At 37.7% G+C, this 72,089-nt stretch overlaps 5 protein-coding genes and 1 pseudogene across 6 annotated transcripts; 4 read left to right on the plus strand and 2 right to left on the minus strand.

The window, feature by feature from the left end:
• The first annotated feature begins 5,666 nt into the window (after positions 1-5,666).
• On the plus strand, positions 5,667-10,134 carry LOC145992620 (uncharacterized). The gene is made up of 3 exons (XM_083128980.1): positions 5,667-5,817; positions 6,908-7,060; positions 9,740-10,134. The coding sequence occupies exons 1-3, from the start codon at positions 5,782-5,784 to the stop codon at positions 10,016-10,018; spliced, it is 468 nt and encodes a 155-aa protein (XP_082985106.1). The 5' UTR covers positions 5,667-5,781; the 3' UTR covers positions 10,019-10,134.
• A 2,335-nt stretch (positions 10,135-12,469) lies between these two features.
• Positions 12,470-14,776, minus strand: LOC145992626 (larval cuticle protein A2B-like). Its single transcript, XM_083128986.1, has 3 exons — positions 14,741-14,776; positions 12,952-13,074; positions 12,470-12,820 (listed from the first exon to the last, which is right to left on the minus strand). The coding sequence occupies exons 1-3, from the start codon at positions 14,753-14,755 to the stop codon at positions 12,557-12,559; spliced, it is 402 nt and encodes a 133-aa protein (XP_082985112.1). The 5' UTR covers positions 14,756-14,776; the 3' UTR covers positions 12,470-12,556.
• Positions 14,777-24,295: 9,519 nt separating this feature from the next.
• LOC145992621 (uncharacterized) lies at positions 24,296-26,936 on the minus strand. Its single transcript, XM_083128981.1, has 3 exons — positions 26,884-26,936; positions 24,825-25,223; positions 24,296-24,705 (listed from the first exon to the last, which is right to left on the minus strand). Exons 1-3 carry the CDS (start codon positions 26,896-26,898, stop codon positions 24,430-24,432), a joined length of 690 nt encoding a protein of 229 aa, XP_082985107.1. The 5' UTR covers positions 26,899-26,936; the 3' UTR covers positions 24,296-24,429.
• Positions 26,937-31,912: 4,976 nt separating this feature from the next.
• Positions 31,913-32,802, plus strand: LOC145992622 (cuticle protein 19-like). Its single transcript, XM_083128982.1, has 3 exons — positions 31,913-31,945; positions 32,175-32,327; positions 32,452-32,802. The coding sequence occupies exons 1-3, from the start codon at positions 31,931-31,933 to the stop codon at positions 32,713-32,715; spliced, it is 432 nt and encodes a 143-aa protein (XP_082985108.1). The 5' UTR covers positions 31,913-31,930; the 3' UTR covers positions 32,716-32,802.
• Positions 32,803-37,408: 4,606 nt separating this feature from the next.
• Positions 37,409-38,364, plus strand: LOC145992623 (cuticle protein 19-like). The gene is made up of 3 exons (XM_083128983.1): positions 37,409-37,433; positions 37,797-37,952; positions 38,077-38,364. Exons 1-3 carry the CDS (start codon positions 37,419-37,421, stop codon positions 38,338-38,340), a joined length of 435 nt encoding a protein of 144 aa, XP_082985109.1. The 5' UTR covers positions 37,409-37,418; the 3' UTR covers positions 38,341-38,364.
• Positions 38,365-69,748: 31,384 nt separating this feature from the next.
• Positions 69,749-71,703, plus strand: LOC145992382 (cuticle protein 19 pseudogene; annotated as a pseudogene). The gene is made up of 3 exons (XR_014442162.1): positions 69,749-69,771; positions 71,170-71,325; positions 71,440-71,703. The product of XR_014442162.1 is annotated as a cuticle protein 19 pseudogene (transcript).
• The last annotated feature ends 386 nt before the right edge of the window (positions 71,704-72,089 follow it).

The following is a 72,089-nucleotide window of genomic DNA, read 5'->3' on the forward strand; positions in this document are numbered from 1 at the left end:
TTTTTCTATGTTATTAGAATATGAATAGTATCCTGAGAGATATTTCATACCGAAGCGACAAACCACAAGTGTCGCTTGAAAGCAGGGTTGGCATGTTTAAAACAAAAGTGTTTAAAACACTTTGTTTTAAACGTTTAAAACACACGGCTTTGTTTTATTTACAAATGTTTTAAACGTTTAAAACAATGTGTTTTAAACATGTTTTTTTAGAAGTGTTTAAAACACATTTTGGTACTTGATATTTTATAGTCTGTGATATTTTTTTTTGTTTGGCAACCCTGTCTTTTCATTGAATCAGTGTCAATTAATCCGTGCTTTACGGGTCTCACTTATCGCACAACACTTGACCAACCTTATGTTCTGACATCACGGGCTACGTTGGTTAGGCAGGCTAGCTATGTATGCACAAGGTGGAAAAACTGTTTTGCGACAAGAAGGGCCCGTACTTTACTGTAGAAATGGAAACTTCTCAGTTCTTTGTTTCGTACCGTTCTGTAAGTTTGAGACTGGTGGAAGTATCTGAATACACAATGCGTGATTTTGATGATGAAGTGAATTTTTTTTCTCTTGCGATAGGATTCATTCGTTTGTATAACTGAATAAAGCGCAGACGCTTACTTTTAGTAACACAATTTTGTACTTTGGATAGATAAATTGATCTGGAGAATCTATTATGACACTGAAGGTTGTTTTCTCCTATATAAACTGTTCAGGCAGCAGGAAATATTTCAACCTGATTTTTCCACGACGAAGATAGTAATTCTATAATATTTAGTTTCTTGAAATTTAGATGAATATGAATCTTAATCTACTTCGGCAGTGGCGGAAAATGGGGGCTATTACCCCCTACTTTTGTCCCTCAGTAGAGGTGTGCGGGATCCCGAAGAGTCGGCACCGGGATCGGGAAAAGAAATTCCCGTCCCAATCCCCACTTTTCGGGGTCCCAAGCAGTAGGGAAATACAGAATGGTCATTTTAAAAAGTCGCCAATTCTGGACATTTTCTTCAATGTAAATGTATGTCTGGAACGTATCGGAAATTGTTAGTTTTTGTACCAGATGTGCAAAAACAAACACTTAAGATGAAAATTACGTGTAGAATTCGAGATTACAAGAGCTTCAGGAAATTTCGAACATATCCCGTCCCGAATGTCGGGATTTAAAGAATTTCCCGTCCCGACCCAAAAAATTCTGTCCCGCACACCTTTTCCCTGCAGTATGGTAAACCTTATCTCCAAAGGGATATAAACTGTCCTTGCAGCCACTGTACTTCAGTAATATAGTTTCATAAAAATAAGTATTTTCTCTATAGGTGTGCGAGACAGAATGTTTTTGGTCGGGACGGGATAGGGACAGGAAATTTTTTTTAAATCCCAACATTCGGGACGGGAAATATTCGCCATTTCCCGACAAAGTCAGGAAATTTTCGGGACGGGAAATGATCGAAATTTCCCGAAGCTCTAAAAATCTCGAATTCTACACGTAATTTTCATCTTAAGTACTTGTTTTGCACTTCTGGTACAAAAACTAACTGCTCGGGAACCCGAAAAGTCGGGAATTTGTTTTCCAGATCCCGGTCCCGACTCTTCGGGATTCCGCACACCCCTAATTTTTTTTTTAACGACTTTAACTATAATTTACTGGGAAACGTTGACTTTCTTTTGTTTAAAACATGTTTTTTAAACTCATGTTTAAAACTATGTTTAAAACAAAAAAAAACATGTTTTAAACAAAAAAAAACAGTTTGTTTTGTTCTTTTTTAAAAAACACAAATTTTGCCAACCCTGCTTGAAAGCGAGCAGTCGGTAATCAATGCAGCCTTTCGAACCGTAGAAACACAAGCTCTGACTGCACCGTTTCCTCAAGGAGATTTTACACCAAAGCGACACCCGACAAACGATACGAGGATTTCACACCAAAGCGACACGGGTCCTTCGGTCCAAGGCAACTTTCATACCGAAGCGACACATGTTGCTTGGAAACGAGCCAATCAGGAACAACATTTCACATCGTAGTGGCATGACGGGAAGCACAGGCCAGCGTTCGGTTGGTGAAATCCTCAAGCGATAAGTGTCGCGTGCCGCTTTGGTGCGCAATCTCACTAAAGCAAGACACTCATTGCATCGCGTATGCGCGAACAACAAACCACGGCAACATGTTGCAAGCTATTGAGGAAATGGCCCAGTTTGAGCGACGCAGAAGTGACAAAGCGACACGTGTGGCTTATCGTGTCGCGTAGATCTGTTGTTGTAATGTGCGGTTTATCGTGTCGCCTATTTGTTGTTCGCAAGCAACGCTTGCTAATAGACTGAAGGCACCATGTCGCTTGTCACTTAGTTGGGAACTCCCCCTGTAGCGCGTCGCTTCGCTCTCAGCACCCTTCCTTTAAGGAGCTTTCCGACGGAAGTAACAAGTAGCACGCGAATACGCCATATGAACGTGTCGTTTGCTGTTTGGACCCTCATGTGCAATGCATGCTATTTTACAGTCTGGAAGTGTGTGTCACTAGCAGTGGCGTAGCGTTATAGTACACCCGTACGCCCGAAAGTAAAACTTGACTAATTCCATATATGTTTGACCTTCATGGCATTATAATAGCTATTTTTCGCGATCCGCTTGCAACGCTCCACTCTCAACACTCGTTCTAGCATCTCTTTTCAATGCCTTTCCCGGCCGGCCGCCGAGCAGGTTCGGCGTAAAAGACTCTATATTCCTTGCTGCCTTTCTGGAGGGAAAGCTTCGATGTCTACAGCACGCGCGTAAATCAGTGTTGCCAATCTCCGAATGCAGGATTTCCCTATTACCAGTGTAAAATTTCCCTTTTACGACCTAAATTTCCCTAGATTTTCAAAACACATCTGAAGCCAAGGTCCGTTGACTTGTTTGCCGCCTGCTTTGGAAGGTCTGTTCATAACGACCCTTTTAAGCAAGCCGAGGTGGTTGTAAAACTGTGACGTCATAGTAATGAGAGATCGCAGGGGAAAGTTTGGTATCCGCTAGTTTTAGCAAGGGAAACTCGTTCCTCTGTTCTTTCCTTGCGCTTATATTCGTGTATTTCCAGTATTTTTTAAGCGCGTTTCATATTGTAGTGTCTGGGTGACAATAAATAATGTCTCACTGTGCTGAAAGGGCATATATATATATATATATATATATATATATATATATATATATATATATATATATATAAACAAAAAAATCTCATACCGCATATTTCCGTCCGATGAGAAGTTCCGAGCAAATGCTATTGAAAGATAAATTTCAGGTTGCTATTTTTCTTTTTATATCAGTGTGTTACGAATGTGATTTATAATCCGAATTAGTAGGAATTACATCAAAGAAGAGTCTGAAGAATGGCGCCGTTCCTACAATGATAATCCCAGTTACATTAGCTTAGTGACGATAACAGTGTTCTTGCAAGAGGTGTGAAGTTGGGGTTGCCAAATGCGGACTTTTTCTTTTTACGGAGTATATGATCTGACTACCATTCTGGAGACTCGGGTTCGATACCTGGTGGGAGAACCGGGATTTCTGGCACATGTTCAAGCGGCTCCGGCGCTCAGCCAGCATCGTATAAAGTGGATACTTGGAGGAAACTCTGGACGATAGAAGCGATACTTAAAGTGCAGCACATTGAGAACTTTGTTAATACATTTGAACTGAAAAATGGAAAGTGGTTATACATATATACACACTGTTGTTCACAGTTACCGCTCTTTCAAATTGTAATAACGAGAAACTGAAGCTTCTAGAGCTATTGGTAGAGCTCGTATCCTGTTGAACTTGCATTGGTCACAACCTTTCATAAACTGCAGTTATACATATATACGTACAGTGTGATCCATGAGTATTACCGCGTAAATTGTCAATTACCATGTTCATGCACTTTATTTGACCCAATAAGAGCTTCGAGAATGAAAAGAAAACTGAAAACAAGCTGTTGACAACTTCTGAAGCAGCATACATAATAATCCATCGTTTAAAAACACATAGGATGTACGAGAAAAATTAATGAAAATATTCATGGACAATTTGCATGGTAATACTCATTGAACCCACTGTACAATACTTGAAATATAGAAATTGATTTTGTTAGTACGTCGTCATTATACTGGGTATATCACCGTAAGAGGAGGTTTAAATCCATAAGTACCGTTCTTACCCGAAAATGTTGCATAGAGGCTGCAACTTCTCATTTGGGACATATTTTGAAGATGAACGTGTTAGTTTTGCCTTAACCGGCTAATAGCTAGTTTGGTGGCGGAAAGGGGGTAGTAAAAACATTTTCACTACTATATGAACGTATTTTTAGAAATAAAAATTCGTTTCAATACTAAATTTTTATTCTACGTCCCATCGACCGTCACTACTGAATTTGCAAAGAACTTGTTTGCTGAATTTAATTTGAGTGTTGACGACTTCATTCGCAACATTCATATTAATTATGGTTGTTACTCGTTATGCACAACTCTCTAACTGGCCGAACATCATTCCTGTTCCCTTTGTCAGGCACTTGAGGCTATGACTGTTTGGTCCAAATGAAAACAGAGATAGATTTTCGAATTTGTGTTACAGATGACACTTCTCTAGATGGTTTGGGCGACTTCCTGAGTTCCTCGTTTAGAGATTAGATTCGTATATTCCATCAGGAAAAGAATACTAATTTAGGAGTGAAATAAAAAAAATGTGTTGATTTGACTTAAATTGATCCCTTAAACCTCATGCAAAGGCGTCTTATTATCTCGTTATACATTCGTGCAATTTAATAGTGGTATACCATATAATACATACACATAATAATGAACAGGGGTCCCGGGTTCGAATCCTGGCCTGGGCATGGAGGTTTGTGTGTGTCCATTCATCAATCTCATCACATCATCACTCATCCCCATCTTCACAAATTAGCCAAAATTAGCACAAGAGGTGAAGTAATATAAAGCAAATCAATCAATCAAACATAATAATGAACTGCAAAATCGATATGCATTCTCTGATTTATTTGCTATCAGGAGAAATTTAAGAACTGTTACCTGTGAAGAACATAACAATACTTCACGGACGTAGGCATTTCTTGCATCAGTTCTCACAAACTAGCCTGGAGAGATACAGTATCGCTGAGTTAACGAAACAAGGTTAGAACAATAACTTCTTGCCAGAGAACAATTTATGTTTACAGAAACGAGACGTATGTAAACTTGTTGTTGTGTTCCCACTTCTGTAAATAGACACGATAAGAACATCATTAAGTACTTCTTGAATACCAGTAATTCTAGTTTGATTTCATATGCTGATTAAGTTTATCAGAAATATCAAAGCATTAAGATTCAAAGTAGCATTGCTACTTACGAACCAACGCATGAATAGATATTAAACTTCTTAAAATTACAGCAGAAACATGTTCACACGAAACACCATGAACATATTTTAAACTGAAGCACGAAAAAGTATCGAGATAGCTAACATTAGTTATGTATTGCAAGACCGAAGAGAAATTACAAAACTCACACAAAAACAGATACCACAGTGCTGCATTATATTCTTTTGGCACAGGTTGATGCTGTATTCTACAAACAAGGAATTTAAAGACAATAAAAACGTCATTTGTTTAACTCCCATAACCTAATCTACATGTTTCTTGTCCAATGTGTCTTTACAGTTAATTCTTCATAAGTTTCTTTTAACAGGCATATCATCATCTCTTTTCAAGCAAATTCATATTGCTACGAATATCAACGTAGTAGAGTTTTACGCCAGTATGATGTCTGGAGTGAGTTACGAATAATATGGAAAGAATGAATTTTTGGCAAATGTATTTGACGGTAAGTTTTTCCTGTTAAAACTGTTTCCGTCAATTCCTTTAGTCTATCAAGTAGTTTTATCTGTTGTTTATTGAAAAAATCCATTAAAAATGAGTTGACATTTACAATACCTAGGTATAACCACTACATGCTCCATGGGTACCAATCAGAACATTGTCATATCACAGTATTATTGGCTGCAGATTTTTACCAACTGCAAATGAGAATCATGATTATCTCAATTAATTAGCGTCTGAATTCGATGTCACTAAACAAATTTTATCTTTACAGCATTCTTAATTTTTTAAACAGAAAATTAGAGACTACAGTAAGTCTAATGGTTTCCTAAAATTGTTATTTTATCAGCGTTTTACCCAAAACATATGCATCAATTTTTATTTATTATAGACGCTTCTCATTGTTATTGTGAATTTTTAACTCCCACAACAGACTGAAGACGACATTGATTGAAATTACATATTGCCCATTTAACTAGTACCAAATAGGCATATCTTTCAGGCCAGAAAATTATATATTTGTATATGTAGTAGTTTTCGAACAGTCACCATGTACAGGGTGTTTCTGTGATTTTAATTCAAACTCGCAGGGTGGAATTCTGGTCTGACCATGGGTGTTATTTGTGAGTGCTCCTTTATAAATTTCATTATATTATCAATTATCCTCAGCGTCGCGATTAGCCAAAAGTAGAAGAAAGGCGAAATAAATTAAAGGAAATGAATCAATCCATTAAAGATACAAGCTTACTTTTCCATCTTTTACCGCTCTGTGTCCTAAATTGCTTTTAGGTAAATACTTATTGTTTTGTATAGTTGCACGATAGAATATTTCGAGAAGAAATCATAAATAGAATTCTCTAACCTATGTGTCCATGTCGTTTCAAGTATCATTTCGACTAAATCTCATATAAAGACTTTAATACAACGAATGCTCCATTGGAAGATCTTCATTGAGCCCCCTTCACAATACTACTTTAGTGTCAAAGCCATTCTGTACTGCATAAAGGATGTTTTATGAAAGAATTGCATGCGAATGACATTATCAAGAATTGTATTTACTGTGGTCTATACTAACAAAGCTCTATCCGTTTCAGATTCTTCTTAGCCTTTGTGCCTTTGTAGCTGCAAAACCGGGGAAATTTCCTTCAAAAGGTGAATTTGGTTTCCCAGATTTCTCTTCTTTAAGTGATTCCTTATTTCCTGGCATGGGTTCCGCATTTGCATTTGCTGATTTTTATGATCCATCGGTGAGTAGTTCTTACATTATAATTCCTTCCATTATCACAATATCTTAAAACATTCAGTCAGTTAAAATTTTGCCCAATTATATTTCTTCTATGGCCTTCGTAATTCCGTCTTCTCTCAATGTTGAGTGTATATTTAGTACGCTTAAGATATCGAAACTAACCATAGTTTTTCATTATGCGATTGATGTGTCCTAGGATGACCACATTCATTCAATCCAAAACATTTTTCGTTTGATTTGTTTTTCGTTATTCAGTGTCGCTTTTCTCTCATTTGGCTAATCACAATAATGAGGATGAATGACGATGTCATGAAGGGACATTCAGAAAGAATACCCATGCGCAGACCGGGATTAGAACTAGCAAAGCGTTTTTGTATTCACAGTGATGAATTCAGAGGGTGGACCGGGACCCCACCAGAAATTAAGAAACCCCTCCGAAAATTTAAGTAATCTGGCAGCGCATTCGGACAATAGCTAAGGGCCTACAAGCCTTAGTTTGTTGTAAATATAAATTATTACATGCTATAATATTATTTTATTGGTTATCTTAATTTTATTCTTAAAATGATAGTTAATTATACCTACATGTATTTACACTTAATTTATATCCATATCAGAAGCAAGGGGCAATTTAAAAATGTTATGGTATTGTTTTATTGGTAATATAATTTGATGTCTTTGATACACCCCCGTGAAGTTTGATGTCCCCCCAGGAGGAAATTGACTAGATTCAACACTGACTGTTCATGCTCAAATATAGCACAAGCTCCTGCTCCTGATGTACGATAACATAATCAATACAAAGGTTGAGAAAAATTCAAAGCAAACAAACCAAGCTAAGCTTGGTAGCGATTCATGAATTATTCTTGTGTCTTATATATACACATGATAAATGTGATTTTGGGGTGTCATGAGGCGCACCACGATGAAATTAAAGTATATAGAATTTCAGCCTAAGTTGTGCCACAAAGTACTTGAAATTATAAATGGAAGGGTCCTTTTATTTTTAATTTTGACATACTCCGTTAGTTTTAGTCGAAAAGATAACATTTACTGTTCATGACCAAAAGCAGTTTTCTTATTGCAAGCGAACATGTTGGCACGATTTTATCCTGGAATCTAAACCAAATCCTATCACTAAGTAACTAATTCTGGCCCGTTTAACCCGAAGGTTTATTGGTGAAGCAAAATAATTCTTCCATCTATCCTATCCTGCTTAAGTTAAAAAATCTCTTGATTACAGTCTTCTCAGTTTCCTTCAAGTGAATCTTAATACTGTCATACTATCTTTGTCTAGGTTTGCCAACAAGGGTTCTGTAAACTTCTCTTTCCTCTCCCACAGTGCTGTATATTTTGCTCACACAAGTGTTAGTGATGTATTTACTCTAATCATATCTGAGGGTGGATGTAGATTATGGAGTTCAGTATAATGTAACCTTCCCCATTCACCATTATTTTCATCCCTTTTAGACTCAAATTAGATCTCAATGAAAAACAATATTACTCACATGGTCACATTGAATGAACAGATAATGCGTGTAAGGCCACCTGGGATACTTGAATGTCTGCGTATTGCTCTAGACAATTTATTGCTTTTGACAGCCTTCTGGAGTGATGAAAGGCACCCAAGTAATGGAATGAAGTAACACCAATGTGGTATTTGTAAAATTAGCTTTGCGTTCGCGTCGGTAGATGGCGTTGTATGTCAAGATGCAAAGTTGTTATCGTCGAAAATGTGCTGTGTGCACATGCTGAAGCATGTTGACTAAGTACGGTCGTGGCATGGAGTCGTACAGTAGGATCCATGAGTATTACCGTGCAAATTGTCGGTCACCATGTTCGTGCACTTTATTTAACCCAATAAGAGTTTCAAGAATTGAAAGAAAACTCAAAACAAGCTGTTGACAACTTCTGCACCAACGTACACAAAAATTCATCACTTAGAAACACATAGGATGTAAGAGAAAATCTAATGAAAATAGTCATGGACAATTTGCACGGTAATACTCATAGATCCTACTGTACAAACTGTCCAGCGAGTAGTTATTCAATTTTTGACGGCAGAAAGTGTCGAAATTTTCGTTGTGTGAAGGACCTGTATGGGAATGAGTGTGGAACGGTGTACAGTTTTTCATATGGAGTAGTGCCTAGGGTGTACCAAGATTTGCTGCGGTGCTTCCTCTGGGAGGTCCTCTACACCCTACTCTGTAGCCATGCGACTACCACATCTTCGAGCAACTAGAAAAAGCTCTAAAAGGCTGCTGGTTTGCTAATGAACTGCGAGTACTGATGTCTGCTGGTTCCGCAGCCAACCACGGAAGTTCTTTGCTCAGAGTATCCATACTTTAGTGACTCGCTTGAACGGAAAAGGCGACTAGGTGTAGCGATGCGTAGACCTTGTATCACTATTGCTTCCTGTCTCATTATATATTCCAACAAGTCTTGCTTTCATTTGGGCAACTTTATAGTTAAAATTTATTCTGTCCTTTAAGATCAACCCAATGCAATAAGACTATTTTCACAGCTCAATGGCTCATGCACTTTAATCAAAGACGCTTTTGCTTTGATCACTTCAAAGCACAGATTGTTGCACAAAATTCTCGCCGCACGATTAATATGTCAATAAAATGTTTAACATTGTAAATTCTCATTCATGTAAATGTTATACTTTCCGATACAGAATTCAGTCGTCTCCACGAATGCAGTGTCGGATGGGTCAAATGGGCAAGTATCGAGTGTGTCTACAGTTTCAAAAGGAAACAAGATGAAGGAAGTGGCCAGTGCCGCCAAAGATGATGGAAACCTTGAAGTTATCAGTTATGATGGCAATCAGATAAGCAACACAGCACTGAAGCCGAAGAAAAGTAGTCGTCGCTATAGATCTAGACAAATCAACCCTGTTTCTAAGGGACTTCTGTTCAACGCTATTTTACATAATTATTCCGATTACGTTGGCTAAAACTTCATTGAAAATAAATATGGATTTAATTCTGCTTATTAAAATGCTGCTTTGAAAAAACATATTGTTAAATGCTATGCGATCGTGATGCTGAATAAATGAAATTACATTGTAAATAGTGCAAAGTAATTGTATATTCATATCACACATAAACTCTGTATGGTATTGAAAATAACATATAAAATAATACCAATATTCATTCATATATTATGAATATTGTATATTTAATATTCAAATACCAACACATTCTTCATCTTTACGAAATTAATTCTAGAGAATATTTTTTTCATTCGTTGGAAAACACGGAGAATATTACTTAAAGGATAAACCACGAAGAAACTTCTATGAGATATTCTTCCAAAGAACCCCTGCTCATATTGGTCTTGCCCCTGCCAGTGAGACAAGAGGAAATTCTCCTTGATGATGTGTCCATCCTTCAGGTCAATCGTAATTATTTCTATGTTCTGTAATGAATGCTACATATCGAATTTAATCAGTCATAATAATATCTTCCCATTTTACATATTTTCTTGCACATGAGGGGGCAGGGGGTTATCGGTGTTATAGCCCTCATTTTGGTCCATTTAAGAAGAGGCCAGAAAAGTGAAAAAGATGGTAAAATTTAACATTGACCACCGAATAAGTCATAGCTCTCCTCAGGCAAACATTGAAACCATACGAAATTCTTGAGTTCGCCACTCGTACTACATGCAAGCATGTGAAACGAAATTATGGTTCGTTACCATGTTCTAACTTCAGAAATATTAAAAAACAAAATCAATTTTCAATTACCAAAGCACAGTATTTCCATTCCAAGACACGGTAAATAGCATTTTCCTTCAAAGTATCCTTACGAAATTGAATGTACAATATCACCATATCTACAAAGAAATGTCAGGGTCTGTAAGTGGAATTTCACTCGTTGGAGAAATTACATTGCCATAATTTGCCAAGACTTTGCTCATGATGATTACATGCAATCGAAGAAATTAACGTTCTTTACCACTTGTAATGGTTTGTTTCTTTCCAGAAGCCTTTCTAGTGACCCTTACTTTCCGTTTCAAGGTCTTCAATTCCAGTCCATTAACTCAATGGAATTTGCTTAATTGCAATTAAGCAATTGTCCAACATGGAATTACACATATTAAAATTACGATTATTGTTCTTGGATATTTACTGAACTGTAGAAATTGTGTGCCGATTGAGATAATTTATAGCTCCATAAATAACTAGAAAGTACACAATACAATAGTACAGAAGGTGAACGTAAAGAAAATCAAAAATTCTAATTTATTGTTTACAAAATTAGTTTGGTTTTGAATGATAGATACGTCTTATTTTATTTCGACTTTCTGCCACTCTTGACTAATCGAGAAAGGTGGTGATATAAAATTGCTGAAAAGATAATCACAAATACACATGGACAGGACACAACAAGAGTCACACAGAGGATTATACTAGCTTTGAGTCCAGACGTCAGAGCATCGTTAGTTTGGAAAATGCAGTCTGGAGTGTACTACGTGAAAGAAAGATTGACACTTGTGTGTCTTAAGAAAGAGTCGCCCCCTTACACTCCAAAATTACTTTGGTGACTCGTCGTTCTTCGGGCTTACAATGCCTCTACACATATGTCAATAGAAGCAGACTATTGTGTAGTCTTATATACGTATAATCATTAATAAATCTAAATCGTACGACCCATATGATTACTTTTTTTTTTTTTTTTTTTTTTTTTTTTTTTTTTTTTTTTTTTTTTTTTTACAACTGAAGGCTTACTTTTAGGACTGACAAAAGGGTCATTAACGGTTGGTAGTGATATGTGGCAGTAATCACACATATAAATATAGGAAAAGCACCACGTATTATAATAATTGGCTATTTTATTGTTAAAATGTAATTCGTTGACTCTATGTGCACAAAAGAACTTCGCGTTTAGAAGAAAATGACAGAGAACAGAGTTTGTTTGAGTTTTGAGTTGTAAATCCACTATTTGCACAGATAGACTAACGTGTACTGAACCAGCAAATTAAAGTGGAATCTAAGCCACTATGGACCGCGGAAGAAAACTTATCTTTCCGTTAAGTACAATTATTAGTCCAATAATACAAACTTTATCCAGAAAAAAATCAATTATAAATAAAGAAATCCGTACCTTATGTATAAAGGTATTATGTGCGTATGTGTATGTACAGTGTAGAGTATTATAATAGTTAAAAAACAAAATAAATTGCTCAAAATTTGCTTATAAATTTATTAAGTATATTTTATCCTGTCTTGACTGACGTAATAATTGGTGAATTTTTTGACTGGCCAATCAAAAATGAACACGGAGAATAATAACCTAATTACGCGTGAGAGCACATACACACAATTCACACACACACACACACACACGGCTTGGCTGGAGTGAAAATAAATGACTGTAATGAAAAAATAATTCAATTTTGGAAATATTTATTTTCGTTCAAAAAGTATCACAATGATATGTTACAAAAGTATAAATTTTCTATCAAATATGATTGCTCGATTCGCATAGATTTAGCCGTAAAGCTTTCCTGCAAGTCCAACATGACCAACAGCAGCAATAGGTCCAGGGTGAGCACTCTGTCCAAGCTTGCTCACCACAGCGTTGAATCCGTTGATTGGATCAGCAACGTAGTTCACAACTCTCAAAGTGCCATCTGGTTCAGCCACGCTGTATTGGCCTTTCACCAAACCTCCATCACGAACTTCAGACTGGCTCTTGTGGTCTCCAGTCAGAGCGTCGGCCACTCCGTAACCGAAGGCGTATCTGGGGTAGGCCTGGAAAATATAAAATCTTCTGTTATACAATGAATCAAATTTAGATGTTTTCAGATTGAGAGTTACATTGAATTGTACTATGCAATTAATAGAAGTTTCAAAGTAGCTATATAAAATAGAAGGCAACTTACGTAGTAATCAACAGCAGCGGCGACAGGAGCAACAGCAACAGGACCAGCGTAGCCCAATGCACCATAACCGCCTACAGCACCACCAGCTACAACCGCTACAAGGGCGGAGAATGCGAGAAGGCCCTGGAATGGGAAAAAAAGTGGTTGGTACAGAGGCACTTATCTGTCTTGCACATTTATTAGTAAATCTTCTACAAGTTTGATACATGGTTTTGTTGATATTGATTTTTAACGACGTTCTTTTTCATACCAATACCAGTGAATACTTGCAAAATGGTTATTACTTTAAATAGTTTTTCTTCATTTTTTTATGTGCATCTTTATTCGAGAGAATAATAGAGGAAAATAGCCAAACCTGGACCCCACTCCCTAAGCCGGACCTCCTTCCTGTTTCCAGGTGCTGCCAAGTGGTGGCAATGGGCGAAACACGTCAAGAATAACGAAAAGATTGTGTAGGGAAGGTATTAGCAGTATCGTGCAAGTATCAGGTGCTGTAGTTCGTCATGACTTGTTTTTGTGTGAATGAAAGTTTGTACATCGGTGCACATCAGTGGGAATTTTGCTAATTAAGAGAGAGGTAAGTAGCAATATTGTTACAATTTAGACACTAGTAAGTATTGTACGTACTTTGAAATTATGGTAATGGTTTGTTTGAAGCTACGTGTGGTTTTATTGTATAAACAATAAGACTCCACGAGTAAAATGCCCTAAGTAGGACCCCTCAATGAAAGCCTAACATTACAACTGTAATTGAAGCAAAGGGTCGTTACTCGTTAGTAAAGTCCTTTTACATGTTGTTTCAGATGTTCAAGGGGAAAGGCAATGCAGGTGGGAAAAGGTGGGATGTCCAACAAATGGAAAGGGCGATTGATGCAATTTGGATATTGGCAATCTATATTATATTACTTTTGTACAGCTATATTATTTATGCAAGCTCAATAAATGTAAATAATTTACTACATATCATATATTTACATTTCTTTGCGTCTTTTCTAATTTTTGGAACTTGTTAAAGCAGAGGTCCGACTTTGGCCACTTTTTCTCCGTTGTTACTTTTCTTCCCTTTTTACAGAAATGCTTACTGGCAAAGCATCATGCGCTTTAAGGTGGATTAAGTTACTCAGAACGTTAGCGAACATATCAAGGAACCCATTTTATTAAATTTCTAATAGAAATAATGTGCCACAATGACACCAGGGATGAAAAACAAAACGGAGGTCCTACTTTGGTCACTTTCCTCTATTATTAATACATGGAAGAAAATAAGAATTAGATTTTGGTTGATATTTATGATCAGAACTTATTACAGTGGACAATAATAACCTTCTAAACTTTTCAAAATACTCATCTATTAGGTTTGAGTATATGATGGCTGTCTTCTGCAAGGTAGTTACATTTTTGTGTTTGACAATAAAATTTTTAAAAATTTCTTAGGAGTATTTTGTCTGTTTAAATAGTAGGATGTCCAAGAAATACTGTTTTTCTGGCAAGATTTGCCTAAGATTTTTATTAGAAGCTTTTGGTGATATTACTTCAGACTATAGTTTCCTGTGTATGTAAAAATGTCAAAAATGGTTCTGAACCTAACGGTTATTACTTCTCTAATTTAACTTGTTTCATACAGACACAAAATTTCCCTTACAGTTCTAAAGTTGAACACTTCTCAATTCAAATCCAATGCAATGGTTTGATTTCATTTAAACATCTTATGTTCTAGCTGTGTATTATAGAACAGGATCCCGCTTGTTGTTGAAACCTTTACATCACAAACGTGATAATGTGTACTTACTGCAAACGAGTTCATGATGTGCTAGTTGCTGCTGCGTACTGTGATGAAGAGCCTGTCCTATGTGTCTATATATACCCACTCTACAGATTACGCAAAGGTTGTGAAAGTAAATATCACAGTTAGTAGTACTGCAGCATTCTACGTTAAACTTTCTTCTCCTATTTGGTATCTTTAATGAGCACTTATGCATTATCTCTTTTATTGTTGGACACGTCTCAGAGGATTGAAAATGTAATAAATATACTGTTACTAAATAGTAAAAAGATACATTTGCATCTCATAATGTGCTTTTAGGTAAATCTATGTAGGAATTTTAATATATTTGTGATACAGTTATCGTGACACAGGGAATGGGAAATTCCTGTTTGGAATGAGGAAACGACAGACGGAAACACAAGTGGAAAGGTTGTATACTCTTTAAAAATATTCTAATCACTGCATTATTCTTACATTTACAATAGGGTTTATATTTTAAAAAAAGATGAATTTGAATTTACTTATGAGCAGGGACACTGCGCAAGCTCCCTATACCCCTTTTCTGGCACCCTTCGCATAGCAAACACTTTTAGCGCCACTTTTCTATTTCCATGGTTATACCTAATCGGACCGGTTACAGACCTCCGATATATTTTTTCGTCTGTCCTCTACAGAGCTGTAACTAGAGGCGAACCAGGGTCGCCTTGTGCGCTGAGACAAGGCGAGGTGTCAAACGAGGAGACCAGGTCAGGATGGAAAAGAGTAAACTTTGTGAAAATGAAAGAAACAGGTAGCGAGCTTCGCTATAGAAAATCTGAAAACAGCAGCAATTGGGCTTGATACTTGCTTTGTGTGTCTACGCGTAAACCAAGTTACTCTAGATTCTACATGTGGAAATATACATAATACATGTACTCGAGTCAATGCAATCTATAGTAGTAAATAGTGGCAGTCGTTGGGCTAACCAACTTCGCTGTAGAAACGAAATAGAAATCTCCTGCGTTTCAATTGTTGAAGTGTGGGATATATATCTTCTTCCACTCTTCTGGATATTACGAACAACATTCATCCGATGAATAAATGCAATATATGGAACATTCAAGTGAATGAATGATATAAGGACATACTACTTTGGACTCACAACAGTCACATGTTTTTTGTTTACATTTGATTTGATTTTGAGTTTTAAGTCAATAATATGTATTGATAAATTAATCGAGACTGTACCTGCAGTTTAAGGTGGGATTCGAACCATATTATGCTTCCATCGGGTATGGAACACACTTTGCAATTTCCATACAGCTGATGCTTGAAAGAGAATGCGAGATCTTTGTTGAAGTATAATTTTTTCAGCTCCATACTAACAAAAACGATTCAAATATGATAGTTTACTTTCAAGGGAGTGTTCTAAATTATTTTTTTTGGTGTACATTGTATTGTCTACGTAAACTACAAGCAGATTGCGTGTAGATGAGGCATATAGATTTAGACATATAGTCTACAGCACATTAATACATTACTGTTCGACGTGAGGACTACGAGTCAAGCATTGCAAAACTGTTGGGTATTCCTTGATTCTCAAAGGATTATTGTGCCGCGGTGTTCGGTACTTCAATTTAATTTTGTTGGTAGGAATGGTTTGTGAACGCGTAGTTAGTATGTTAATAATTCGTAATTCGGTTCAAGAATATTGAATTACAATAATGTGCCAGGGTGTACAAGTTTATCTTATCTTGAAAAACTGTTTTTAATACCTCAATGTGTGACGCATGACTCGGACTTACGTGACTTAAATTATGTCATTTTTGTTAGGCTAGCTTACCATGTGGACGCATGGGTAACGCATAGAAATTGATAATAAGATATAGGAAAAGAGAGTGAGAAGCATAAAGGCAGAGGTAACTTTCAGAGAGGCAAGTTGTTAAAAAGGATTGAGTATTGTAAACATATAAAATATATCCACCGAACGAATTGTAGATCTTACCTGAAATGTGCGAGGTGCATTCATTAAGGTGTCTTAATATATTTCTCATGAACAGAAGCATTTGTAAACATGAGAGTTGTTTGAGAAGACGCATTAATTCTTGAAGGTTGATGAGGCCAGATGGCAGTAGGGTCCGGCTCATAGGAAGCTAGTGGCGCTGTCTAGCAATGGGCGGGTTTTTGATACTGGAAATGGCGTCGTTAAAATTTAAAGAACAGCGTGTTATTATCCATTTTCTTCACCTGCGTGGAGTAACACTCACCGATATTCATCTTCAATTGACTGAGAGATGCTGTGGTGGTGTCATGGACGTGTAAATGTACGTTCGTTCATGGGTGCGACAGTTCTAGGAAGGCCGAACGTCGTGTGAAAACAAACCAAAGACGACTCGGCAGGCCCGTACCCAGAATTGTTTTGAGGGAGGGGCCAGATCCACATATATATACACAGTGGAAGCTATTTGGGGGACCTGGGGGCAGTTGCCCCCGACATCTTTACCACTTTTACTCCGTACTATGGCCTCTTAATGCTTGTCTACAAAGAGAAAATAACTGTCCTTGCCCCCTCCCCTTCCACAGTTTTGGCACCCAATCGCCGATACTGGTCAGAAGTATTCGAATAGTTCTGAGTGTCACACATTAAAAATGTTTTCAAATTTTATTTATTTTCTTATACCAGAACCATTGAACAGCCACGATAATTCTATGTTTAGAAAATAATATATTATTTATAAATTAAATTATACGCATTAGCAATGATTATTACAATAAATAATTCTAAATGTGAGTTAACCCAAAGCCCGCTACAAAGGGTTGTAGCGAGCTGGGCTGGGTTATCCAATAGAGAGAGAGAGAGAGAGAGAGAGAGAGAGATTTTCACCTGGTAGCCTTTTAGTTTTATCAATGGTTATAAAACTAAACGTAGCCAATATCGCAGACTGGAGACTTCTGGAGCCATCCTCTCCACACAACAAACACATTTATTTATCCAAGGACAACATTGAAATTTTTACATGTTTGAAAAATCGTCGATGTTATTTTCATAGCTTTTTATAGGTTCACATTTAAAAATTTCTTGGCTCGAGGGTGGGGGGCATGGCCACCATGGCCCCGCCCTTGTGTAAGGGCCTGCGACTCGGTCATGAACTAACATCCAGTTACCGTCATTGCTGAGGAAATGGGACAGGAAAGGCGCTATATTCACGCATTGTTATCCTAAGGATACCACATCGACAGGCACTAGCTATGAAACGTTTTTGAGAACCAAATTGCTTCCAGTATTGCAAGAAAAATCTGCAGCTGTGTTCTTTCATCAGAACAACGCACCTCCTCATCGGGCGGTCATTGTTCACACTCGTTTACGGAAAACAAATTTTAAGTTATTCTACATGCTCGTCCATACTTATCTGACCTAGCACCTTACGACTTTTGGCTCTTTCCAATGCTCAAGGACAGTTTCCGTGGTTGCATATTTTTATGCCGTTCCGCTTTTATATCAACAATTTTTCAGTGTACAATACAGACCCCTTAAATAAGCGTTTGCGGAGGTCATGCCATCGTGGCGTCAGCGTTGTGAAAATTGTGTGGGTATAGAGGGTGATTATGTTGAGATGTGTAGGCACTTTCAGCTTTCTTAGGTGTGTACATTTTTCAAAATAAATTAGGAGATCTTAGAACTTGAATGTACCTCGTACAGGAACTGCAGGTACAAATTTATACGCAGTTGCCAGAATAGAATTCAGCGCTCTGTGACTAATTCGGCAACACCTTGTTTGAGGCAAATGCTGTTACTCTCCTTTACTAGTTTAGATCATTTGTAATACTCTCTTGCAAATAGAAACTTCACGACCTCGCACTGGGCCAGAATTCTAAAAATGGGGACAAACATCTAAAGTGGTGAATAGAGATACTTTAGGCTGTCAGTATTTCTAATAAAATAATATAATACATAGAAAACATAAAAAAATTCAAATTCTGTACATATTCACATGATAGCAGTGCAAAATAATAAAGTAACATGTTGCGTACAAAGAATGCCCTGGGCTCGTGTACTGAGAAAAACTGCAATTTGCAATATCAAATAAAATCAGTTAAATCCTGTGCTTGTTGACATGAACACACTATCAAATAGAGCCGCAGTGGTCCAGTCGGTAGAGCGTCTGACTGCCAAGCGGGGACTCGGGTTCGATTCTCGGGGTGGGTGATCTACGGTCGGATTTTTCCTGTCTAGTTCCTGTATAAAATCAGTTCGGGTTTACACAGCATGTAATAAATGTGTACCCAGAGGCAACCGGGGAAAGGGGGGGAGGTCAGCGTGATGCTGGTCACATTACCCCCACAAATGACCGAGATCGTGAATATGTGGAGCCTCCACATTCCCCCATATTCCTTCATAGCACGGTGCAGTAAGCACGATTATTGTCACCTACCTTACTCCACGAAATAAATTTTACTAAAGAGCATTGTGTTCGTATACTGACTGAGATAAAGCTTAACCTCCACTTTCACTGTTGGTAGTGGACAGATTTTCATTTGGTTAGGCAGATTGTTGGGGTTCATGTGAGACACTGTGATGTCGAGCGATCGAGTGACGTCTTCTTATAGCGTACATGCTTTCTTATCAGGCAAGAGCCGAAAGCTTGATACTAGTGGATCAGACGAGATAAGCAGATGATGCATAAGATCTTCGTTGCTTGAAATTCGGGAGCTCTCACGGGAAAGTCGTTCTATGATGTTCTTGATTCTTGCTACTTGAACCTGCGCAGAGAGCTGAACACCAAGATCTTGTATACGCCATCGGTCATATAATACCAAAAAATATTCTGTTACAAGAAATTTCACAGTTTCCAACGCATATTCACGAAAACTGAACGTTCGTACGGCGACTTGACGATTGTGTTTACAAAATAGTTGCATCGTTTGATTAACACCTTGTTTGCTGCCTGTGATTTCCACTGACATATTTAGGATCCTGAAAGAATTGGTGTTATGTCTTGCCATCATTAGAGGTGCCACTACCATCTTGTTTAGTCTTGTTAACGAAAATGCCCATGAAGCGTTTGAATTTCTCCTGGACGTTCGGTTTTTAAAGCTTTCCTTTTTGCTCTGTCTTCTCCACAAGCCTGCCTCCTCTTGAATTCGATTCGATACGACATGTCAAGGAAGAGGTCAAGAATCAAATCCATGCACGTAGGATTGACAGTCAAAACTGAGTATTTGCCGCTCTTTTGGTGATCTTGTCAAATTTGTTTTCATTTCTGTCGGCCAAGCGCCTCAAATGTAACTCACCTGAGCAGATGATGTACCGCTCGCTTTGTTGCAAACTAATGTGTGTGAAAAACTGTCAGATCTTCCCAACGCCAGCTGAGAGGTACGTAGAACTGAGATCCTGTATCTGGTCTCCAATGCATTCCGATTCTGCTATGTTTACGTTAAATACTGAGTTTTAATGCAATTCTATTTCAATGCAGGCATATTTGACAGTGTGAATCCGCATGCAACTGATATTCTTTCTCCATTTCGTAACTGCGCATAGGCACGAGTTGGCAGCCAGTTTTCTCTTGGTTGCTTTTATAAGACCCATTGAATCATTCGGCACAAACATCTTCATCCCACCTCATCCCACAAATTTTGAAAGTCAATTGAAAGAAACACACATCATTGTAACTCAGCTGAAACGGCAGCGTATCAACATGATTGTATAACAGTGCCCACAGATCAGTAAATCAATTCATACTCCACCCACAGAAAGTACATACCTTGACAATATGTATAATATGTGCCACAGAAGCCCATGAGCTTGCTCACCATTCTGTGCCGTATCCCCGCAGCTTGTAGACGCCTTAGTATTGTATCACTTGAACACTGCAGTTGTAAATGTCTGGCAACAATACTGGCTGGAGAAAATGGATGATTTGCAATGTGTTCCACAATAGCAGCATCTTGCTCTCCCGATGTCACTCTGCGGCGCCCTGTTTTCCTTCTTGTTTTCAGGCCCTCTTCTCCTTCATGTTGAAAACGCTCTATCCAATAACGAACAACATTTTCATGCCTTACAATGGCTATTGCGATATCGGAAATTGTGCGGCCACATTCGAACATGCCAATTATACGGCCACGAGTAGCTTCAGACGTGTATGGCATCTTGATTCCGTAGCAACAATGAACGATTGATTGCTCGGCCAGGTTTCCGACTACCACATCGCAAGTCATTCACTTGGTCTTCAATTAAGGGTTGCTAACCCTAGTTTCAAAAAAATATCGTTGATATGCAAGGAAAATATCAGGGATGGTCACGACATTAGGATCCAACAATTCAAAAACGGAATTTTTCATATCTTGCGAAAGTTAAGGTAAACTAATGCTACTGAATTTCTACTTACGAAATTTCATCGCCAATTCTTGTCATACGAAGTGAAATGTGTATTTGTTTCGGAAAACTTACAAGTGTAAATTATCTTCCAGTAGAGTAATCAGAGTGCTAGGCACGATAATTGTCATTATTATTGTTTATACTGTATAACAAATAGCATAGTTACGTAAGTTTCAATGAATGATGTAACCCCGTATCACCTTACCAATAATCATAACCAATAATCATAACCAATATTAACACTCGAATCTAAGTCAATCGAATATACAGCTTGGCTATGGGGGGGGGGGGGGCGGAAATGGAAATTTTTCCATCCCATGAATAAGCTATAGCGTCCCTGGACTATTGTGCTGCATAATTTCTACATTTGATTTGAGAAATCATTTTAAAAGATCTATATTTTTGTTCCTCAGGTCCCAGGAGCTTAATAAAAAATATCCTCAACTAGTAAATGTTAACAAACCTGAAACTTTTGGGGCCAAGTGTCCCTTTTTCAGATGCCAGAATTTGAACCCTAAAATAATAATTCTGAATTTACGAATAGTAGTGTGTTGAATGGCAGTGGGTAATTAGAGGTGCTGTGCGTATTATTGCTTTACGAATTCATTTTCGTCTGAAGAAAGTTGCCATTCCGATACAGACAGAATATTTCGAAAAGTCCTTAATCATTCTGAGCGAGTTTTATGCACAAATAGGCAAACCGGGATGAGATCTAAAGTTTAAACTAGAATCCGAATCACTATGTGCCTCCACCGGGCATCGAACCGAGAACTCCTTGATTACAATGCGGCGACGATTTCCTTGCGCCATCGTGGAGGCTCTCTTAATCAGTTGCATATGCATAAATTAGTATAAATTAATTTAAAGTATATTTCTCATACTACATAGAATTCATTATCACCACAGTCGGGGAAAATAGTTTTAGAGAAAATTGAAAATGGAGGAATATCTATCGCTCTTCTCGATTTTCTATTTCTTATAAAATCAGAAGCATTTCACATCATTGTCACAATCTAGAGCCGCTATTGAATGCAGAAACAGCAATACTTGAAACTTTGAAATTGACACCGAGGGTGATATTTTTGTTATTTCACGTCACTGTTCTACCAGTCTCGGATAATCGCAATGATGAAGGTTGAAGATGTGATAGATGGAAGTGGGATGCAGACAATGACACATCCTCACCTTACTTCGAAGCGCGTGCGCTAACCAATTAGCCACGGGGTTGGCTTTTTTGTGTTTATCAGTTCACCAAATTAATTTATTCGTCATTCAAGATCCAGAGGTAGAAAAGCAACGTAAAATAACGAAAACAGAAAAAATACCATTCACTTATCATCACCCAATAATTTCATGCTGACCAAATCCACACACGAACCTCTTTTGGCATTCGTTTTGCAGAATGGCCTTGGGGATTAAACATCGCCCATTTACTGGTTCAGCTCGAGACAATCCAGGCGACCATGTTATCGAAGCTTATCTTCAATCCTTCACACAACTTCGCTATTTGCTTCTTACAGGTTTGACATCTTAACAGAACTTCTATCGAACATCGCTCATAGAGTATATTTTACCTATCAGCTCTTAATTAACCTTCTAATTTTACATATATTTTTTATTTTTATTTAGCTTCGCTTTTCTTCCACTTTTGGGCAATCGCGACGACGAAGATGAGTGAAGATAAAATAAATAGAACATTCAGAAACAACACCAATGCCCAGACCGGTATTCGAACCTAGGATCCCTGACGTAAAATCGTCTAGTGCTACCACTCAGTCAATTTTCACATAGAAACTTACACTTACACACCTCTTCCTTACATATGTGTTTTGTTTTACCTGCTGCACTTCTCTTATGGTGAATTCTAACCCCTCATTTCAGGTTTATCTCATGTTTATAGCTATTGCTTTGTAGTGAATGATAATCCCATTACGCCATGTGAATCTTACTCCAACAAAAACCCTGTTAGAGGATGGAAACGTTACGTGTGTAATTTTGTTAAAAGTCTGCTTTGGTTAGCTTTTTTAGTGTATTCAAAGAATATTGCATTTTCATTTCGTGTTGAGGCATATTTTCGTCACCTAGATTTTGCATTTAAAATATGTAGGTCCAGAATATATTAGTCATTGTGAATTCGAGTCAATTAAAACATTTTGAATTGTTGCGAGATTATCTATGAGGCATAATGAATAAGTAGAGAAAATGCAACTTGTATATCAAAATTGCTATGTCCAACTGATCTCCGAAAGTATTGTTTAGCACGTCACATTTCACGTATAGTCCATGATTGTATCTAGTATATGAACGAGATGTGTCCCTCCTCTCAAACAATACGTGGTATCATTTGTCGAAACTCTCATTGCTTGAAAAAAATGAGCAGAAACATGGCGATGGACAACTTGCTCGGTAATACGTATCATCCCACTCAACATTATGAGCGAGTTCACGCAAGTGAATTTTAGATATATGTGTTAGAAAACTCACAATAATATAAATTCGATAGAACACCAATATTTGCACTCGGATCCGTTTATTATTTTTCAGTCTTTTCCTCTTTATTTCTCGTTTGGCGCCCTGATTGCTTCAACGCCAAGGGTAGTCGAGCCTTTTCCCCACCCTCTGGTGTTGCTGGTCCCCGTGGCGGAGTGGTTAGGAAATCGCACTACGACGCCAGGGGTCCCGGATTCGAATCCCGGCCTGGGCATGGATGTTTCTGAGTGTCCATTCATCAATTTCATCATTTCAGCACTCATCCCCATCTTCGCAAATTAGTCAAAAGTGGCACAAAAGACGAAGTAAAATTAAGCAAATCAATCAATCAATCTCTCTAAGTATTCCTTCATCAATTTCATCATATCATCGATCATCTTTACCTTCGCGATTAGCCAAAAGTGACAGAAAAACGAAGTAAAATAAACCAAATCATTGCAATAAACCAAAATCAAAGAACTGATTGATTGATTGATTTGGTGTTTTATGTCCACTTTATGCACAGTAAGGTTAATCGGGACTGGATCTACAGTTTAAAGTGAGATCCGAACCACTATGTGCCTCCACCACGTATCGAACCAGGGGCCCCTAAAATCAAAGAACTACCTAGTAATGACGTAGATCTACAAAGACAAATGTATCAATAACCTTAGGATTCTCGAACTCGAATCTCTATCAGCCACAAACTATATAAAAGAACCGAACAAATTTAATTAAGAAAGTAATCATTCTATTCAGATTTTATTTCTGGAAACGTTACACCAGTTTTGCTGATGAAGCATGGTAGGTACAAAACTTAAAAGAATTAAAATTTGTAACCAATTCAAATTTCACAGTAGCCAGTGCAACTTCATCAGGTAGGGATGATTTAACCCAGGAGCTTTCCTCCCAGTCCTACAGCACCGATAGCAGCAACAGGTGCGTGAACAGGAGCGGGATGAGCGCTGGCACCGAGCTTGCTCACCACAGCGTTGAATCCGTTGATTGGATCAGCAGCGTAGTTCACAACTCTCAAAGTGCCATCTGGTTCAGCCACGCTGTATTGGCCTTTCACTACACCTCCATCACGAACTTCAGACTGGCTCTTGTTGTCTCCAGTCAAAGCGTCGGACACTCCGTATCCATAAGCATATCTGGGGTAGGCCTAGAGAGTAAATAAGAGTTTATTAGTAAACAGTAGTTGAAGATAATGCATTGCAGTGATATTTTCTTAACTAGCTTATAGACAATGCAAGATATATATATATATAGAAATGGACTTACGTAGGAATTAATTGCAGCTACTGGAGCAATAGCGGCAGCTGGAGCGATTCCTGCAACTGGAGCAATTCCAGCAACTGGACCGATTCCAGCAACTGGACCGATTCCGGCAACTGGACTGATTCCGGCAACTGGACCGATTCCAGCAACTGGACCGATTCCAGCAACTGGTCCGATTCCAGCAACTGGTCCGATTCCAGCTAATGGCCCAATAGCAGAATAAGCTGGTGCAATAGCAGAAACATGTGGAGCAACAGCAGCTACTGGGCCAACAGCAGCAGCAAGGGGAGCATAGGCTGCGTAGCGAAGAGGTGCTGCGTAACCTAATGCACCAATAGCACCGTAACCGCCTACAGCACCACCGGCTGCAACCGCTAGGAGAGCGGAGAATGCCAAAAGAGCCTGGAAGAAATAATAAGGCACTGTTACTCGTATGTGTTATGGTAAGGAATTGACTTTCAAAAAAATAATGAGAAACTAGTCACGAGAAGTAGAATACTGTGGCATACTTAAGATAATTAGTACAGTGTGAAAAAAATACATATAATGGGTTTAGTATAATAACTATTCGAATATGCACTTTCTGTAGATATTACCTCACCACGTAAAAATAATCGTTAGTATATTTCCAGAAATTATATATCAGGAAATATCTCAAGAAAACTAGACGAATTGTATGTAATAGCAAAAAAAAAAAAAATTTTGAAATTGTAATTGCATTCATTTAAATATTACATTTTAAGGTCTGGTTAAATTTTCGATTCAAAGAACAAAAAATATTTTCTATTGGAATTCTTTAAGTCTAATGTACTCTTTGAGAGACGTAAGGATGAACATTTAGCAGTGGTGACTACATCTACATATTATGGAAAATTATTGTCATGTAACCTACATTTCAAATACGTTTTAATTTCTGTAAATTTCATATGTAGTCGTTATGTAGTCATTTATATTGGCCTTTGTCTTCTAACTGCTAAAAGTAGCTACTGGAAGTGAGCAGGGTGTGGTCTTTTGCAGTAAAACAGGGAAGATTATTACTGTTATTATAATTGATTTCTCGAGTGATCAGGTTTCACAAGGAACAGCAACTAATTTTAGTAATAGTAGTGTAGTAAGTAAAATGTTATTTGCGTAGAATCTATATATGCACATGCACAACTTATCTTACCACACACATTATTCTCTACGCATGACTGATTTTGACTTTTATTTATCACTGAATTATATTCAATCCTCAGTTAAACTTTAAGAGCCCGACTCTAGATTTATATTCTGTCATTTACACAGCACATAACACGGAACATTGACAATTTTCTAAATAACTAATCTGATATAGGAAACACGTCCAATGATTAACGAAAGCACAAAATTTCAACGGAATGAAACTTCTTGATTAGCTTTATTTTTTTAATACTGTATCATAGGTCTGTCAATGAACCTTCTTAGTCATGTCAATATATTGATTACAGAAGCCGATATCAAAATTTATACGATTTGTTACTAACCTGCCATTTCTTACATTTTCAAAATATAACTATTAATTCACAAAATATGAAAATATAACAGAGAAATGTACTATCATATGACATATTCGGGTAAAAGCAAAATAAATTACAGTTATATTTAATGAAAATAAAAGTTGGTACAAAGAATACTAAATCTATAAGAATATTGCATTTCTTTCAGGGACTATTGCTTCGTAGTACAGAAATAATTCAAAATTTAATCCATATTTCAAGTTAATTATGTAAATACTGCCACTGTTCTGCACACAATTCTAAATATAGTTTTAGATTTAAAAATACAAAAGAAAATACATTTTTCTGTTACATTACATTAACTTGGTTGCAATGTTTTTGTTATCTTGATTATAATTGTTTTGTGGAAATTGTTTGGCACATATCGTAAACAGTTCTGGATTCAGAATATAATGAACGTATGTTGAAAGCCAAAAACTGTGGTAAGTGTCATTATGTTAGAGTTTGAAGTTACCAAACTATATTCCATACTGAAACTTATTTGTTACAAAAGCTCTTGGAGCTCTGTTGTTGCGAATACTCACTGAAAACGAGTTCATGATGTGCTTGTTGCTGCTAACTGTGACGAGAAGTGTGGAGCAAGTGCTATATATACTCGAGAAACATGCTTGTAAATGTCGTGAAAGTTGATGTGTAATTCATTAAGTGACCAGAGTTTCTTTACGAGCAGTGTTCCGTGTTCCCCATTAGGTCAGATATCAGATCCTCCATTTCAAAAACCGACAAGAAGTGAGATATTTAACAACATAATTAAGTATATGTTCCTAGAAAGAGCATTTCCCTCATTTAATTAGCACTCAGAGTATACTTTATGAAGCCTTCTTTTTTTTTAATGTGTCACGAGTTGCTTAATAATAGCTGGGTGGTAAGTTCAACCGCCAACAGTTTGCATCCAATTGCACTTTTATGTTTATTTCACTCGCACACGCTACACATCTTTCTGACAGTGTTATGACGAGACATAATTTTTACGAAACCGTTATTCATTGTAGATACTACCCTCCACAGTGTTGCCACATTGATCCATCAAAATTCCTCGTTTACAACATTTATGAATTACGCTGTTAAATTCAAAGCATTCTTTGAGAACAAATTATATCAAATTATAGTCGAGTAGTCAAGAGAATTTGAGTTCGTTTTCAGTTGGAGTCCAACTATACAGAACTTGAATAATATGAGATAATTTTTATTACACACCTTGCAAACCTTGCGTAGTACGAAGTAGTCATGATAATTTTATAATTATTTTCTAAAATAATTTTATAATAATTTTTATTAATTACTTAATACAAGCCGTGCTGGGCCAGTCGGTAGGGCGTCATACTGCCACGTGGGAGACAAAAGTTCGGTTTTCAGGAGGGAATTTGTCCAGCAATTTCCCGTTCACCAGCCAATTTTGCAGATATAGGCTACCAGAGCCTGTTGCTGATCACCAACTCCAGAAATGACCGAGATTGCGAATATGTAAGGCCCTGTTTCCACAACAGAGCATGTAGTGTTGCCCAAACATTGCTTCAGTGAAATAACAAACTTGGATTTTTTTCGGCCATTGCAAACATTCTAACCAGTGGCAATGGGGGTACCTTTCTGGTCGACCTGTCCGTCTTCCCTTCCACTCCCCTATCAATTTAAGAAAAGGTAGGTAAAAAAATGGCCTTTTGCTTTAGGTAAGCATTTTTGTATGGTATTTAGTGCTCTCACAAATACCCCAATGCTCGGACACTGTTATGACCAAGAAAGCGATTACACTGGGGAACAATTTTTTTCTCACTTTCTGTTGCATTAGATCTTTCAACTGTTTCTGAATGTTTTTTCAACGCTGATTTCAAATATGACATTGGTTTTCCAGTACATGCTCTAGTTTTGATGCAATTTAAAACATTTAATTTTGTGGAAATGGACATCCATTGTTGGTATTTACACTGGGGAAAGGTTGACAACTACACTTAGATCTGCCCTAGACATAGATGAAAACACATCCTTTTTTGGTTTTTGTATCGAATTAGGCTTCTTCAAGTAAACCTAAGTAACCAGCTGAGGTACAAGCTACAAGAAAAAAATATACTTCACTGCTGACAAAAGAGTCATATTTCAGAAAGCGGTACCAGATTTTTTTTTCTTCAGAAAGCAAATAATTTGTTTACTGCCATGATATCCCAGGTCTTCGCCAAAAAATTCGATAGCTCTAACCACACTTGCACAAAGTGAATGTTTAAGGAGCTGTTTCAGTTGGCCACTCAGTGCATTTTGCGAGAACATAATCACAAAAAAAATTGATATTGAAATTGACATACTCAAATATCATGAGCACAACTTGATCATTTTGTGTAGATCTCAAATTTGTCAGCTACCTGCTTCAACAGCAGAAAGGCTTCGCGAAGTATCCATGCTCGAAAGAAATACTGTACACAGGAGTGGCCCATCCCTGAAACTCTGGATGTTGGAATGTCAATCACTGTGAATGATCTAATTGTCAGCCGAGACAGGATCATTATCCCTATATCTGATTGAAGCTTGGCTTGATGAAGCAGTTCGTGAAGGCATTGAATATTGATGGTGGCTGTTTTCAAAATAATTTATAAGTAGATTCCTTTCACTCCTTTGTCGTTCGAGAAGATTAAAGTAGGTGTGTTTGATGGACCTCAAATTCGTATCCTTGCCTGTGACGAGGAATTTGTCAGGAAAAAGAACAAGAAGAAGCCAGCGTGGCTGTTTTCGGCAGTTAAAAAACTTTTTGGATAACAAAATGGCGGACAATTTATGATGTTGTGATTGAATGTTGTTGCCTTTCCGCGATTTTGAGTGCAATATGAGTGTAAATATATTTGCCGAACAGTCAACTTGATCAATTCCCCGAAAGCCTTTGAATTGTTAGCCATAAACAGGAAGAGCGCTTTCATTAAGACCTGAAAACGATGGGACAGTGCTATCAAGGGAGATGGGACAAGAATATGATGGCATATTAATGCGGGGACATCAAATAAGATTGTCCTGAGAAAGAGCTAGAAGTGCAAATTCGTGCCTGAATAGAACCTATTTGAACTTTGCATATCATGCCAATCATTTTCTTTTACAGTACTGGCTTTCTGTGTGTAGACATATATATTTCTCGTAGTTTAAAAAAAGCCTTAAATTTATATTCTTATTTCACTATATTGAATATATGTTTAATCCTTAAAAAAACGTGCTTTCATTTTGCCATATTTTATAACCGTAGTGCATATTTTGGTGTACCTACACTTTTTTCTGAATAAATGTATATGCCAAGATGGTATGCAAGATGGCATCCAACTTTAAAACGTTGAATAGCATTTTGAAAATTTAACATGAATGTTAAAAATTTAAAAATGAATTGCAAAAAAAGTAGACACCCAAATTAGGTTAGAACAAGTGCTGATAGCAATGCAACAAAAATTTTGTTTCCCAGTGTTGTCGATGTTTTTCGTTCATCAACTTGAAAATGCAAATTATATAGCTCTCATACGTAGAAAATAAGTCCTACTCCTCAAGAGATTCCTTAGCATGCTACTAGTCTAGGGGTCCCGGGTTTGATACCCAGAGGAGGCATGCCCCTTTAAACTATAGGTCCACTCAGATTAGCCTTCCTCTGCATAAAATGTATTTAAAAACTCGAATTCAAACTCTTAATATGCTACTGCTCGGAAAAAATATGAAAATTAATGCTGACAGTAAACATGTTTTATTCACTCCATACTTTTGCTAAAATTAAGAAATTATATTTTGATCAAGTGGGCAGGAGCTATATTGACCTATTGATGAATTTGGGTGGGAACGTATAAATGAAAGACATTTTATCTTTTTTATATATGTATGTGTATATATATATATGTATATATATATATATATATATATATATATATATATATATATATATATATATATATATATATGAGTGTGTGCATATGTGTATCTTCTTTTCGCAAATAAATTAAATTCAAGAAAGCAGAACCCTCGTGTGCCGATGGGAAGTGTGTACAATTCTACCACCACTGTAGGAGATGAAAGAGCACAACTATTCAATGTGTTTTTTCATGAAAATTTCTCCTCGGAAACAGTTTCTTTCAACCTCTTCCTGACGTAAAGTCTGTCAGATCACACACACTCTATTCGATTACAATTTCTCCTGAAGGAGCAAAATCTCTCCTCACCTCTTTGCCGTTCCGCCGGTCCTTAGACCCAGATGGAATTCCGACAATTTTCCTTCCCAAGACTGCTGACTCCTTGGCTCAGCCTCTGAGCCTCCTACTTCAAAAGTGTTTTATACAGGTGTGTTTCCTGACTTATTCAAGCGTGTCAATATTGTACCTATCTATAAATCTGGAGACAAAAAATCCACAAAATCTTGTAGACCAATCTCTCTTTTGTCACTTCTCTCTATTGTCTGTGAGAAAAATAATCAAAGACAGGTTGCTAAAGTTCACCTCCCCTTCCTTTCCTATAAATGTATTTCTGTTTGCCTATGACTCCAAACTCTTTAACGAAATATTATCAGAACACGATTCTTTAATCTTACAGCAAGCTTGTGTGGTGTCGACAGTAGAAACTTGAATTGAACGGCCGGAAATGCTCCTGTCTTACGTACGTATGCATTTATGGGCATTTTTGTGATAATGTTTTATTTATTTCTTCGCCAGCACTTATGGATTCTGTTGATCTGATTCTTTTAAATATCGATGCTTTTAAAGATTAAAGATGGAAAATACACAGATTTATGAAAAGCATGGCAAAATGTCTTAATAGTGATTAAAACAGGATAGTAAGGTAATATAGGTTAGATACACGAAAAACTTGGATAGTAAAGCGTACACAAGTTAAAAATAAATGGAGCATGTCAATACGCCTATAGTATTTTAGCATCAAATGTAATGTACCCTGTTGAAGGAACAGATGTTTTTTGTGTACTCTCTCATTCACTCTAATTATTAGATAGATGTATGAATTCACTTATTTCCGATATCATGATTAACAGAAAGAGGCAGAGAATTGGCATAATCAATATGTCTACATAAAAATATCATATTACTGTGTTGATGTCTAAAACGATTTCCTTACGAAGAAGAGTCACATCACTGTAGATTCCGCATGAGTTACTTTGGCTCAATAGATATATTAAAATGTTAACGTTAAAATCAACATTTAGATATATAGAATATTAGTATTCAGTGTTTTCAAGTGTCTGTGTCTGATAGATTGTTGGATACCACAATATTTCACAAGAAAGAAGCGTGCTTACATTAAAGTTTTAAATAAAACCACTATAGAGTATAAATTAAATTGGCTATCGCCTAATGAACATGGTGTTAGACAGTCATGAAATATTAGCATTTATTTCTTCCGCAAAGTTTAGTTATTAGAATTAAGAGACTGGAAAAATCGTGCGAAGAATATAAAGAAGTTTACGAATATTCATATCGCCAGTATGAAACACATGCTGGCATAAACAGTTAATTACTTATTCATATTCACAAGCCGGAAGTTGCTTTCACTTGTTCTTGTATATAAAGGCTTCGAAGACCACACCTCAGCACAGTAGGCAGCAACAAGAACATCATGAACTCGTTTGCAGTAAGTATATGTTAAATCTAGCTATACTACCACTACACCGCCCTCTGCGACATAGTGGTTAGCACAGCGCGCTACGACGCTATACTTACTCTTATTCAACAATAAAAAAAATGGGAGAATTAAATTCGAATTATCTGAAAGTGTATTTTGAATTTTGAGAAGTTCCAAGAACTTCATAAATTTCATAAACGTAGAACATTTACTAAATAATACTTATAATTCATTACAGGCTCTTTTGGCTCTATCTGCTCTAGTAGCGGTTGCAGCTGGTGGTGTTGTAGGCGGTTATGGTGCATTGGGCTACGCCGGTCCTGTTGCTGCTGTTGCTCCAGTGGCTCATGTAGCTGCTGTTGCTCCTGTCGCCGCTGCTGTTGATTACTACGTAAGTTACTAATTATTTACACTATTTGAATCTTCAATTAACTGCACTGTACAATTCAATGAACTCTCAATTTGAAATCATCTCAAATCTATGCATGATATAACATCAATTTTCATATTTCCAGGCCTACCCCAGATACGCCTTCGGATATGGAGTTTCTGACGCTCTGACTGGAGACCACAAGAGCCAGTCTGAAGTTCGTGATGGAGGTTTGGTGAAAGGCCAATACAGCGTGGCTGAGCCAGATGGCACTTTGAGAGTTGTGAACTACGCTGCTGATCCAATCAACGGATTCAACGCTGTGGTGAGCAAGCTTGGACAGAGTGCTCACCCTGGACCTATCGCTGCTATTGGCCATGTTGGACTTGGAGGCAAGATCTTGGGCTAAGCAGATGAAATTCTCTTTGCCTTCTCATAAAGTATCAAGGTATCTTCGAGATCCTTGACTAGTTATGTAGCAAGAGAAAAGAGTTTCGGCTGAAAAATAAATATTTTTTAATATAAATACGTATTTCACTTTGTTTCATAATTGGAATCCTACCTCCGAATGAATGGAGTTTACAAGGAAATTATAATAAATTTATACATTAAGCGTGTTCTGAGAAAAAAAAAACGTTTTACTGTAACTCTAGAAATAAATTTATAATTTTTTCTTCAATACTGAACAGCTAATATCTAGGGTTTCCGGAGAACGCACTTAAGGGGAAATATGCAATTTTATAGGATATATTCTTAAAAATTGTTTATTCTTGTAATAGGAAATATTACAGATATGATATACGTGTAGGATCATTACTGTTCAGAATCATTACACATACCCAATATAAAATTATACTTATAATACTTTATTAAATTGATTCTGTGCTTTAGGTGAAAATGTTCTCTGTTAAATCATGACTTAAATGATTATGACCATCAACATGTTGTCGCGAACAATTTACAGTGTGACGCTTCCATTGAATTAAAAGTCCTTCACAGTGACAAGGCTAATGTTTATGTTCATAAGGAAGTTCATAAACAGAATATGCGACCCTTGTGATCTGATAACTAACTTTGGACAGAAACTGCTTCACAACGTTCCCTCAGTGTTCTGGTGTTCATCCCTATTGAAAAAAAAAACTCTGTAAAAAGTACCAGCTTCCATAAGCAAGGATGAAAAAACCTGTTTATTTAACAAATCCAAGTAGCCCTAAGCATGTAAGGTTCCGTTGATGGAAAATTGACTAACCAATCGTGTTCCTCACAGCACGCCACACCATTAACTTACCAGCACTAACCATTCAGCTTTGATCTGTCGAAAATGGGTTATCAGATAAAAAGCATCGAATATTCTGTTTATGAACTTCCACCACACAGTATGATTGAAGTAAATCATTAACCAGTGATTGAAAACAGAAATATTGAAAATGTTGTCGGAATTATTAGCATTGTAAAGTAGCTTGATTGCGACTATGGGTTATATCGAAATGTTACCTATGTGTTCAGTGGCGGCGATTGGGTTCCAAAACTAGGGGGGGGGGCAAGTTGCCAAAACTGGGGGGGGGGGCAAAGACAGTTTTCGTTCCCTCGTATATTGGGTTTAGAATAATGCTGGGGCAAAAGTGGGCTTATGGCAACTGACCCCCCTCGCCTCCTAATCGCCGCTACTGTGGTAAAGATAAAGCTCACCTACGTTTCTCATTCCTGTAATGTATTTTCATTCAGGTTTGCTAATGCCAATGCAACACAAAGTTTCCCTCTATTAAGCATGTTGGTGTATGTATCTGACTCAAATCACAAATAATTCTAGCAAAACTAGGCAGTACATAAGTTCTGCATTACTGGCTGAAGACTGGATGACTTATGTCGCTCGCGATCGCACACTCTAATTCAAGAGACCGTGGCTGATTGCACTGAAACACCTTGTAAGTCAATAAACCACTTCAAGTACAAGCACCTAGTCAACTTTGGTGATTTTAGCCATCATAACTCGAACAAAAGTATATGGTTGATTATGATCATTACATTTTTACACCATTTAAACTAAATATTGACTTATGTGGTCAAGAAAATGTTACGAGATATGATTTGTAGATTCCATATATGCAGAAGACAGAAAGTCACATATTTTGACTTAAGTGTCTTTTCCCGAACACTCTAGATATATAGTTAATAAACATCAGTCTTGTTATTAGTGCAAAATGAGACATTTTAACAGTTAAAACTCTAATGTCGCAGTGAAATTAATCCATTCTTTTCATATCCATGGCAATAATTCAAATCCTTTTAAATTGCGAATAATTTACATAACTTAATAAGTTTCATCTTATTCTGATGGTTATTAACTCTCTGTATTCACTGCATTTCTTTCTCCTTAATACTTTGTTTACCTTTTACCGTTCAATACAATGGGCTGGCGTTAGCCATGTCAGAATATGTTTGCGTAATATAATGTAGAGACATTAAACATATCATGGAATCAAGCACATAATTAAATGACTAGTTTCTGTTTATATTGATGCACTCAACTTCCTCTTTTAGAGTTGAAATTAATTAATTCTATAGTATTGACTGTTTCAATTAATATTGTAGCCATTTACACTTAATCGAAAAATGCTTCAAACTTAATATTATGCCTAAATAGTTTTAATATGATACATCAGGAAACATGCTCTACGGTACTCTAGCTATCAATATGAATTACAATATATTGCAATTAATTGCATATCAACAACTGTATTAATAGTTTTGAGACCAATATGTCGCCTGATTGCATGTTTATGTTACTTCATGCAGCAAATCACGAACTTTAACTTTTCTTCCCAAAATAATAACAAAAAAAAACCAGCAAAGATAGTCACATTTACTTTTAAATCTTATAACATACTCAGGGTTTTCTCTTTCAAAGTATAGTCTCCACCACTGACGCCGCCACTAGGGTTCTTCTCTACTCTGGAGCGTGTACTGGAAAGCATCCTGTGGGATATCATGCAGAATGTGTGGAGATTTATCTTTGATCTTTTCTATGATGTGAAACCGGGGACATTTGGGTGGACTTGCACTTCTTGTTGAACAAGTAGAAATCCACAGGAGAGTACAGAAGTTGGAAGACAGGAGGGTATGAGAAAAAATCACGGATTCTTAGGGCATGTAACAATAAAAACAAATTATTATTTGTGTTGTATATTTGTGTCATCCTATTCTACATCGTTTTCCATCATATTAGTCTAATCGCGAAGATGAGTTGGATGATGATTCAGATGAAATTGATGAACCCTGCCAGAACCCGAACCTATCCACGTTGTTTGTGAAATCATATGCCCCGAGACAACAATTTGTTCGTGTTAATAATAAATATTCGTGAACGTACGATTATGATGACTACATGTGAATATACTGTAGTATTTAAAGTAGATTTTGTTAATAACTTCATATTATTAACTTTATGACGCTATGGAAACTAACAAATGAAGAGTATGTGAACATTCCTTCCCTGGAAAAAATCACTGAGGAACACAATTATTTCACTTACGTATAAAGCATTGCAGTTTGGTATTTATGTTCAGGTTAGCACAGGGTGTGAGCTCCTTCGGCACAAGAGTCAAATAAAAACATTCAAAGTCCGATAAAAAATATATATGACGGACTGTATACAGGCCAAATTTACATCAGATATTCTCAAGGTGGCAACACTGATCAAGTGAGCTTCACAACAAGATTTTTGTCATTTCTAAAGACGAAGCCTCCTCGACACACATGTTTAAGTAAGGAACAATGGATTCTTGCTCTCTGGAAGCCTAAAACTTATAGACCTTCTTTGGCAAACGAAAATTCAATATATGCATGCATGATTACCAATAAAGCAAGTTTACCAATGGCGGGAGAAGTACGACAATGGCTTCAGTTCGCAAGCAGACGGGTGGAAAGACCTTCGCAATGGGTTATAAGTGACTACGCGTTCATTCCAAAAATTCTCCTTCCTTAGATATACAGGTACTCCGTCTCAGCTAACTGATGAGCAGGCAAACGAAATCAAGTCTCTGCGGAAGTAGTAACGCGAGACGGCTCCACCAATGAAGATGTGAGAGGAACGGAATTTCGTAGAGTGGGAAAGCGACTGAAGTTACCAGCATTCCCTCAGCGTCTACTGTTTCGCTCTGGCCAATAGATTTCCCTCGCTTCTCTGACGCTATGCGCGGCCTTGCTCCACAGTTAGCTGGAACAGGGTATAATATTACCTGATTTCTTCTTTGTTTTTAAATTTTTAGGTATAATATGGTTTACAATGTGTTTGGGTCAATACAAATCAAGTGGAATGAATTAATTCTTTGGAAGCATACTATGAATTTCCTCAAAGGAAAATAAACAAACATGCAACTATGCAATACTCATCCCAACTCATATCTACCCCATATACAAACATACTTAATATGCATATGTCTTTACGAAGAGGAAAGTTTATGTTGTTTATTATATAAGGTGAAGTAACGTTTGTAGATATAATTTAATGTTAAAAATTTCAGAGGATATTCCTGGCCAAGGAAATACTGTATTTGTATTTATATTATCGATTGCATTATTGCATTACATAAGGGTAGAATGATGCATAGTACAAGAACATATAAGAATCATTTTCATTTGTAAGACTATTATTAACTTACGACATGATAAAAATCTTACAATATCTCGTAATAAAAAGTTTCTTAAAAAAATCTTCTATGAGTTGCATTTAAACATATTTTTGACTAAATATTTCTAGAAAATTGGACAAATATTAATTTACTAAAAGGCATTTAGAGTACGCGCAAAATTATGTACTCGACTGTTTATTTTATGAATAATAAATTTTGCATTACACAAGAAAGGGCTTATGTAATTCTATATAAACGCTGCAATGTTTTTTTTTAAAAATACATCCTTCAATCTTTTCCTTCTTTATCCAAGCTCAACTACTTGCGGAAAATATGTGGATATTAATTTTAATAGGAAGCAATGGACGTGGTAAATAAACATAGCTGTTGAATAATAAATTTCACAACTTTCACTGATCCTTGGTGTATATAAGGACTTTGATGTGTATAGAGAATCACAGTTGGCAGCAACAAACACACCATGAACACGTTTTCAGTAAGTAAAAGTATCTATTAGTTAGTACATTGTAAAATGCCACATTAGCTGTAACATTTATTTCTTTATTACATAAGTGCTTCATGTAGTCTTTCATATGTGAGGATTAATCTCCGAGAGAAGAAAATTGTTCAATTTTCTAAAACAAAATTGCCTTCTCTAAAAATGTATATTACAATATATTTTAACACTTAGGTATAAATACAACGAAATTACGTTCTCAGCCAAACACGACAGATTTAATTATTACATTAAATAACTCAACAGTACATGATCTTATTTCTCCAATATATCAAACACATATGAATATCTAGCTTTAGAGAAATATGAAAATAATATGAAATTTATTCTTTTTATTTTCAGGCTGTTTTGGCATTCTCCGCTCTCGTAGCGGTTGCAGCTGGTGGTGCTGTAGGCGGTTATGGTGCATTGGGCTATGGCTATGGTCCTGTTGCTGCTGTTGCTCCAGTGGCTCATGTAGCTGCTGTTGCTCCTGTCGCCGCTGCTGTTGATAACTACGTAAGTAGCTTCATTTCTATACACTTTGAAACTTTTATTGATTGCTAAGTACAATTCCATTTAACTGTCAATTTGATAACATCTCAATTCGATTCATTTTATGACAAAAGGTAATATTTTCCAGGCCTACCCCAGATACGCCTTCGGTTACGGAGTGGCCGATGCTCTGACTGGAGACCACAAGAGCCAGTCTGAAGTTCGTGATGGAGGTTTGGTGAAAGGCCAATACAGCGTGGCTGAACCAGATGGCACTTTGAGAGTTGTGAACTACGCTGCTGATCCAATCAACGGATTCAACGCTGTGGTGAGCAAGCTTGGACAGAGTGCTCACCCTGGACCTATTGCTGCTGTCGGTCACGTTGGACTCGCAGGAAAATTGTATGGCTAAAACATACCAAGTAGTCTAATTTTCATACTGAATCTGTTGTTTCCTGTAACGTTTTGTTACACGTGATTGTGACATTGTCTTGAAAATAAAAAAACGTGTACTAAAACAAAATTGTTATTTGGATGTTCGCTCATGGCAATTTTAAAGGTAATTGAATCTTCTTAGTGATATATGAAATCGAGTCTGCATTTGTGAATTGTGATTCAATGGTATTCGAAATATTAATAAGATTAAATTAACAATTGAATCATAATTTTAACTTATTATTAGTATTATTTATTAATTATAACTTACCTTCATGAGAAAGCGGCGGGAGTGTGCTGCTGATCATATTTCAGCAAGTTGCCTACTGCTTGAACATTCAACATTCTACATCCAGATGCTGCCTAGTGTGCTACATACCTACATCAGCTTTAAAAGGGCCGTAACAATGGTACAGTCACGGACAATGCTGGGTTGTAACGACCTTACTGAAGAAAAACTGAAGCAAGCCATCCATGTCTGACCACCAAACGCCTTGTGACTAGACAACCCAACCAGAATTGCAATTCTGCGGCTTGTATACCAGTCACGGGTATACACCTCTGTAAATTGAGTAGTGATGCCAAAGAGATATACGAGATGAAGATTATGATCGTAATGTCTCGTGTTCTCGACATGGAATAATACTCGATCCACGTTACGTTTCATTATTTAATGTTGTTTGGGAACGAACCTGACGAACTGGGTTTATATTTTCACTCCTTGCATTACAGTAAATTCCATATTTTACAATTATATTAATGCTTTGAACGAAAATAATGCCCAGAAAAACATCGATCACACGTTCACGCCATTCTTCTCACACACATGCACGTGAAAACAAACATACAAAGCTAAGTTTTAACTTCCAAGTGAATGTCCAAATAACAGTAAATGGAGAACCACGATGTGCGAAACATGGGATTTTTCACAGAATGAATGCGTCTATTTGTGACATACGTGGTTTCTATTAATAGACAATGAAACAATTATGAGAGAAATTAACATGCATTTTCGTCTCCATTTGTTGAGGAAGGAAACAGACTGACTGGAAAAAAGAAAACATGGTGCTATCTATGCGATCTATATCTTATCAATGGTTACGTAGCTACGATTCTCCAGTCCCTTCCACCCACTTGTCTTATTTATTTACTTCATTTCATATCTAACGAAAATACACAGATACACAGAAAAAAACACCTCGCGTCGAAGGTTCCAGACTCGAGTTCTGGCTCTTTTTTTTTGCGAGGGTGATTATTCTTGTGTGTCTGTTTATCATCTTTGTCAAAAAAAATATTCCTCATTATTGCCGTGATTAACCTAGGGAGAGACCAAAGCGACTTAAATAATAAAAGTACAGAAAATGCAAGACACATCTAGCTAGGCATGTTAAACCTTTGGAATTAGCAATCTGAAAATTAACTTGCGTTTAAGTCAACTACTTGCGGAAGAGTTTCGTGTTGTCTCGTTTGGAGTGTTGGTTATCGTGTCGGACTAGATCCTGTTTGCACTGAAAATCTTCGTTGCATATTTTGATTGAATGTTCATGTACTATCATACGGTGTCCTTTTTTTTAAAGCAAGATTGCATTTTGTTTATTTTCATTTTCATTTCAATTTTTAAACTGAAACTAACAAATTTAATGGTCATTTCTTGCATTTTACGTCATTTTTTTCCATTTTTTAGGATATTCTATAGGTCATATACCTATATTTTTTTAGGTCATCAACTTCCGCTCCCTACTTATAAATATATTAAATTATGTGGATACCTGATGTGAAATGTACGATGCACGATCAGAGAGCCTGAATGTTGCATTGAAAACTGCAGAGAACAATGACTGACTTACGAACAGTGAAAAGTTTTTCCATGCTCCAATGGGATTTTATTTATAACTATAAATAAACAAGGGAGAAAGACACAGGTTGGTATGACGAACTAAATTGTAAACTAAAAGTTTTAATTGAAGAAACAAAACACGTTCACGGTTAAAAATAGGGCATTCAATTTCAGGCACATTGCACTAACTGAAATACTATTTTCAAAATTAAGAATATTTGGATAACCGGCAAATCCAAACTTGATGTTAACCACGTAATGCACTTGATAATCAAAGAAACAAAATTTTTCTTGAGCATGCCCTTTATGTTGTGTCTTAATTGTTGAAATAATACGTTGAATACGTGTTGCCCACGAGACGAGACTTTGGCGTGTCTCGTCTCGTGGAAGTCTCGTGGAAATGCTGTCTCGTCTCGAAAATATTCGTTTGTCTCATGACACATGGTCAATCTCGTCTTGTCTCGAATTTTTAAAAGCCTGTCCCGTCTCGTCCCGTGGACAACACTAGTTGAAACGAACAGTAGTATGTTTTAGCGTGTGTTTAGAATCTCTTGTGTACTGCATGGGAATACTGAAGTAATTTTAGTTTCCTAATCAAGTAACAATTATTCAGTGTAATCTTTAAAAAGGAAAGCCTTTGTTTCTTTGCAGCTGTTCATGACAGAAATTCAATTGCAAGACAAGTTACCAAATTAGCAATAGTTCTCATACATATTTGTGATATGTGCTTGTCTGCCTTGTACCGGATGATGAAGGAAGCAGATATAAAAGATAGACAATTACTGTTCTTGGGTAGCTCGTCCTGCTTTTGTCAGAAAACCTGATCAACATACTGAACCAAGCCATCACACGAGATACGACCTCAATAATATAATTCCGTTTCTCTGGTCAAATAACTCCAAAAAAAGGCAATAAAATTGTCAGTGTGAGGAGACGGAGAAATAATTTCCTTTTATCTTACTTTATATTCTGTCTGTATGCGTAGTGTGGTTGTCTGTCCTAAAGCTGAAGACAAACCTCTGTCTGTTGTAACGCGTGGCATGTTTTCTTCCAGCTTACAAATCACGTAAAATACCTTCGTTCACTTCAGTGTGCTGGTTCTGCAGGCACAAGATCATGTCGACTGATAAGCAGGATACCACGTGACTCCGGGGCCAACTGTCAGCACCGCAGAGAATCTTCAGTAACTTTTGCGAGGTACCTTCTAGTCCTTGACAGAGCGCATGCTCCGTAATTATGTGCAGAAAACCCATGTTTTCTGTGTATAAAATTTACGTATATTTGGATTGTGTGCTCAAATGTTGCAGTAAACATAACTCCGTGACACACAACAACAATTACAAGCGCTTCAAAGATTACAAACTTACAAGCGTTACTCATAAGACTATTAGATTGTCCGACCAGGTGGAGGGGTGGTAGCGTGTTAGTTTGACACGCAGGAGATACTCGATTCGATTCCCGTTTGATTGCCTCCAATTTTTTTCTTAACTCGAGCGACTATATATATTTCAATTTATTTATTGCGAACATTCTTATTTTATTTGCTGTGCGAATTGTTGAATTTTGTTTTCCAAACGATTACGATAATTTCTTGTGAATAGTATTATATGTGTTTCTGGATCATTTTCTCGAAAGAAATGTATACTTTTCGCCAGGCATAACATTTTATTGAGTATGTTTGTAAAATGATGAGAAATGTGAAAAAAAACTATCGTAAAAAATAATTTTCACAAATAAAATTTAAAACGGTAAAGTAAAGATTTCCACCCAAAAATAAAGTAGAAATGCATTTAACTTTTACTCCAATAAATTATTAAATAAAATGCAATAATTGGTTGCTCGAGTTATTTAAAAAAAATAGAGCAATAGAACGGGAATTGAACTCAAAGCCTTTTTTACACGAAACTTAACCGCTACCACAGGACTAATTGACCACTTGAAAATCATGTAAGCTTCGCCTCATCAAGGCACTTGGAACTCATCGAAACCTTCAAGCGCTTTTCCTCGATTTTTTCTTCTATTGAAGTCCACTTTATGCACAGTAAGAAAACTGGATCTATAGTTTAAAGTGGAATTCCAACCACTTGTGCCTAAAACGCGTATCAAACTTTTCCTCGGGAATTGTTGGCTAGCTTGCGATATTACCAGTACTCGGTTCGGGCATGGATAAGGGTGTTTGTCCCAATGAGAATACAGAGAATATAGAGGAAATTGACATGTGTGATAACTGAGAAAAAGGTGAAGAACGAGGATACTATTAATTTTGAAAATATTCCTTCAGTTAGTGTAATGTGTCTAAAATTGAATGCCCTATTTTTGACCGCGAACGTGTTTTGTTTCTTCATTTAAAACTTTTAGATTACATTTTATTTCATCATACCAACCTGTGTCCTTCTCCCTTGTTTATTTATAGTTATAAATAAAATCCCATTGGAGCATTTAAAAACTTTTCACTGTTCATAAGTCAGTCATTTTTCTCTGCAGTTTTCAATGCAACATTCAGGCTCTCTTTTCGTGCATCAGGTATCCACATAATTTAATATATTTATAAGTAGGGAGCGGAAGTTGATGACCTAAAAAAATATAGGTATATGACCTATAGAATATCCTAAAAAATGGAGAAAAATGACGTAAAATGCAAAAAATGACCATTAAATTTGTTAGTTTCAGTTTAAAAATTGAAATGAAAATGAAATTAAACAAAATGCAATCTTGCTTTAAAAGAAGGGCACCAAATGATAGCACATGCACATTCAATTAAAATATGCAACGAAGATTTTCAGTGCAAACAGGATCTGGCTATGGTATTTCCAGCCTCTCCTTATCTCATCTTAACTCTGAGTTTGCCCCAGACGGGCACCTGGTGGTTTCCCCCGACACAACAAAGACTGTCACCAGTTCAGTTTTCTTTTGCTCGTAAATTACAATCCTGCGAGATATATATAGTCATATATTCACATTGGTGAAAAGATTCAAGAATATTACCAAAATTAAAGAAGTGACAAAATATGATGAAACAATATACCGAATATTGCAAAAAATGCCGAAAATCGGGGAAAATGATCTAAAACCCGACAAATGGCAACAAATGCAAAAAAAATGCAATTTAAAATGACCTTTTTTGGGTTCTAGATGAAGTGTAATATTGAGTATATTTAATGGGCATCGTGTCCGAAATGTCAGAAAAATGATGACATTTCATCAACTTCCGCTCCCTATTTAAAAGTTGTTTTAAGTGAAAATTCTCCATTTTTATTCTTTCCATATATGATATCAATATCACATTGCAAACAGTTATTAATGGTTTCAATCTCATTTGTTGGAAAAAAAAAAGTTTCGTACTACTTTAGATTCGAACATGCAAACGCAAGTGTCAAAGTATTGCTTTAGACAGCACTCATGATTTTGATACGTGGAAAGGTAATCATTTTACGGGAAACGTGAAAGTTGGTGTGTGTTGACAGACTGTAGGTACTGCCATATTAGCACTGACAACTGGGAAGCGTTCTCAATTATCACGTGGCTGCATGTTTTTCGCTAATAAATAACTGCGATTTTTCAGCACATACACAAATGCATCGTCGGTTCGGAACATCAAATTTTCATCTTTGCTGCTTTCAGATTACCAACATACGAAGTGGCATGCAATTCAAAAGGTTTTGCAGAAACCTCAGTTTTATAAATAAGGTTGAATGAAATTAGACACAAAAATATTTCCTTCCGCTGGGCTCGAACTCGGGTTGCCCACATGCTAGTCTGACACGATAACCAATACTCCAAACGAGACAACACGAAATTCTTTCGCAAGTAGTCGACTGAAACGCAAGTTGATTTTCAGTTTGTTAATTCCAAAGGTATAACATGCCTTGGCAGATGTGTCTTGCATTTTCTGTACTTTTGTTATTTCAGTCGCTTTGGTCTCTCCCTAGGTTAATCACGGCAAGGTACTAATTTACTATCCTTCGGACACATTTATTTATTTTTACAGAAGAAACTACTTACCGTAATTAGTTCCTGTAGCATTGTCGAACATCGGGAAGGTGTTTTGTGTGATGTGGGAATGCTTCATAGCTGAAATTCATGTTGTTTGTTGAAAATTAATTCTCCGACAGAGATAGCGTTTGGCGCGTACATCTTCCTACACCATCACGTTCGTACACCTTCGTACACCGTCGTGACTATCATGACGCGTCGTGATTGTGTTTTGTTGATATGTAGTGTTTCGAACTGTCTGCGTTTGCGACGAGAGTTAGAACGGTATTGTGTAACACCGGGAAGGTGTTTTGTGTGAAATTCAGGTAAGTTTTCCGTATCCTGGAAACGGATTTCTTCAAATTTAAAAGTTTGGGGCTCATTTGGGGGCAGGTGACTCCGGCCAATTTCTAACATGTCCTTAACAGGGAGTCTATAGAAACAGGCGGGGCCGCGATAGCGGTTGAGGGCGGTAGGTCAATGGACATTTCCACTTTGACATGAAAAACGTTTTAAATCCATTCATTTTACAGATAATGACACACACATGAGATGTGCAAAATATCTCGGCGATATTTGTTTCGGTTCTCGAGAAACACGCCTTTAAACACCGCTGAAATTCACCTACTACGTCACGGATTTGAAAACGTCCTCTCCACAGACAGGAGGTCTTCTGACGTCATCACTTAGAAATGCGTGGAGGCGGGGCTTCTGCTCGTCCCGTCAACTTAGCATGAGCCACGGAAGCGACAGTAAATTCACTTGCTACTGTGTAAACCAAGTATCTTACAACTTCCAGTGCAAAAATCCGTGCTCCATTTCTTGGAGATTAATTATGCCCTAGCAGTATAGTAGTATTTACTACTAATTCAGCCACTCGGTAGAGGGTTTTCCCATTAGGGTGACAAAGCAAACCTTGTAACAGTCAATGGCTGAACACGTGAACAGCCTTGTTCATTGTGAATACATAGGTTAGTTCTGACTGGCAAGAACTTAATGTTATAGGAATGCCTTTTCTGGAATTACAATTATTTTCGTCATAATATTTTTTTCACAAATTTTAAGATAATACTTTTAGGACACACTGGTTTACACGCCAATTTCTGCAATATAAGAGGTGATACGGTATAAAAAGGTACAGTGAGTTTTTAAATTTCCTGCAGTAAATGAGTTTTCTTCAGTTAATATATATATATATATATATATATATATATATTGCAAATTTTTGTATTTAGCCTACTTTTACGTCACTTTTCCGTTCACTTTGTTTAACCGCAACGATGAGAACGCATGGTTAATTTATTATGTATCATCTCTAACATCACATTTCTTCCCACTTTTGGGTAATCGCTACAATGAAGATGAATAACTACAAGCAGTGTTCGAAGTCGGGGTGCAGGAGTACACCCCCCCACACACACACACTACCACCAACTGCACAACCTGCGATGATAAGAGACGAACTTTTTCTTCTGTCCCATCTCATTTCGAAATCATTCACTTGTCCCATCTCCTTTTATAAGACGAGACGGAACATGCCTCGTCTCGTGAGCAACACTAACATTAACAATAGCAGCATCCCCCTAGCTGTCCCCAGAGTCTCGAGCAAACATCCTCCCATGTAACAATTTCCAGTTCAATGAAATGTCACTCACAAGGAAACAGTCATGCGCAGGTCGAGAGTCAAACCTGGAACATGCGACTTCCTCAGATAAATCATGAATTTTGTGTATAATAATTACAACGCCAGTTCATTCCTGGTAATTCTGAATCTGCAGTTTGGTTTGCATATATAAGCAGGATAATATTTAGTTTTCGAGGGCTGTACCGTCGAAACGAGGAGTCAAAAAAATAATAATAAAAAATATTAAGAAAATTTTTTTTGTATTTATAATGATAAGCCTTTGCATACGTTGTTAATTCTATATTTTTCTAGGCTTGAGACGAGAACGAGAATTGCCCTCCCAAACCGAGACGGATGTTTATAAATTGACGAGACTGTCAATGAGACATTTACAAATAAACACGAGACAGACATTTACCACTCTCAACGAGAACGAGACCAAGGCTGCCATGTCTCGTCTCGATAGAATCCTTAGTGGTGAAGTTGTGAACCAACCAAATAATGCGTTCGGGGTAACGAGATGAGGCGGCTTTTTTCGCAATATAAAATTCAAAATAATTATATCGTACCATTTCAGTATGGGATATTGTTATACACATGGGCGTATATATAGTTCACGGGGGTGGGGGGGTGGGGAGGGATGGATCAACTTTTGGTATGATTAGGGTTGCTTTATTTCGTAAGTGAAAATCCAGGACACTGCTGGCCGGAAGCTTGTTGGGGAGCATGGGGGGAGGGGATGTTGGACTCGACAAAGTTGTGTGTTTGTAGTCACAAAGTATTGATACCTTTCTGTTCATCTTGTGTCACTACGTTTATAAGAACCAAATTTCTTTAATATGATTCGAGGGGGAAAAAATAACTGATTTGACAGTCTCAATGCAGTTTCTTATCGCAGAAATTCCGAAACTATCAGGAAATTGCAGATATTGGTCTGTAGTCCCATCTGGTGTGTAGAATTATGAAATTTCCTTCCCATCCGTATCCAGTCCTATACGTTTCTAATTTAAGAGAATGAAATAAGTCCGAAGGAATTTTTTATGAACAAGGGGATAGAACAAGCAAACTGGTAATTTTAGTGAACCAAAAAAAGAGGGGGTTGGACCGTTGAATCCCCCTTAAATACGCCCATGGTTATACACATTATTTCCTTGTAATAATTATACATAAACTAAGTATAGATATGTACTGTGCAACTAGTGTAAACTTCTCAGTGTATTTTCTCTTATCTGCACAAAAATATTTGATCACAATTTGCGCAACAGAAATGGAACACAAACTGAAATTGCTTTATGGAAAATAAAGTTAAATAGGCTTTATAAATAAAGTGAAGAATGTGAAAATTCCTATTTTGCACTACATACGTTACGGTAAATATCGATAAATATAAGTTTAAAAAATATTTTTGAGTGTCTGGTCAGCAAGCAATTTTATAAGCAATATTTTTCGCATGGCCTGAGAACACACACGCAGCTGAACCCTTTCATTTATCTTGCACGTGAGCAGCACGGATATTTCATAGAAGAATGGTCATTACAAAGCATACCTTTCCTTTCTCCTATCGCTCCTTCTTCCATTATTTAAATCGGTACAGATTTGTAAAACTGCTGCACGTGTTCGCTCACTGTGGGCTACCCATCCGGAACTGGACGCTCGAAGCAGACGACAAACGAGCTCTCCCTAAGGAGTGACGTAGTAACATGGCGGCGGCGTGTTTTCAGCGCAACGCTAGCCCGGCAACTTTGAAAGTCTCGTTTCTGCCTTAAACTGGACGCAGAGAAACGCGAGAACTTGCAGAGGTAATTTTTCCAGGGTGTAGTTTTTAAAATTGTTGTAAAAAAAATTGAGCGAAAATGTCCATTACCCCAGGGGCGGAGCCCGGAACCGGTGGGAAATTTCGACTCGAAAATTTGAAACGCAAATAGTGAAGATTCAATTACTTTCATCAAAAAAACGTCAATACACCTTAAGGAATGTTCCGCGAAGCTGATAGCCGCACGAATCATTGGCGCGTGGATAGGTTAGTTCAGTTAGGTTGAGATAGATAGTTAAACTTTGGTGTCGGGCATTTCTTGGGTTCCGAAGGTTGAAACGCTGCATAACAATTGAAAATCGAGAAAAGACAAGGCCGATGCGTCATCCCGACGCGTCATTATTTACGAAGGTGTCCGCGCCATATTGTGTGTGAGGGATGCGGAAAGGTAGGAGAAGGAAGTACTCGTAATATGAAAAATTGCTCTTACTTTGATCAAAGCAACGTTAATAAACCTTCAGGAATGTTCCGCGAGGCAGATACGTAAGTACGAATGTCAAAAATTTGACAAAAGACAAGCACGACGCGCGATTATGTAGGAAGGTGTACTCGCGATATTGTGTCTGAGGCAAGCAAAAAGACGTACCAGAAAGACGTACTGGTAATGTGAAAAATTGCAATTAATTTTATGAAAACAACGTTAATACACCTTCAGGAATGTTCCGCGAAGCACATACGTAAGTACGAATGTGAAAAATTGACGAAACGAAAAAATTAGAGGTGTCCGAAGGATAGTAAATTGTTACCCACGGCAATAATGAGGAATATTTTTTGACAAAGATGATAAACAGACACACAAGAATAATCACCCTCGCAAAAAAAAGAGCCAGAACTCGAGTCTGGAACCTTCGACACGAGGTGTATTTCTGTGTATCTGTGTATTTTCGTTAGATATGAAATGAAGTAAATAAATAAGACAAGTGGGTGGAAGGGACTGGAGAATCGTAGCTACGTAACCATTGAGAAGATATCCATCGCATAGATAGAGAATCTCTATATCCCCTTGCGATAGAGAACTTATTAGAAGAATGAAAATACAGATTAAACGAACAAATTTGATGTGTATCCTTTCGTCAAAATGCCTAGAAAACAATATTAAATACTTCTTCACTAATAGAAAAGAATAAAAAAAATTGTCGTTGGTGGGGATCGAACCTAGACCTTACTACTGAAAGCTCTGTACGCTAACCAACACTCTATCAATAACACCATGTTTTCTTTTTTCCAGTCAGTCTGTTTCCTTCCTCAACATCTGAAGACGAAAATGCATGTTAATTTCTCTCATAATTGTTTCATTGTCTATTAATAGAAACCACGTATGTCAAAAATAGACGCATTCTTTCTGTGAAAAATCCCATGTTTCGCACATCGTGGTTCTCCATTTACTGTTATTTGGACATTCACTTGGAAGTTAAAACTTAGCTTTGTATGTTTGTTTTCACGTGCATTTGTGTGAGAAGAATGGTGTGAACGTGTGTTCGATGTTTTTCTGGGCATTATTTTCGTTCAAAGCATTAATATAATTGTAAAATATGGAATTTACTGTAATGCAAGGAGTGAAAATATAAACCCAGTTCGTCAGGTTCGTTCCCAAACAACATTAAATAATGAAACGTAACGTGGACCGAGTATTATTCCATGTCGAGAACACGAGACATTAGGATCGTAATCTTCATCTCGTATTTCTCTTTGGCATCACTACTCAATTTACAGAGATGTATACCCGTGACTGGTATACAAGCCGCAGAATTGCAATTCTGGTTGGGTTGTCTAGTCCAAAGGCGCTTGGTGGTCAGACATGGATGGCTTGCTTCAGTGCTTCTTCAGTAAGGTCGTTACAACCCAGCAGTGTCCGTGACTGTACTTCTTGATGAAGAGGCACTGAGCCTCAGTACATATGACTAGCTTCAGCATGCTTGTGTTGTAATAGCAAATACGTGAGCTATTTTGAATTAGAAAGAAATAATTTTTTATTTGTGGGGTTCAATAATTTTTATCTATTTTTTGTAGTGTTTGTTATTGTAATATCTAGTAATAATATTTACGTAAATGCAATTGAATGTCTATATCTATCATAGTAATACGAATCTAAAATAATAAATAAATAAGTAAATATGTAACTATGTAACAACAATGTATGTACGCTAGGATAAATTTTTCTACATCCCTTTTAAGAAATATTTTACACACTGATCTACACATGTGTATAATACCTATACGTTACGCCAACTGTTGTACAGTCACGGACACTCCTGGGTTGTAACTGAACCATGGACTTTCGATAGGTTCATAACAACCCAGAAGTGTCCATGACTGTACATGCGCATACAACTTATGTCTTTTGTGTTTTCAGTTACATCATCAGAGTGAATTATGAACTCTGAAACTCTGCATTGGCACAATATTGTTTTGCAAACTTCATAAACATCAATAAAAATTCAGATGGGAACAAGGCGAACACGTTTCCCGATTTCCGCCATATTGCTTCCAACTACCAGTTTTACATATACGATATTAAAAGTAGAATTCGAAGTAGAAAAAAAAATGCTCGCCGAGAATGAACAGACCCAAGAAGAGTTATAGACAGACGAAGAAGCACAATTGTTCAAGGCTGAAATCAGTAAACAGGCATTCGAGAACCATCATCCATCATAAGCCCTCTGTCATCAACAACATAAGGCAACACTATACCTATAATGTCTCTGGGACATGGCGACGGCGAGCCGTGGGCTAATAAGTTGATTTTTTCATAACGTGCGTTCTCGGATTACAGTATCCAGAGGACAGACAATCCCAGTTGTCGGAAGGGAAAGTTTACCAACAGAGCTTCCGACTAACACCTTGGACACAGACGGCAAGAAGGTGATAACTAGGACCAGATAAGACTGATAACTGAAAGAAGTGGATACTGGAGCTGCAAGACGTAGAGTAAGGTGGGGTAAGACTGCGCGGCGGGTAAGACTGCGGACCGGTTTTTCGAGGTGAAATTCACACACAGTTGGCACCACTGCCCCACCGTTACTTCGTCCAAGATGGTAGCTAGCTGTGGACAGTGGTGAAGATACGTTTGAAATTCGTTGTGCTGAGAGAGGTAAGTGAAAAGATTTTGAGGGTGTTTGCTATTTATTTTGGTACTACGTGTTTTGAGTACTACGTCACTGTGAATGTATACAATATTACGATGTTGATGGGTAGAAGAAGCTGTGTTAATGCCGAGTCCACCTGCGTATTAGTTTCCATTGCCTTGTGCAATGGCTGGGCAGCATCACGTGATTTGTTTAGGAATGCAGCACGGTGCACGACTGCGCACGTGCGCAGTTTTACCCCACAAGTGTGTGGCTTGCAAGGACCAGCCATTAGATAGATCATTTTTTGGTCCACTGAAGTCGTTTTATTCATCTGAGTGTGATAAGTGGTTGAGTAACCATCCGGGTCGCCCAATCACAGTTTTCCAAGTGACATCCATTTTTACAAAGGCATGTGGGAAGGCAGCTACAGTTCTGAATGCCATGAAGGGCTTTGAAGTGACTGGATTGTGCCCTTTCAATCAAGACGTCTTCACTGAGGACGAGTTGCTTCCCTCTACTGTGACAAATGTATCAGCTCCAACACCAGGTGAGCAGTCTTCAACAAGTGGGATTAACAATACTGGACCATCCACCAATGACGTGCCACAGCAGGCAAATGTGGCTCATGCATCAGCTGAACTCCGGGTGAGCAGCCTTCAACAAGTGGAGTTAACAATACTGGACCATCCACCAATGACGTGCCACAGCTGGCAAATGTGGCTCATGCATCAGCTGAAACTCCAGGTGAGCAGCCTTCAACAAGTGGGGTTAACAATACTGGATCATACGGGCACATTTCCGTTAACCAGATTCACCACTTCCACGTGCAGAGCATTTTCAGCACGGCCGACGAAAGGGAGGGCAGTCTCAGGTATTAACTGGATCTCCATTCAAAGTCAACTTGGAAGCATCGTTGGCTGAGAAGAGTAAGAAGAAAGTTCAGGGGAAACAGAAACGGAACATCGTTGTTGAAGAAGATGTAGCAAGCAGAAAACGCCCAGAAGAAAGAGTACAATTGCCCAGGTTGTAATGAGAAGTACAGCGATCCTCCAGTAGAGGATTGGATCTAGTGTTCCACATGTGACGAGTGGTGGTATGAAAATTGCACCTCGAATGAAACAGGAACCTTTATTTATTTGTGATTTCTGTTAGCGAATCCTAACCCAAGTGCAGGACGGGATTCACTATGCCTACTGTGAGAATGCCACGAGAAATGTATCCCATATGATAGAAGAACTTTTTTAGGTGATTTGTGTTTCTTATACAAATGTGACTCTGTGTAGAAAGTGCGCATTCTTACCCGAACTTGATCGCAGTCTTACCCCGCGGTGAGGGTAAGACTACGCATTTGCATGGTCACGGTTTTGTAATTGTTTCATGCAGAAATATTGTTCATTCAGCTTTCGGAAATTTACTGTGAGTCAGCAAAGGATAGTGCAATGTGTATTGCATTTTTCATGTGTGTCTGTATTTTCATAGCTTGAATATAAAATTATGAACTCAAACTGCGCAGTCTTGCCCCACCTTACTCTAATCCCACATAGAAACAAAAACTAATCAATCAATTAATCACTAATTAGGCAATGCAAATCTTTAATTAACTATTAACCAATAATTTGATTTGAGTTTGGTTTTGAGTCTAATCAGAACTGGACCTACAGTTCAAAGTGGGATCCGAACCAATATTTGTCTCCACCGGGTAACCCGAGACCACAGGATTACAAGGCAACGGCGTTACGACTACCCCATCGTGGAGGCTATTATTAGTGTTATTCAGTTACGACGCCAAAGGGGGGAGGCAGGGGGAGGCGTACCCCAGTCAGACACTTCGCCCCCGTGCGCCCCCCAACTGTAGTTAATGAAATATCGAATAATAAGAGAGTTCATTTCTAAGAGTATTACGATTTTCACGTTTTCTAAGTAGTGTATTCTGCATGATAACACTTTTCCTGCTTTTAATACCAACTTGACTAACAAATATTAATTTGTTTTAGTGTGTATATGTATGTGTGACTTGGACATAGGCGATTTGTAATTCATTTATGTCCTGTAATCGTCGCGATTAACTTAAGTTTTAACTAGTTTTAAGAACTGGAAGAAGGCGTTAAATGTAGATGGTTTTAAAACATCACGAACATTCTGAGGACCACAAAACATCATCTGTAGTACGGGCAAATTTTTCTAATCGTGAATCGTTAGTGACAACGGTACAAAGATCCGCATCTACCCCTTGCGCAATTTACACTGGACCTCAATTGCTGCACAATTGTATACGTCAGGTACGACTTTCTTTGTATTATTTTAATCCGACATTGATATCTTTCTTCCTTCTTGAGTTATTGTGCTTTAAACATGGTGTGAGGGGATTTTCGCACCCCTGTCACTCGCAAAACGGTGCCGATTTCAACATTTTTTCACATGGCATTTTTTCCTTGTTTTTACTTGCCGAATCACCTCCGAAGCGTTGTAACAGGTATTTTGCAACACCCTGTATTGATTTTTGATTGATTGATTTGGTGTTTTAAGTCCACCTTATGCACAATAAGGCTAATCGGGACTGGACCTGCAGTTTAAAGTGGGATCTGTACCACTATATATATATATATATATATATATATATATGGTTCTCGGGCGTTTTAATGTGACTGCCCCCAACTGCCCCCAACTGCCCCCAACTGCCCCCTTTCGCCCCCCCTGTCACTTTTCACTGGCGCCGTCACTGGGGTCATTCCATGTTAAATCAAGCAGGGTCTGAACCTTGACATCTCAGAAATAGATAATTTCTGGTGCAGTGGTAGTACGAGCAAAGTTGACGAAAACTGCCAAATTTTAGATTTTTTCGGCTCTTAGTTATTGACTTTCAAAATAGCAAAAATCCCAAAATTTTACGACATTTCGTAATTTTTAAACAGCTGTAAATCAAAAACTATTTGACCTAGAGAGCTAAAATGAGCCTAGTCAAAGCAAACTATTGTAGGTTGCAGCACACCTGTTGTGTCCCCACGCTTTTGATGTGTACTCCCATTTAAATACATGGTCAATTTGATGCTGAACGTGCTGATATTACATTAAATTGCAAGTTTAATTTCATCTTAACCTCAGAAATTATGTTGGAACATGATGGTTAAATAATTTGCTGTGAAGCTAAGAATTTTAATAAGACGATGGTCAACAAGAGAAAAGATATCGGAATTCAAAAAAGCCTTAAAATTTGCGCAGCACTTGTTTACGTCACTTGCAATTTTCACAATTGAAGTGCTTTATATAGTGCGAATCTGGTAAAGAATAATACATAATAATTCCACGCGACTGTACTTTTATTTTTCTAGTTCTCATTAATAACTGACTCCTTTCTTTTTACGTGATATCATACTTTTCCTGATGGGTAGTAAATATGGTACTCCATTTTATACGTAATGCAGTGGCCGCGGTGGCTCAGTCGGTACAGTCTCGCATGGAACGCGTGAGTGAGCAGACGTCGTGCCCGCTGCTCCTGCATAAGCGGTTACTTTCCATTCGCGTGGCAACTTTTGTGTCCTGTTGAATAGAACCAGTTAGTAGAATGCTGCTTCGGCTAATTAATACCCTGAAATTAAACTTTCGGAATGTTGCAACTAGACCCTCGACCTTAGACTTACATCGTTGGATTAACGACACGTTGCAGCTAACGCCAGAACAAGTAGTGAGTATAGAAATTGATTTATATCATAAGTGTGTGTTCCTGAAATTAACTTCGCGAGTGCTTGGTGAACGTTTGATACAGAACTCAAATGGCTGTGTTAAATATCACGACGATACCGATGAATATAGTGTTGACATGACGTGGGCAGATATGGATTATGTGACGGTCCGGATACACGTTGTACCCGAGGAACTCAAAGATGACGAAATACGTTCAGTTTTGAGCCAATATGGCAAAATTATCGACAAAATTTTGGACGAAGTGTACACGGGAGAACATATTTATAAAGTTCGAACGGGACGAAAAATCTTGAAAATGTCATTACGTCACCCGATTCCCTCGTATGTTACAATATGTGGACAACGGTTCTGGGTGACGTATCTTGGTCAGGAACGCACCTGTGCTATCTGCGATTTGGGGGGACACGTGGCTGGGAAGTGCCCCCAACGACGTCCTGTTGGGCCTGTGAAGAATCCTACCCTGTATGCTAATGTCGCCAGATTTGGGCCCAATCAGATCGATGCCACTGAACCAGTGATGTCGGCAACCTTTACGAACCTATCTCCGCAGCATACCGAGACCGACACCAATAACTTGGATCGCGCTTCGACTTCGAACTCCCCTCAAAAACAGACAGAACAGCTACCAGTTGAGCCCCTGAGTGAGACCGTCGACGCAAGTGAAATGGAGGTTATAACGGAGGAGTCGACAGACCAGAACTAGAATGCAGAAGATACCCCCATACTGGAACCAGTGAACATGGATCTCGAGCAGCATGCCGACACGTCGGTCGATTCGTCCGACGGCACGCCAGAGCCAGATCCGGGGATATCCACCCCCGAGATGATGGATGCTACAATGAAGATGGAAGGTGCGAACAGTGAGATGACTATGTCCATAGATGCCGGAACTTTGAAGTCCTCACAGGCTAAGGAAGCGGAATGGCAACTTCAGCGCCGTCGCCAAGACACCTTTGAGCATCGCCAGAAGAAACGCAGTACGGCGAGATCGCCGACCGCGCCGAAGCGACCTCACCCCAAACGAAATAAGGCAAGAAAACCGGCAGTAAATACGACAGTGGACACAGGTACCGGTGATAGTACACAGGATAATAAGTAACTTTGACAAAGTATATAGATAGTAGTAATGGTAGTAGTGTCTGTTCTATGGTGTTTATTTCTAATATCTGTAATCAATAACTTAAGTTCTGACAACTTAAGCGAGTGTTGTAAAACATTCATGCAAAGCAAGCTTATGGAACAGGAAATAATTTACCACGTGGCTACAATAAATATCAACAAACTTTCATCTGAACTTAAACGAAAAGCTCTCATAAACTATATACGTTCTTATAATTTAGATATAGTTTGTATTCAAGAACTAAGTATAGGAAATCTTGATATTGGGTTTGATTATGTAGTATATAATAATAGTAATCATAACTCAACGGGAACGGCAATTATAGTTAGGAATAGTATTACAGTATCAAATGTACTATACCATCCATCAGGTAGAATAATTTGTGTAAATGTGGGTGACGTGTGGATATGCAATATTTATGCTCCGTCTGGTAGTGACGCACGAAAAGAGAGAGAGGAATTTTTCAATACTCAAGTAGCTACAGCCCTCGGTGGATATAGACAACATATATTGTGCACGGGAGACTTTAACTGTACGTTTAGGCGAGAGGATCAAACCCCTGGGTTTAATACTTCACCAAGTTTAAATACTTTGGTATCTGGGTTTGACCTAATAGATGTGTGGCAAAGAAAACACCCTAGCGAAAAAGGATATACATACATTAGAACAAATACGGCTAGTAGACTAGATAGGTTTTATGTAACAAAAGAACTGTTCTCGCATTCCACAAAAATAGAGGTACTTCCAAACTGTTTCAGTGATCATTTAGGTGTCCATTTAGATATAGCTTTAAATATCCCACACGTTCGGAAAGGAAGAGGTTATTGGAGATTAAACCTTCAAGTACTTCAAGATGAAGCCTTTCGTAAGGAATTTGAGGAACACTGGGGCAAATGGGAAGCCATGAGTCATAGATAGACGGACTTCATACAATGGTGGGACTCCTATCTAAAACCCTCAATTAAATAGTTTTGCATACAATACAGTAAAGGAAAAATGGCGGATTTTTATAAGAAGTATAACTTTTACCATGCAGTTTTGAGAGAATTAGCAAACAAACTCAAAACAGATCAAACGGTTCTGAGTGAATATAAGAAAATACAAGCGGTCGTTCTGAGAATGTACAACCAAAAAATGCAAGGATATAATTATCGAAGCAAATTAGTAATGTTCGATCCCAAAGAACAACCTTCGCTGGCGCAGGTCCTAGGAGAAAGACGCAGAGAACCACGGAAGTTGATAACAGAGATCGACGATGAAGAAGGAGTAAAACTTACAAATACGAAAGACATTCACAGACACTTAGTAGATTTCTTTTCCAATAAATTCAGTGACACAAGTGCTGATAAGGAACAAGATTTTTCCGTTATCGAAAACTATATACCAAGAGTAACAGAGGAAGAAAGGGATTTCCTCCAACAGCCCTTTACAAGAGAGGAAGTGGAACTAGCTGTAATGGCCGGCAAACGCAATCGCGCTGGAGGCATCGATGGCTTACCTATTGAATTATTCCAAACATTTTGGCCAGTGGTACAAACCATGCTGACGCGATGGGTAAATGAAGTTTTCCGACAACAGCGCATGGGACCAACGAGCCTGTTAGGAGTGATGGTACTCGTGCCGAAACCAGGACGACTCATCTCGGCAAAGAATTTTCGCCCGATAACACTCTTGTGTGTGGACTATAAAATATACACACGACTAATCACAAAACGACTGCAACAATTGGCGGAGAAAATAATAGGACCACAACAATTCATCTTTCGAGCGCATGGTGCAATTTTTGAACTGTTAAATACATTAAGAGACGTTGTGGCACTTCAACAACAGAAAGTTGGATCAAAAGCAGCAATCCTGGCCTTGGATTTTGCAAACGCGTTCGACACAATCAAGCACGATTATTTCTTTACGTTGTTAAGAAAAGTAGGATTAGGAGAAAAAGTTGTAACAGCTATTCAGTTGCTTTACACAAATGCAGGAGCACGCCTTAATGTTAACGGGACACTGTCAACGTCTTTCCCACTGAAACGATCATTAAGACAAGGGTGTCCATTATCACCCTTTGCATTTGGCTTAGCAATTACACCCATTGTACGGTGGATGCAAGAACAGGTGCGGGGTGTGGAAGTCTACACAAAATCGTTTAGAACATTCGCGTATGCAGATGACGTAACTGTTCTGATAAATGATGACAACGACTTGCAGAAGTTACAGGCTATCTTAAAAACAACGCAAGAATTAACAGGGTTAAAAGTAAACGATAAAAAATCCAAAATTTTGCAGCTAGAAAAAACCCAATAAACTGCTATCAAGATTCACCTTATGATATTGCGAATGAAGTGATGATCTTGGGGATAGTGTTTTGTTCAACGATACAAGAAATAAAAAATAGAACATATAGTGTGGTGATATCAAGATTAAGACATGCAGTGTTTTGTGATAAGCGAAGGAATATATCCATAATCTCTAGAGTGACTTATAGCAACGTGTTTCTTCTTTCAAAAGTATGGTATGTTTCTCAAGTATTACCACTACCACCAGCAAGTGCAGCAGAAATACGACGGCTGGTCACACAGTTCATATGGCAGTCCCATGTACTTAGAGTGGCCTATACCACTTTGTGTTTACCATTAAGAGCAGGTGGACTAAATCTAATGAATATTGAAATACAAGCACAGGCTCTCCTCAATCATAGAAATATTCAACTAGCGCTAAAAGATACGCCGAACTTCACCGGATATATACTCCATGCCTACTTAAGAGACATCGAACTTACAGCACCTGTATTACTGCCAAAATTTGACAGTGATACAAGTTATTTCCGATCAACGGTATTAGAATTTGTGTATCTTTTGATAACTAGTCCACAAATACAGACTGAAGCAATTACAGTCCAATTATTGTATCGTCAACAGTGTGACAGGCTCAAGGTCAAACCCAGAATAGTGAACCAGCAACCTAATATTAACTGGTCGAATGTATGGCGCAACTTAACAGCAAAACATATTCCAGCCTCCGTGCGCTCGATATGGTACTTGGTGATTCATGATACAATATTAACTAAAGAAAGAGCATATCGGATCAATCTAGAGGCAGAACCTAATTGCATAAGTTGTGATCAAGTAGATACCCTCAGACATAGATTAACAACTTGTACTAAAATATCAGACAATTGAAATTCCTCTGCCGCTGTCTCGGCAGTATATGTAGGAAACCTCCTGCATATTTTACAGTGGAACTTCTCCTCTTCCCAGATTTTATGCTTTTCCCTTTAAGAAAATTACAAGCAATACAGTGGCTATTAGCACACTACATCTATTATGCCTGTACACCAAAAGGCATCATGTGTAAACAAACATTGTGCGAATACTTTCAATCAGTTTACTTACAAATTGAGGCCGATGCCATTACATATTTATATGCAAACTATTTAAGGAATGTATTATTTATAGGAGTCCTCCTCCGTAGTCTAGCGGGTTAAGGCGTTCACTCGTCTTGAGATCGTTCGCTGCGAGAAGCCGTAGGTTCGAATCCGGCTATGGTCGGAATTTATTCGGCCTACGTATAGGGCCGGTGGCAACCCACCATCGTGAGGAAATTGTGGAGCTCCGAGTGAGTGAGCGTAACCCGGTAGAGAAGACCTACAACAACGGCTGGGGGTTCGTCGGGCTGATCACCCGTCACCCCAATACTGGTCTAAGATCTCCACGCGATAATAGGTGACGGAGGAACAGTGTGGGAGGGAGACCAGCAGTCGGTAGGTAAGCCAAGGCCCTTCAAAGGGCTGTAGCGCTGTGGGTTATGTTATTATTTATAGGAATGTAAAACATGGAAAGTTAGGTAAAAATGCAAGCAAAAAATAGAGGTATTTATGCAAGATTGTAGATTGTAAACAAAAAATAGATGTAACTCTGTAATTGTTTGTGAAATAAAAAAAAACGTCGGTAACGCGTCTGACTACCATGCTAAAGGTCCCGGGTTCGATCCCCGGCCGGTTCAAATCCGGGAACTTTTCTAACGTTGGAAGCGGCCCCGGCGCCCACACAGCGTCGAATAACATGGGTACCTGGGGAAACCTGGGGGGTAAAGGCGGTCAGGGGCGTGGTGCTGATCACATCACCCCCACTCACGACCGGATCAAGAAAGTGTGGGGTGTTACCCCCACACCCCCTATACACCTTGATGGCGTTGTGCTAAGCACAGGGGAACACTTTACTTTACTTTTTATTTTATACGTACACATTTATCGATAAGAATAGTTATTACAAAATATATTTTATATTTAGTTTCATGTTTCGCAAGCTCTAGGGCTTTCTTATTTACAAGAATTATAATTTTAAAATTGTTGTAACCCAAAACAAGAAGGACGAAAATACTGGGAGAAAATGTCTGCTTAATACAAATAACACATATGTTAATATTAAGTTATCGGATAGGACATGGTGTATAATAATAAATATAATGCGCTTACTCACTTAATACATTTTTCTTTGTAATTTGGTGAGTTTCTCCGATTCCTACTCCCGCCGTTGAATTACACATACTCGTAAGTCACAGCAAGAGGAAACATAAAAGCGTAGTGTAAAAATCTAAATTTGTGTATTATAGACCCATGGCAGCTAGGGACGACCATAATTACGTCACGTTTAGTACTCTTTCTGCATAAACATACTATATTTAGCCCGTCTGAGCTACACTGCCGTTGCGCATTAGTACATTAGTTCTTAGGTTCAGGAGAATGTAATTCTCGGAAGCTTATGACTTGCTACATAATCTCAAAGGTTTGCTAAACTCATTTTTGTTATCGATTCACACGAGAAATTAATTTGTTGACTTCCATGTTAAAATCACAACTATACGCTGAGTTGTTGATGTTGAAGTTTCATATTAGTCTATTTTATAAATTTTGGACTACAAATAACATGAACATACCTAAAATTTATCACTTTTAATATTAGGTAAGCAAATTGAAAAATGTACGAGGGGAAGTCATTAAATAACAGGAACTTATTTCTAAACTCCATGGAGATTTATGCAAAACGAAAATTTGTGTTTCGGCACTCTAAAAGGTTCCTTAGCAACACGCCATAAAGGTGTCGTTACGATCGAGCGGTATGCGCCTACGTAGTAGGTCGTACAACATGACCGCTACACAGTTGACTTGCACCGTGGAAGAGCAACGAAGTGTTATTCGTTTTTCTGAGGTCAGAGGGAGTGAAACCTTCTGAAATCTACAGCAGAATGAAGGTTCAGTACGGAGACAATTGTTTAAGTCAGGGGAGAGTGTATGAGTGGGTGGAAAGATTTAAAGACGGAAGACGAAATGCCAATGATGAACATCGGAGTGGGAGGTCAGTTTGCCTGGCAACTGAGGCAGTGAAACAGCAGATGGAACCTCTGTGTGGTTTTTAATTTAACTGTGATGTTAAGGCTACCTTCTCTTTGATGTGTAATGTGATGTTAAATTGATTTATGGCTTCCTTTAAACTTAACAAAGCTTAGACGAACTGAGCATGAAACTTATACAGTTAAATATTATTTTTATAAACGACTCTCTCAGAAACTGTTCTAGGTCGGACTTATCTTCCAGATTTAAGAAAACCGGGAAAATATCCTATGGGCTCTTTGAAATAATGTAATCTTACATTCCTATAATAAACCAAACAGAAACACTTATTACTTCTGCTGAGTTGGAGATAATGGTATTTGCATTAGGAGAATCTAAGATGGCTGACTTCAATATGTCCAACATGTTGGTAACACACCAATACAAGTTTCCTCTCTTTTCAATATCATGTATCAAGACGGATATTTCTACACTTAAGGTGGATTACCCTGTATAATTATGTTATATATTTTGTAGTTTCAGTAAGCTACATGAAAGAGGGCCCCCTCACGATGCTCGGCTAGAAATCCTGTAACTTTCAGCGAGGGGAGCCTCGTGCGGTTGTAAAGGAAAAGAGATGCTGTTTGCTGTAAAGCCTCTCTTGTCCGGAACTTTTCAAGCCTGCACTTTTCAAACTTGCCGTAAAAAAAGTTCTGGTTATCTTTGGAATGAAGGGCTCTTAGCGGAGGCTAAATTTATTACATTGTGATCAATAATTAGTGAAAAAGGCAGAAGAAAAAAAAATGAAAATTGTCAAAATATTTGGCATACTGCACGCCCCTGTAGTGAATGAAAAAATGTATGTAGCAGTGGTACATTGCTACAATAATGCAAATTTTCGTTGAATACATACTGATACTTCTTGGTTAAAAAAAAATAATAAAAATGTGTTTCTCTAACAATTCTCCATATCTACCCATTGCAAAGTGCTCTTAGATCAACTTCACAAAATTTCTGTAGTTATGTACACATTAATTCGAATATAAATTGAGATAATTTTATGAGATGTAACTGACATAATACAACCTTGGTGACAATGAAGTTCGACCAGAAAGGAATACGTGATTAAATGCACAGAGGCATAGGCGGTGGAATCGATGACCCGCAGAAGTGACGCATGTGTGTATGAGGCGGCGTGTGAGCAGGCAAGAATCGTGATCCCAGCATGTTGCACCCAAGGTCACGTAAAGAACGAAAACGGGGAACTATACTCGTGACATTGAACTTCGACCAGGCACCAGATCCATACGGGAAATTCCAGATAATGGCGCATTCGACGGAAGCATGACGTCACGGACACGATAAGGTAGTCCGCCGTATATAAGCGCGTGCTGTGCACCGAGGAACCGCAGTGCATCATCACCATGGCCAGGGGCAAACCTATTGACAACACCGTGAGGAGAAGTGTGGTGGAGCTGCAACGGGATGGACTCAGTGAACGGGAAATAGGGCGCCAACTGAACTTACCCAAGTCAACCGTCCACTGCATCATCAAACACCACCAAAATACGGGTACTACAGAGCCAGGTAAGGCCCCCGGTCGAAAACGCCTGCTGAGCGTGCGTGACCTACGGATATTTAGGCGCTATATCCAGACCAACAATCATGTTTCTGTGGCCGAATTACGACTGTGGACTCCAGAATGCTTTCACATTGAAGTGTCAACCAGAACCATTCGCCGTTACCTACAGCGATGCGGTTTCCGAGTGTACAAGGCGAAACGTAAACCCTTCCTTTCCATGTTGAACAAAGGCAATCGACTACGGTGGGCACGAATGTACCGGGGATGGACATTTCGGCAGTGGAACAGGGTTTTGTGGACGGACGAATCCATTTTCAATGTTGTGTACGGGAAAATACGGAAAACAGTCATTTGTCGGTAGGAGGAACAGAATGAAGCAAAATGTTATGCACGTCGGGTACAGAAACCTGCGTCAGTGATGGTATGGGGATGCATGACGGCATCTGGGGTTGGCCCACTACACGTCTGTGAGGGCATTGTGAATGCACACGCCTATACACGCATACTGGTGCGGCATCTTCCCACAGTGCGAAGGCACCTGTACCACAGGCGGCGTCTCATCTTTCAACACGACAATGCCAAGCCTCATACAGAGCGGCTGACAAGAGAATGGTTGACTCGCCATCACGTGCGAACTCTGCCATGGCCACCATCGAGTCCCGACCTCTCGCCCATTGAGAATGTGTGGCGTGTTCTTAAGCGACGCGTGCAACAGAGGGGACCCACAACAGTGGCTGCTCTTATCGCCTGCCTGCAGGAGGAATGGCACCGCATCGATGTGGAATACCTTGAACGACTCGTCCGCAGCATGCCCCGACGCATTGCTACAGTTATTCGCCGACGGGACGGCGTCACACCATGGTAAACAGGATCCCCTCTAACAGTGGGCGAACTTCAATGTCACGTGTAGATGGACGAAAATGTTTTATTTTGTGTGGACACCATACATTGCTGCGTTGCAGTGGAAATTTATGTTTTCCTTTGTTCCATGTAGCCTGCTGAATAAAATATGTTCAGCATATGCATGTATTCTCCTTCTTTCACAACGCACTCCTATATTTGTGACTGGTCGAACTTCATTGTCACTAAGATTGTACCAACAATCTTCTCATCGTAAGGAAACTTTTACTAAAGTATCTTTATTGCATATCGGTTAGAGACATACTTTATAGATCTGGATACGATTGTAGGGATTTGTGGAACAAAATAAATTTTAAATAAATTTACCAAGCTGTATGGAGTCACTAACCATATTTGTCATTTTAAAATGTTTACAAATTTATCAAAGCTTATTATATGAAAATTATATTTTGTCATAATTAATCCTTATGGTTTTAAGTATATATTGGATCTTGCGTGAACCCATGTAAGTTGACGTCAGTTAATAAAAATGTTAAATACAAACCATTATACGGAAACATTTGCACCGAAAGTCGAAATCATTAGAGTGGTCTATTTCCTTTCTGAAACAAACACAAAGTTGAATTTTGTAAACCAGTGCACACCAAATTGTTTCAAAATGGATACACATAAATATTGGAGGAGGACTCGTTTAATAAAAAATAAATGAAATGAAACTCCAACAAGATAAAATTATTTAGGAGAGTAATAAACAGGGAAAAGTAAATGTATAAACTAATTGTGCGACTCTCATTCAATATAACTCAAACACATACGTATGTTGCAATAGTGAACTGAAGATACCGTTAACGTCTACTCATTATTATTAACGTCACATACAGCCCCACTGTATTCCATTTTTCTGGTATTCACAGGAACAAGTACTGCATTAATTATACTTGCATTTTTCATTCCAATTAGTGTGATACCATGCTTAATTACGCCGGAAAAAACACTTGTGAGCCTAGCTGTACATATGATGCAACAACTTTCTCAGAATTTAAATGATCCCATATGGAGTATATATAGATTTCCACAACAGTAATGTGTACAGTACGCTGCAGCAACAAGTGCATCATGAACACGTTTTCGGTAAGTCTGCCATTCTGTAATGTAACACATAAATAGCGAAATCTAAAAAAACAGCCTATTCTGAAACAGGTTGCAAGAGCTGAAGGGGTACATCCAATTTCTTCTATATAAGAAAATAATTCCATAAATAATGAAATCTATTGGATATATATTATCTTTATTTAATATATGAAGCTGATCCGTCAGCATTTTCGTGGAGTGCTTAGCACAACGCACTTAAACAAAATAGATCCCAGATATATATTCCTCCCAAGGCATGAAATTGTAATTGTGCTTGTTCCATTAACTATTCTATTATTAGATATTCATTCATTTAATTATCATGATGACCTAAAAGTACCTAAATCACAGGGACTAAAATAAGAATCATTCTTTCTAACTAATAGATATATAGCTCTATATATATAGAAAAATAAATAACTAATATAATTAATATTTGGAACTTCTATTTCAGGCTCTTTTGGCATTCACCGCTCTCGTAGCGGTTGCAGCTGGTGGTGCTGTAGGCGGTTATGGTGCATTGGGCTACGGCTACGGCCCTGTTGCTGCTGTTGCTCCAGTGGCTCATGTAGCTGCTGTTGCTCCTGTCGCCGCTGCTGTGGATTACTACGTAAGTTTGTTCACATTCACTTTCTGAAAGATCTATTGATTTTATTGCAATTCTCAATTTGAAAACACCTAAATTTTATACATGATATTACATAAGTTTATATATTTTCCAGGCGTACCCCAGATACGCCTTCGGTTACGGAGTGGCCGATGCTCTGACTGGAGACCACAAGAGCCAGTCTGAAGTTCGTGATGGAGGTTTGGTGAAAGGCCAATACAGCGTGGCTGAACCAGATGGCACTTTGAGAGTTGTGAACTACGCTGCTGATCCAGTCAACGGATTCAACGCTGTGGTGAGCAAGCTTGGACACAGTGCTCACCCTGGACCTCTCGCTGCTGTTGGTCACGTTGGACTCGCAGGAAAATTGTATGGCTAAAACATACCAAGTAGTCATATTTTTGTACTGAATCTCTTGTTTCCTGTAAGGTTTTGTTAGACTTGTTTGTAACATTGTCTTGAAAATAAAATACTTGTATTACAACATTTTTTTTATTTGGATGTTCGTTCATGACAAATTTAAATGTAATAAATTTCAATTGAATCTTCTAATCTTCTAAAATATAGCATATTGTGAATTTTAGAATTGGGATGCAAAAATCCAGTGGTATTCTGTCAATGTTGGATTAGCTGGAAAACTTCATGGTTATTAAATACTACGATCGTTGCAACTTCGTTAAAAGTCGCTTTCTGAAGCGTTTGAATGAAAGTAAACTTATTTGAAAATAAATTTACTTTTTATGAATACATTTATTTATTTACACATTCCTATTTGAAATATTTCCTTTCAGGTTGTTTATTTGTTTCTGAAATCAAGATGTGTGTATATGAATCTGTGTGTATTAAAATGCCCTGAGGAAACCAAAGAACAGATGAAACTTACATCTTGAAATACGCATGGAGAACAATAATATGACCACCAGAACCACTCTGAAGTTCGTGATGGAGGTCTGTTGAAAGGCCAATACAACGCGGCTGAACCAGATAGCAAACGAAGCTATTAATCGTAGACAATATTCAAAAGTACGTTTTGTAATTTTTGGGTTATCAGATTGAGGCACACGTTGCAAATCGTTGTCATAATCCATTACAAAAATATAACTGTGCATTAATCATTCGATGAGTAAGTTGATCAGTAAAACGTTTCTCCCAAATACGTGAAACGCAAAGAAATTGCATGTAGGTCATGCACTTCCTTGAGAGAAAGGAAGCAGTGTGTTATTTCTAGATGACTTTCCTCGTAGTGCAGTTTACCGTTTGCCGTGTGTCTCTGAAGGACACAATCACAGAACACCATCAAGGAATGAAAAAATGTCTGTCCACATAAAGAATTATGAGATATCTCAAAGGTAGCACACCAAAATCTGTATTGTCTCGTTATTTTTCTTGGAGTGAATATCATAGGGAATTAATTCATGTATGCTTCAATAATTTTAAGTGCCTCAGGTAGCGCAGTTCCACAAACTTTTATTTTCCAGTTGGATTGTTTTCATCCCCTTTGTAGTCTTCAAGTGAGGCTTTAAATGGACACAGAATTTCTTGATTGTATTGTTACCCCGGGCGGATGTATTCCATGCCATCTCCTTTGAACCCCGGGTATTACACCCTTATATTTCTTTCTCCTGGAGACACACCACACGCATTACTCTTGCGTCTGGGTTTGTGGCATTTCAGATGTCTTGGAATATACACATCGAAGAAAATTTTCTACCGCTGCATATACACCGTGTAACAAAAGAATCACACGTGGAACTGCATTGATTTTGCGAATTTTATGTACAGCTGTACGTTCTGTGCAAACTTTTTATCGATGAAACTTGGTGAGTATAAAACTTGTGTTCCTTTATTTATTTTACTTACAACCATGTGTCTCAATCCGGACCCGTCAATATTCGAGACCATGATTTTACACTCACCTAAAGTATGATTGTTTTCGTATCAAAATTATGAATTCTTTATCATCAAATACAGGGTAGTCAAGTCCATTCCAAAATCTGTGGCTGTCACGAGGGAGACCTAGGTTCGATTTCTTGGGTGGTTGGTTTCTAGTTGGAATCATTCCAACAATGTCCATGCAAGGAGCAAAACTGGGGTTTTCCCAGCCCCTAAAGGAGATTTCACACCGAAGCGAGAGGCGACACGTGTCGCTTGAGGATTTCACCAATCAAACGAAGGCTTATGCGGCCTGTCATGCCGCTAAGGTGTGCAATGTTGTAGTTGATTGGCTGGTTCCCAAATGACGCTTGTCGCTTGTCGCTTTGGTGTGAATTCTCCCCAATAAATGGTTACCCGGAGGAAACACTGAGGGTTAAAGGCGGAGTGTGGCCGGAGTGTGGTCTTGATCATATCATATCCACAAACAGCCGAGATTATACATGTGTGAGGAACTGTTTCCAGATTCTCCCCATATGTCTTGCGATGTGTATTGGATTGTTTTGCCATTAGTTATACCCTCCAAAAAATGTTCTAAAGTTCCCTTCAACAATGCCAATGATGTTTTCTGGAGACACTACTCAAGCGAAAAAACACAAATTAAATAGCATAGAACAAAGCAAACAATAACTTTAATTGGGAGCTCCTATGTGAATTTGACGACTATTTCACAGATATTTCATTTAAATGCTTTAACGATTTTAACTATTTAAGAAACAGAGTAGTAGAAATAGCGGAGAGAGAAGAAAAGTACCAATCAGAGAAATATATAATATAAGTCAGGTAAGTACTATAAATATGAAGATAGATGAAATAAATTAAATCATAAATAAATGAATACAAAGACAAGCGAATCAAAAAGATCCCGAATAAACGGGAAACCAAGTAGATCAAATCCAATAACTGTTACTGAATACTACAAGATGACATATCAAAGAATGAAAAAGATAGGACATAGCAACGAGGAAGACAAGAGAGTGAAAGGGGTTACTTATTGCTTATAAGTGTTGTTGTAATATATGTTGTTTAAATTAACATTCGAAAGTGAGTGCAAATGCAATATATCTAAAAATCAACACTTGTGAAGTAATAAATAATAAGTAAATAAAACAAGAACATGTGACACACACACACACACAAGTACATGGGGAGAGAGATTGATTGATTAATTTGTCTTACTTAGCTTTTTGTGCCATTTTTGGCTAATTTGCGAAGATGGGGATTAGTGATGATATGATGAAATTAGTGAGTGGACTCTCACAAACATCCATGCCCAGGTCGGGGTTCGAACCCGGGACCCCTGACGTCGATGGTGAGAGAGAGAGTGCGAGGGAGGGAGAGAGAGACAGAGAACGAGGGAGATTAGATAGAGAGAGAGAGAGAGAGAGAGAGAGAACAAAAGCAAGAGAGAGAGAGGGGGTAGGGGGAGAGAAACGTGGAAAGGCTTTAACTACTAACTTCCTTGGTGTATCCATTTCACGCTTTACTTTCTGGCATATAACAGTGCGACGTAGTACACACATACTCACCAAACACTTACAATTATAATTACTTATGTAGTACACGCTCTGAAACACTGATTTCGACGTTAATCCTTGCATGGTACGGAACTCAGTAATTTTTAAAATGTTAATTACGTTTTGTAGTAGTCAGGGGTAAAGCCAGTTGAGTTGCTTGCTGGTTTCTCTATCTATTTCAATTGTATTCACACTTAATCTAAAAACATTCATGAATTCTATAAGTGCAACGGAATCATTTACACTCTAGATTTTCTTATTTATATGCTAAGTCATGCAACAGAACATGATTTCTTTAATGAAAGTAATTGGGTAAAAAGATAGTCTAGGAGTATAATTAATTATCCCCCTATTAATTAATATACTACGACTACCTTATCGCTCATAAGTAATATTTACTAAACAAATATGCCAGAAGAACAAAGACCATGTGCTACTATTAAAGTAAGTCCACCATTCATGCCCCACGCTCCTATAGTTATAATTCCTATTAAAACAAGACCTATATGTGCTACAGATGAATACGAAACAAGGCCTTTAAATCAATTTGGCGCATACAAACAAGACTAATTATTCAAATACCAACAACTCTAATACCAAATCAAAAAATATTATATTTAATGGCTAATCCCTCGATACAAGAAATAATTCGCAAAATACCATACCCACCAAGCTTTAATAAAACTCTTTTTATAATATTTTTTCTTGTCAACGTATTCTCGTTAGAACGTCTGGTATATGCTCATGTAGGCTAAGGGTTAAAGTGAGATTCGAACCACAGTACAAATGGCCTCTTCTCGGGACTCCTTAATTACTAGACGGCAGTTATTGAGGAGACATATCAATCATAAAGATTGATTGATTGATTTGGTGTTTTAAATCCACTTTATGCACAGTAAGGCTAATCGGGACTGGACCTACAGTTTAAAGTAGAATCCGAACCACTATGTGCTTCCACCGTTATCAATCATAAAGTTGTAGATATTTAACTCACTGTCAGACAAAGGTTGAGATTATAGGATGAAATTAAGATACATGTTATGTTATTAGTATTTAAAATATCTCAAGAATTTGAATCTGATCATTTGTACTTTCTTCAACCACGGTCTGCCATGAGATGCATACTCTAATGCTGAGTGATGCATGCAGATTCTTGCATAACGTATTAATTGAGAAATTATACATTTGGTGGAAGTGCTGCTTGTGGAATTGTAAATTCCAGAATGACTTTCGCTGATCTTCCATAATATAAAAAGACTAACGATCATGGTCTTGTTAGAGTTGGCAGCAACAAGCACACCATGAACTCGTTTTCAGTGAGTAGTCGCCTCTACATTACTGTATTCTCATTTCATTTCTCAACATCCATATCACAGTTATTTAAGAAGAGCACATTACTTTATGCTAACAATAATTCATGCAACGTTCTATGTTGAAAATATCCAGTGTTACGTTATAAAAGTAATGCTCTTCAAAACTAAATATTTCTGTAATGTACGAGTATTTGCAGTTACTCGTATAGAGATGAAAACTTGGAAACTTTTAGTTTTAAATTCATTCATCATAGATTTCCACTACACTTTGTTCTAAAATTCTGATTAACGGCTCTTCGGTTTGCATGTGCAGACTGCTAGGAATGTGCATGTGCGTGTTTACAGATATCTAAAATAGTTTTAAATACACTGAAGAGTTAATTAGATATAGCTATAAAATCAACCATCAATAACTACAGGATGGATACTTGTATTCTGACGTATATTTTCAAATAGTGACAATATATTTACAAATATACAACATAACCCAATAGTGAAGGAAGAAAGAAAATTCCCGTGGAAGGTCTGAAGTTAACACAAATATCAAAACAGGGTTAACAAGCGGTTACAATATATAGCTAAATGAATGAACCATATAGTTAGAATATTATTTCAATTTACAAGCACTAGACTGAATCAAACTAAATTATAGTATTCATGGATATATTTACTTCTTACGTATTTTGAGGACATCAGAATGACTGGCTCTGACGAGGAAAGCGTGACATATCTGGTTCTCTTGGATGAGTTTATGTATACTGCTGTACTATATAAAAAATCACCCGTTCACTTAGAGGTTCGTATTCAACTTGAGACTTTATATACAAACACGACGTCTCTATATGATCAAACACTAACTTTAAGAAAAAAATGAATTTAATACAAGTAAGATAGATAGTGCAAGAACAATAGAATAAGCTGTATAGAACAGAAACAAAATGGAAAAGAGACTAATGTTACATGCACTGTGGAGATAAGAGTTTCGGGCAAGTTATTGTGTAATTTACCCGTAATTATAGAAAAACAATAGAACAATCTGATTATATAACCTTAAAGAAAAATGGGAGTGGAAGACGTTAAGAATGGGGTGATTGGAAAATAACGTTATAAAGCTTCTTAGTAAATTAGTTACAGAAAAATGCATATTCAGTTGTAATATAAAAGAATTAGATATAATCTATGATTTTCCCACATATTTATAACGATTTGATGTACTAACACAAGAAAATCCATTGTAATATAACAGTACAAGAGATAGAAAACCATAATATTTTGGGATTGAAAAACAATAGATATACATATTTACGAACGTAAATTTAGAATGAAGGGGTATATGAGTCATTAGAAGTACAAATTGCCTATATCTGGAGTGTCTTATATGTATCATTTATGGTATTTCAGGCTATCTTGGCATTCTCCGCTCTCGTAGCGGTTGCAGCTGGTGGTGCTGTAGGCGGTTATGGTGCATTGGGCTATGGCTATGGCCCTGTTGCTGCTGTTGTTCCAGTGGCTCATGTAGCTGCTGTTGCTCCTGTCGCCGCTGCTGTTGATTACTACGTAAGTTTGTTCATATTTACACTTTCTGAAAGATCTATTGATTTTATTGTAACTCTCAATTTGAAAACATCTAAATTCTATTCATGATATCACATAAGTTTATATATTTTCCAGGCCTACCCCAGATACGCCTTCGGTTACGGAGTGGCCGACGCTCTGACTGGAGACCACAAGAGCCAGTCTGAAGTTCGTGATGGAGGTTTGCTGAAAGGCCAATACAGCGTGGCTGAACCAGATGGCACTTTGAGAGTTGTGAACTACGCTGCTGATCCAGTCAACGGATTCAACGCTGTGGTGAGCAAGCTTGGACAGAGTACTCACCCTGGACCTGTCGCTGCTGTTGGTCATGTTGGATTGGCTGGAAAACTTTACGGTTAATGGAAACTACGATCACGGTAACCTTGCTAAAAACCGCCTTCTAAAGTGTTTGAATCAAATGAGACTGATTTGAAAGTAAATATATATTTTTTTATAAATATAGCATTCATTTATCAACATATTGCCATTTGAATATGATATTTCTAGTTGTCTTTTTGTTTCTGAAATCAAAGTGTGTGTTTATAAATCTACATTCATTAATATGTATTGAAGAAACAAAACATCAGATGAAACTTGAAGTTGAAAACTTATGTGGAACAAGAATATAATAATTACTACGAAATTAAACAATTTCGTTATGTTTCCGTATTTCCCGATTTTGTTTTGAAGGAAACTTAACAATATCCAACTTGTTAATTTACTGTGAGAAGTTGGTTTGGAATATT

This window comes from Lepisma saccharinum, chromosome 9, assembly GCF_977018435.1.
Source record: "Lepisma saccharinum chromosome 9, izLepSacc3.1, whole genome shotgun sequence".
Classification (NCBI taxonomy): domain Eukaryota; kingdom Metazoa; phylum Arthropoda; class Insecta; order Zygentoma; family Lepismatidae; genus Lepisma; species Lepisma saccharinum.

Coding starts and splice junctions, on each gene's coding strand:
- LOC145992623 (XM_083128983.1), top strand. Junction 37,953..38,076: donor CCGCTGCTGTTGATAACTAC/GTAAGTAGCTTC, acceptor AATATTTTCCAG/GCCTACCCCAGATACGCCTT.
- LOC145992620 (XM_083128980.1), top strand. CDS start 5,782: ATGGAAAGAATGAATTTTTGGCAAATGTATTTGACG. Junction 5,818..6,907: donor TTTGGCAAATGTATTTGACG/GTAAGTTTTTCC, acceptor TATCCGTTTCAG/ATTCTTCTTAGCCTTTGTGC. Junction 7,061..9,739: donor CTGATTTTTATGATCCATCG/GTGAGTAGTTCT, acceptor TTTCCGATACAG/AATTCAGTCGTCTCCACGAA.
- LOC145992626 (XM_083128986.1), bottom strand. Junction 12,821..12,951: donor CCGCTGCTGTTGATTACTAC/GTAAGTTGCCTT, acceptor TATATTTTCCAG/GCCTACCCCAGATACGCCTT.
- LOC145992622 (XM_083128982.1), top strand. Junction 32,328..32,451: donor CCGCTGCTGTTGATTACTAC/GTAAGTTACTAA, acceptor TCATATTTCCAG/GCCTACCCCAGATACGCCTT.
- LOC145992621 (XM_083128981.1), bottom strand. Junction 24,706..24,824: donor TAGCTGCAATTAATTCCTAC/GTAAGTCCATTT, acceptor TTTACTCTCTAG/GCCTACCCCAGATATGCTTA.